The sequence below is a fragment of the Vigna unguiculata genome, chromosome 7, assembly GCF_037176805.1.
Source record: "Vigna unguiculata cultivar grain cowpea cultivar isolate G323 ecotype 2 chromosome 7, ASM3717680v1, whole genome shotgun sequence".
In the NCBI taxonomy this organism is placed as follows: domain Eukaryota; kingdom Viridiplantae; phylum Streptophyta; class Magnoliopsida; order Fabales; family Fabaceae; genus Vigna; species Vigna unguiculata.
In genome coordinates this window covers 7252699-7324787 of record NC_140798.1, presented here as the reverse complement: position 1 = coordinate 7324787, position 72089 = coordinate 7252699, and the positions used below count along the sequence as shown (strand labels likewise).

General features: G+C 31.8%; 5 protein-coding genes, 1 long non-coding RNA gene and 2 pseudogenes across 8 annotated transcripts; 5 read left to right on the top strand and 3 right to left on the bottom strand.

Moving 5' to 3' along the window:
• The first annotated feature begins 2844 nt into the window (after nt 1-2844).
• Nucleotides 2845-8440, top strand: LOC114190911 (beta-fructofuranosidase, insoluble isoenzyme 1-like). The gene is made up of 7 exons (XM_028079989.2): nt 2845-3043; nt 5680-5688; nt 6013-6875; nt 6970-7128; nt 7452-7690; nt 7790-7883; nt 8071-8440. Exons 1-7 carry the CDS (start codon nt 2866-2868, stop codon nt 8248-8250), a joined length of 1722 nt encoding a protein of 573 aa, XP_027935790.1. The 5' UTR covers nt 2845-2865; the 3' UTR covers nt 8251-8440.
• Nucleotides 8441-15869: 7429 nt separating this feature from the next.
• Nucleotides 15870-16823, top strand: LOC114190792 (uncharacterized). The gene is made up of 2 exons (XR_003605850.2): nt 15870-16193; nt 16490-16823. It is a non-coding gene; the product is annotated as an uncharacterized LOC114190792 (long non-coding RNA).
• Nucleotides 16824-19068: 2245 nt separating this feature from the next.
• On the top strand, nt 19069-33506 carry LOC114191970 (GATA transcription factor 1). Of its 2 annotated transcripts, XM_028081451.2 has the most exons (4): nt 19069-19191; nt 19983-20127; nt 20511-20683; nt 32373-33506. In XM_028081451.2, the coding sequence occupies exons 3-4, from the start codon at nt 20513-20515 to the stop codon at nt 32952-32954; spliced, it is 753 nt and encodes a 250-aa protein (XP_027937252.1). In that variant the 5' UTR covers nt 19069-19191; nt 19983-20127; nt 20511-20512; the 3' UTR covers nt 32955-33506. The 2 variants fall into 2 exon arrangements, with proteins under 2 accessions (XP_027937252.1, XP_027937251.1); XM_028081450.1 differs by lacking the exon at nt 19983-20127.
• On the top strand, nt 20706-25642 carry LOC146884583 (uncharacterized; annotated as a pseudogene).
• Nucleotides 28907-30715, bottom strand: LOC114191969 (uncharacterized). Of its 2 annotated transcripts, none has more exons than XM_028081448.2 (2): nt 29420-30715; nt 28907-29090 (listed from the first exon to the last, which is right to left on the bottom strand). In XM_028081448.2, exons 1-2 carry the CDS (start codon nt 30444-30446, stop codon nt 29056-29058), a joined length of 1062 nt encoding a protein of 353 aa, XP_027937249.1. In that variant the 5' UTR covers nt 30447-30715; the 3' UTR covers nt 28907-29055. The 2 variants fall into 2 exon arrangements, with proteins under 2 accessions (XP_027937249.1, XP_027937250.1); XM_028081449.2 differs by having other exon boundaries at nt 29444-30714.
• A 4377-nt stretch (nt 33507-37883) lies between the features above and the next one.
• LOC114191840 (Thioredoxin family protein) lies at nt 37884-46901 on the bottom strand. Its single transcript, XM_028081262.2, has 12 exons — nt 46468-46901; nt 44859-44923; nt 44123-44195; nt 43895-43913; nt 43123-43242; nt 42488-42557; nt 40425-40468; nt 40295-40336; nt 40018-40077; nt 39817-39884; nt 38206-38263; nt 37884-38113 (listed from the first exon to the last, which is right to left on the bottom strand). Exons 1-12 carry the CDS (start codon nt 46737-46739, stop codon nt 38021-38023), a joined length of 984 nt encoding a protein of 327 aa, XP_027937063.1. The 5' UTR covers nt 46740-46901; the 3' UTR covers nt 37884-38020.
• Nucleotides 46902-50529: 3628 nt separating this feature from the next.
• On the top strand, nt 50530-55699 carry LOC146884582 (uncharacterized; annotated as a pseudogene).
• Nucleotides 55700-61395: 5696 nt separating this feature from the next.
• LOC114190835 (protein BIC1-like) lies at nt 61396-62144 on the bottom strand. The gene has a single exon (XM_028079883.2). It carries the CDS (start codon nt 61982-61984, stop codon nt 61565-61567), a length of 420 nt encoding a protein of 139 aa, XP_027935684.1. The 5' UTR covers nt 61985-62144; the 3' UTR covers nt 61396-61564.
• Between the last annotated feature and the right edge of the window lie 9945 nt (nt 62145-72089).

The following is a 72089-nucleotide window of genomic DNA, read 5'->3' as shown; positions in this document are numbered from 1 at the left end:
CACTTTGCATCTCCCATCAACCCACAATAGTTAAAATTTTTATAGGAATAAAAAGGTGGGCCAAAAATTCAAATTTCTTGATCCGATCCAATCCATTTGAGATCTATTTTATTAAAAATCTAATCCATTTAAAATCCATTTTATTGGATCTGAATTTCAATATGATCTACATTTTTCATATTTTATGGATCAGATATCCATTTTCTAAATATAGATTTTCAAATATAGATTTTCAAAAACACATTTAAGGTTAAATATGTTTTTGGTCCCTCAAGTTTCAGTGAAATTTGTAATTAGTCCCTCTTCGAAACTTTATATCAATTTAGTCCTTCATCTTTAAAAATGCGTGAATTTAGTCCTTTTAACCAAAATTTGTTAAGTTTATCTGAAATTTTGTTCACACACCAGATGATGTTCCATCATGTAAGTGACCCGATCTGGTGTTGGGTATTCTTGAACTCTCTGACTGGAGAGGCGTTGGAGTGGTTTTCCGAGCTGCCGCCCAACAGCATAGACTTTTTTGCCATGTTGAAGGCCAGGTTCAACACGCAATTCGCGCCCCTACGATCGGCCATGCTGACGGTGGATAACCTAGTCAACATTCGCAAGGAGCATGGTGAATCCTTAAGAAGTTACCTCAATCGATACAACAGGATGTCGGTCAAGATCAAGGATCTTAGCGACGAGATAACCCGACATCACTTCTTCTATGGCCTGCAACCAGACATCTTTGCGAATAAAACAAACCGCAAAAAACCAAAGACGATGGAGGAAATAAGGGAGTGAGCGACGAAGTTCATACAGATGGAAGATATGCAAGACTTCCATGTAAAGAAGCGAGAGATGGAGGACGCGACGGTGGAGAGGAATACCCCCAACCGATTAAGCCAATCGTCAAACTGGCTGAAAGGAAGGGCCCCAAGTTCACCACCTACACGCCGTTAGCCGTCCCCTGGGTGAAGATTTTGTAGGAGGCTTTCAGCACTGAAACGCTTCCCCCTCCGAGAGAGAAACTGCCTCCCTCCGACGTTGATGGTAGTAAGCATTGTCAGTACCATCGGACGATCGACCACACTGTTGAGGAGTGTCACACCCTCTGGGACAAGATCGAGGAACTTATTCGGTAGGGACAGTTGAAGAAGTACATCAAGCAGGATCGTCCTGCTCGTAGCCCAAAAAGAAGGAGTCCGGCTCGGGCCTGCTCCCAATCCAGGAGAAGCGATCGACCGAGGAGGGCACCAAAGAAGAAAAGAGAAGAATCGCCCAGAAGGCATCACAAAAGTCAGAGCCGAAGTTGGAGTAGGGACAAGCCTTTACGAGGCTACATTAACACTATTTTCAGAGGATTTGTAGGTGGAAGATCGAGCTCCTCCGCCCGAAAAAGGCACATTAGGACGCTCAAGTCAGTCCACCTAGTAGAGAAGAAAGTACGATCCTTGTCTCCTATCACCTTCATCGACGACGACTTCAAAGCGCTTGACCCCGACCATGATGATCCGATGGTAATTTCCATCGAGGTGGCAAAGTACAGGATCGGCAAAGTCTTGATAGACCAGGGAAGCTCCATCAACATCTATACTGGAAGACGTTCCAGAGGATGAATTTGTCTGAAGATCTGATCGAAGCTAACACCTCTTACAATGTTTTGCTAGGGAGGCCCTGCTTAAATGCCTTCGGAGCGATCCTCTTCACCCTCCATCTGGCAATGAAATTTCCCTCTAACAAGGGAACGATCTACACAGTGCATGCTGACCAACAGATTGCCAGACAATGTTATGCGATCGAGCTGAAGATAGTTCTTTATAGTCATTCAAGGAAACAACATTGGTCAGAAGTTGTAATGGCCGACCTCGACCCTAGAACCAATGAGAAGAAGTTATTATTACTTGTAAAAAAAGAAAAATATCGACGCGTCGATAAAAGAAAATGGGTAATATGATACATGAATACTGAATACTGTATTGTTTACGTCTTAAGTCGGACTTAGGTGACATGATATATTTAGCTTGATGGAGGCAGACCTCACCAACTCAGCAAGTTGTACTTTTTCTTATTTAATTTAATTTAAACATTAAATTAATAAAAAATTAATCAGTATTGTTTTTTTACCATCCTAGGTGCAATTTGTTTCGCTCATATTGAAGAAAAGAATAAATGTGACACTTTCCACAATAACTGCGTCCTCAACAAATCAATCACGTGAATATATTCCAAATATAAATATGTATGTATCTATTTGATGTAGACCGAAAAAAAAAAATCTAAAATTTCACTAGAAATTTAGAACACAAGTCAATTTTAATAGTTTAAGAATTTAAAACTATAACTTAAATGTATTTTTATTTTTTAACCAAGTCTATCATACAATAACCAATTTTTTGAACCAATATATATATATATATATATATATATATATATATATATATATATATATATATATATATATATATATATATATCCATACCCGAATTTAAACTCATATTATTTAATAAAATTTAAATTTGAGAATACATTTATAAGAAAAAGATTTTTTAACGTGTGAAACAACTTACTTTTAAGGATAAAATAATTATTTAAAAAATCGAATCTCTGTATTTGAAAAAAAAAAAGGAGATTAAAAGATAATATCAAATGAGTGTAAAAAGATTTTAGGTGTAAAAATATTATTTTTCTAATTTATAATGATTTATTTATTCAAACTAAACAATTTTAATTTTAATGATACCAAATGAAACGTGTTAGTATATGAAAGTGTTTACATGACCTAATCTTATGAAGCTTTACCTTTTTCACCCTATAAATAACAGCAACAGGTACCTCTCTGCCCTTCACAACCTTCCTTGTGCTCTTCACACATTGTTTGTAATGGCTGTCCCTATTTGTGTCACCATTATATTAATTTCCTCTCTTTTTGTGATATCGAACCATGGCGTTGAAGCGTTTCACAACATATACCCCGATCTCCAATCCATTTCAGTGCCTTCTGTTACCAAACTTCACAGAACTGCATACCATTTTCAACCTCGTAGGAACTGGATCAACGGTAAACTTTACACTTTCTTACTCATTACACTTAGACTGCAATCAAAAACAATTTTAAATTAATTTAACTTCACAAATTTACTTCAACCATCTAAACTCTATTTATATCTAACTATATATTTCATTCCAACACAAACTTTCTAATTTGCATTAACAACTTCTGTTTGTAACAGACTTATATATATATATATATATATATATATATATATATATATATATATATATATATATATATACTGCAAACATAATAAGAATCATATATATAAACACCAAATGAAAAAAACAAACGTTTTAGATTTTAAAGAAAGTAAGGTTGGATGACAATTGTTGACTTACCTCAACATATCATTAATTGAATATAACCTATTTTATCATCCATTATTACTAAATCTACATACTATGATATTCTACCTTATGATTAACGTCAACATAATATTCTATTATTGGAATCAGTGTTCAGCTCAATCCTAAACTCATTATTCATGTCCATTGAAGTTCCGACCAATTCTCATGGGAGAACAAAAAAAAAAATTTAACTCAACTTTAGATTTAACTCAATCTTTCGAAATTAATATGTAAAATGAGATTTCGTGTTGAAAATTTGTATTTATATAATATACAAGAACAAATTTGAATAATTAAATTTTGACAATTTTCTCTTACAATTTAAGATAATATCTTATAAGTAATTTTGGAATATAGAAAAATGAGAAAATAAAAAAATAAAAAATCACTTAAAGATGTCATGTTGTAAAATAAAGTTGTCAAAATTTAATATATATATATATAGGTATGTATATAAGTTTTATTAATTTTCTTGTATATGAAAAATTCACAGAGATGTGAGATACATCAGTACTTTATCTATCCTGGGAGAATTATAACTGGGAAGGCCTAAGAGCATGTTTTATGTTTAGAAACTTAGGAACAGAAATTATTGTATTAAAAATATGAAGCTAAGTGTTTTAGTGACTTTTTGCATGCCCTTGTAGTTGATTCTACAGTCATGCAAGAGAAACCCTTTTGCAGAACACAGTCACATGCATGAAGCTAACTGGTAGTGCGGTGTAGTGTAGATTTGAGTATCTGAGAGACTCTGTTATGTATTTTACATGGAATGCTTCTGTAGTGCCTTAGAATGTCAGACTTTGTAGGAAAAACGAAGATAGTAACATTGATATGGTATTAAACTTTTGTGCACCTACTTAGGTGCTTCAATATATTTATGCCAAAACTGAAAATAAAGTTAAGGGTTACTGTGGGGTTTCCTTTTTCATTACAAAGATGCATGCCATTTGTAAGAGGAAGAAAATGGTTATGTATGTTGCATGCATTTAGTGCATATTTCACCTTTTTCTATCTCTTACACTTTTCTGCTATAAATATGAAATCAAACTCCTAACCATCATGAACCCCAATAACAGTAAGATGCGAGAGTGGACTATATTCCAAAATAGTGAAAACTTCTATTCAGAATCAGAAGTTTCACCTTACTTGTTTACACAATAATTTGATACGTATTATTATACAAATTAATGAAATAAAACTCTATTTTAGTTAATTGAAGAACAGTATGAAAAATACTTGAAATAACTGCATATAATAAGTATTGACTTTCTAAAAAAATGCTTAGAAAAAATGGGAGTGGCCTTTCCCATCTTATTCCTGTCAAGTTGCTGGAACCTTCTTCTTGTGATGGACCACTAACACACAGAGATGAAGAACTCGTTTTTCATTAATATGGAAAATAACAGCATGTGTCTCAAAGTTTCATAATTTGCTTCATAAACATGAATTCGTCATTTTTAATCTTACCTCATTCTTAGCATTTAGGATTACAAACTGGTTTGCTGTGTTATCATATTCATGAAAATGGATACAAAAATTACGATGCTCACATGCAGATGCAGTGTCTTATCTTATCTCAGTGGAAAACATATATCATGTTAACAATTTATTCTCCTCTAACATAAATTATTTTCTTATTCATCTACGTTTTTATTTTTCTTTTTGTTTCCTGCTTATTTTATGAATTAAAATGTATTTGACATTATTTTATTCTTTTCAGATATTTTGTGATCTTAAAGAACTTTAATTGGTTTAACAAAATATTCACTATTCTAAAAACAATCGTAAAAGTATCAACTTATTTTTTCTTTAGTTTTTTTCTTTCAATGATTTGTGTTTTTTTTTCTTTTGCATTATTTTGTCTACAATTTTTTAAAAATCAGAAATAAAAAACGATGTTATATCATATATGAAAAGAAAAATAATTAAAAAACGTATCTGAAAAAAAAACCTGAATTTTCTTGATTAGTTTTCATTTTCTTTCGGTTCTGTAATCTAATAGTATTGTAAAATAGTTTTGTAACCTAACACGCATATGCAATTAGACAATGATATGTATATTATTAATTAATAATCAACTAATACTGTTTGTCGGTATATTGGCAACCAAAAATCGGTTCTTTAAATATAGTTAGAAAAGGTTTATTTTTTGAACAGCAAATTTATTTAATAACTAAACCTTGTGACATAAACCCTTGTTTTCTTTATAATGGAGTGCTGATATATTTTTCTTTCTGATTTTTTCATGGTGGTGCACTTCATCTATCTATCAATCTTCGCCACAAACAGATCCAAATGGTGAGTGTGTTCTCCCTTCACTTTGATTAGTTTATTAAAACTGCAATATCTAGAATATTTTATAATCTTTAATAAATTTCATCCAAAAATAAAAAAGATGTTAGATAATATATTACTAGCCAGCATTTCTTTTCATGCATTATACAACTAATTTTCTTTTCACATCAACCATTTTATCTTGTATTTTCTCTCTTATGTTCAACTTTTCATATCTTGTTATCCTTTTTATAACATTTTTTTTCTAATGATCCATTTCGTTAATTATTTTTACCATTATTATACTTCATAAATAATAAATAACATGAACCTCCTTCAACATCACAGGTCCCATGTACTACAATGGAGTCTACCATATATTTTACCAATACAACCCAAAAGGAGCAGTTTGGGGTAACATTATATGGGGCCACGCAGTATCAAAGGATCTCATCAATTGGAAAGAACTTGAACCCGCTTTATACCCGTCCAACCCGTATGACAAATACGGGTGCTGGTCCGGGTCAGCCACCATACTCCCGGGTAAAGGACCGGTGATGCTTTACACCGGAGTCATTGACAAACACAGCAGCGAGGTCCAGTTATACGCCGTACCCGAAAACAAATCAGACCCGTTTTTAAGAAAATGGGTAAAGCCCAAAACTTTTAACCCAATCATCAAAGCAGAAGGCGGCATCAATGCCAGCGTGTTCCGCGACCCCACCACTGCATGGTGGAGTAGGGATGGACACTGGAGGATATTGATCGGCGGCGGTAGGAAAAATAGAGGAATGGCTTATACATACAGGAGCAAGGATTTTCTGAGGTGGGTCAGGGTCAAGCACCCGATCCATTCGGCTGCGTCCACGGGCACGTGGGAGTGCCCGGATTTTTACCCGGTTTCTTTGAAAGGGAAAAACGGGTTAGACTTATCCACGGTTGGGAATAGTGTTAAGCATGTTCTTAAGAATAGTCTTGACAGGACTAGGTATGAGTACTACACAGTGGGAACGTATTTGAGGAAAAGGGATAAGTATATTCCGGATAACACTTCAGAGGATGGTTGGGGTGGTCTCAGATATGATTATGGAAATTTTTATGCTTCCAAATCATTCTTTGACCCAAGCAAGAATAGAAGGGTTGTGTGGGCATGGGCAAATGAATCGGATTCCAAAGAAGATGATGTTAAGAAAGGATGGGCAGGAATTCAAGTAAGCTATCAACTTCCAATTAATTTTAATTATAGGTTTAATAACTTTTTTTTTTTAATTTGATCCTTTATGTTTTTTTTTTTTTTAATTTCAGGCCATTCCAAGAACGATTTGGCTTGATTCTGGTGGGAGACAATTGGTGCAATGGCCTGTTGAGGAATTAAACAGTCTTAGAGGGAAAGAAGTTAAATTAAGCAACCACAAGCTTAAAAAGGGAGAGTATCTTAAAGTCTCAGGGATAACTGCAGCTCAGGTAAAAAATTTTACCATGGAAATACTAGGAGTAATATGGTAGTTTAGTGATAAGATAGAAAGGAAGAAAGGGATAAGTTGATTTGATGGACTTAGAAGCTATGGCGGAAAAAGTTGTGAGTTGTTATAAGTTGGTTTAAAGTCTAACTCAATCCTACAAAATCGACTTTTAAGGTGAGGTTTGCATTTCACTTATATATTATAAAATTGTCTTATCTCTAGTCGATGTAGGATTTGTAAGCGATTCAACTTTTCACGACAATAACTAACGTATGATATTTGTCGATAAAGCTTTTAATATAAGAAATGCTTTTTTTAATGCAGGCTGATGTGGAAATTACGTTCTCATTCTCAAGCTTGAACAAGGCAGAAGCATTTGATTCAAGGTGGGTGAAGCCAGAGAGTGTATGTGAAGAAAAGGGTTCAAGGGATGAAGGAGGGGTTGGGCCATTTGGACTTTTGACATTGGCTTCTGAAAAGTTGGAAGAGTTCACACCTGTGTTCTTCAGAGTTTTCAAAGCTTCAAACAAGCATGTCATTCTCATGTGCTCTGATGCTAGAAGGTTATAGTCAACTATATATATATATATTCCAATTTGGCTTTTCAAAATTGCTTTCTGCATCTTTTCCGATTATAATTTCATTTTTCACTTCTTTCACAGTTCCTCCTTGAAGAGAGAACTGTACAAGCCTTCATTTGCAGGTTTTGTGGATGTGGATTTATCCCACAATAAAAAACTCTCTCTCAGAAGTTTGGTAAGTGTTAATCTCATTGCCCCCATTTGGTGTCATATAATATTAGAAAAATTCTCAAAAGTTTAAGTTTTTTATATTTTTTTATAAACAATGTATAAATATATTATTATTATATATATAATCAAGCTGAAGTTCAATTCAAAATATAGTGTATGCTTAATTGTTTTATATTTACTTTTGATGACAGATTGATCACTCAGTGGTTGAAAGCTTTGGTGTTGGAGGCAAAACAAACATCTTATCTAGGGTTTATCCAACACTAGCCGTAAACAAAAAGGCTCACTTGTTTGTCTTCAACAACGGTACCGAGCATATCACTGTGGAGAACATGAGAGCATGGAGCATGAAATCTGCACGTCGAAATTAATAATCTGCTACAAATTAGTACAAATAAATTAATAAAATCCAAATAATATTGACATTTAGCTTCTTTCGATGGTGGTGTTTACCTGCACATGCAGTTGTAATACATTTACACAAGGTTTAATTCTATGTCAATGGAATTTTAATGTATGAGTTACTAAATTTAATATATTCAATATAAGAATATGATTGCATTTCAATCTGATTAATTCGTTACAAGAAAATACCTCGTTAACAACCAATTAACTAATTTTAGTGATAAAAATTGTTAATAAAATGACTAATTTAGATATCAATCTACAAAATAAAAAATTATTGATTATTAAAATAGTTATTATTATGAATAAAAAATATAATTGGTCTTTGAATTGGTTTCTAAAATTTAGCTACCAAGACTTTAGCAATCAAAAAAAATTGATCACAAAACATTAACTACTAGATTCCTGCTACCAAAGGAATTGATTTCTAAATTAATTTCTCATTAGTGATTAATTTAACGATCAGTTATAACTTTTAATTTATAATAATGACTATTTTAGTAATCTATAATTTTTTATTTGTAGATTGATATCTATACAATCACTCGCTAGAGTAAGTAATAAATGTTGGTATTAAAATTGGTCGTTAATAAAACATTTGTAGTAATTTAGTGATCGAATTTGTAATTGTCAGAAATATAGGTGGAGTTTAGTAGAGAAGATACATAAATTGAATTTTTTAAGGATTTTATTTTTATAAACTTTGGAAAAAAAAATACTTTATTCAAATTAATTTTGAATAATAATAATAATAATTTCTTTAAGAAAAATTATGTTCAAACAAGTTTAAACTCATACATTTTTTAAGTTTTTAAATTGTATCATATAAATTTAGGAAAACATTTATTTGACATTTTTACTATAACAACTTTTATATGGATGAAATTATCTTAATAAAAATTAACTTTTATATTTTTTAAAAATAGAAAAAAAGGGTAGAAAGAGGTAATGTCAAATAAATGTAAAAACAATTATATCAAAGTATCATTTCATGCATTTCATAAAGACGAGAATTATGTGAGATAAGAATTAAAAAAAATTACTTATTTAACTTTATTAAGAATTTATGTTCACATGTTTATTATTTGGATTAAGTTAATATATACTAATTTCAGATTTTATTGAAACTTTAATAGTTTTAAAAGAAAAATTATATAACGCAACATTACTTGTGAAATCCTATCATAACTAAATTCTCTTAAATCCAAGTCAAGATAAATATAACTAAAAAGTGAAAAATGTTTATATTACAAGATCATTTAAACATAGTTTAAACTTAAATAATGAAAAAAATAATGATTTAAGATGTTCAAATTATGATCTATATGATTTAGGTAGAAAAGTTCTAATAAATAGTGTTCTTGTATGGAACCAAGTAATCCTGGAAGATTTTGTTCTCGTTCTTCTATAAGCTTCTTTAATGCTCTTGGAACTCCTCCTCCACTGGAACACATGTGAGGTGGGTACTTGCCAGTACTCCGACGCTTAAGTCAATGATAAAGGAATCAATATGCGATTACAGTAGAATAGTTTTAGGTACCTTCTAATCCCAATTATATACTTGATTTCCTTTATTCCCTTTAGTAACGTCTAAATCCTCTTCATAAATACTCGTAAATACCTTATCGTAACTTTCATAACGCCTTAAACACTAATCATTGCAGGCCTTAATTGTGTGATTCCTATCATAACTTTACATGGTCGAGATGTACTCGGTCCACTGATAACTCACGTGGTATTGACCCCTTTTATGCTTGGATTTCCCTATCCTTCCGGTAATTGGGCTTGGTCGAGATGTGTCAACCTATCCTAGGCCGAGAACATGTTGGTTTCACCTTACCTTGTACAAATAGTTTTCATAGTGCAATCCTTTCTTAAAGAGTTTTGCAATTTTCTAGACTTAACAAACTTAACAATTTCAAGTTTAAACATAAGAAGAAACTTAGTTTTATATTTCGTATTCATTAAGGTGTTGAACTTTTGCTCTAACAGTTGTACAATATGTCATTCTTTCTTCTTTAAAAATAAATTCTTTATATAGAGTCGAGAAGAAAATTTGCAAATATCTTTTGAGTTGTTGTAAGGCTTATGAGTATTTCATCTTTGTTAGCTATCATTTGAATATGTTCAAGTAGTAGATGCTTTAAATGTTCTCATAATATTAAAGATATTTTATTTCTTTATGCAACTTATCTGAATGCACAACATAACTTATTAGACATAGCTCAATAACTTCTTTCCTCTTCAACAAAAATGCACAGGACTTGACACAACTAGCTGACTGCATAACACTTATATTCTACCCTTTCAACAAAAATTTTAGCATGGATCAACTTTAAGAACTCACTTAAAGTGTTTACGAGATTTTCCAATCTTAAAAAAGTCTTAGTAATTTGATATTTAAAATTAGAAAGAAGCTTAGATTTGTAGGTATGATTATTTTTACCAATTAAAATCTTGTGACCTAGATAATCACATACATATTCAGGAGAAATTTTGACCAAAACAAATATTGAATGCTGATGTGTTTTTATATGCTAGTCACAATAATCAAGAGTCAATATTGAATATCTCATTTAAAGGATTCAAAATGAAGAAGAGTAACACACCAATTTCTTATAAGCTTTCAGTATTCATAAGTTCCTTAGTGTTCTTTGTGAGTGAGTCATAACTTTATAATCCTTCACTCTATGATGTTATCCTAGTAAGCTTAATTTGTCCTCTCTTTGACCATTCTATTTTCTTGTTTCGAGGTCTTAATTTCAAGGATAGATTAAGATGAGATAACTAGGATTGACTTATATACCCATTGTAATAAGAGTGATTTATGTACTTATAATCATTGAGTTGATCAATGAAACATCTTAAGAAGTTATATTAAGAAAGAATTGGACGTAACTAATGACTTTGGGTGAAATAGTATAATCTTTTATATTATTCACTCAGTGGGATTCATTCAGTTCAACAATGGATTTGAGTCAATGATTGAAAAATTGTCTTTTCTTTATCTTAATTTGTGTAGAAATTGAGAAATTAAAACACTAGGATCTTGGTTAAATGTTAAATCATGAAGATTTGAATTTACATCAGTATCAAATTTTTTTTTATCTTAGATACAACCATCTATATGATTAGATATCATATGAACAGGCTTGGCAAAATCCTTGTTGGTATTATAGGTAATCTTTGGGCTAACTTTTAATAGGACAAAAGGCACAATATTGTAGAAAAGACTCTATGGAAAACAACTGACAAGCCATCAACTATCCACTCCTATTTAAAGAAAAAGATATGACTACTAAAAGCTAAGAACGATATTATTTTTGGAATACAATCAAATAGATATGTTGGATGTAGTAAAATATGGGATGCCTTTCCCTTATTAAGCCAATGGCAGTCTTATTCTTCACCAACTTTAAAATGAAGATAAAAAATATAAATACCAATTTAACGCTAAAAATAACATATTCTTCTATGTGTCATATATAAGCACTAATACAAAAAAGACCTACAATGTCACCTATTTTACGTCTGCCCACGAGAAGCTCAACGTCAAAAATGACCGGTGACAATTTTGTAAATAAAGGGTCAAATTTGACATCAACTAAATGTATCCCAAACGTTACTTAACGTCATATTTGTAAAAACACCGATGTAATTTAGAAAAGAACATCGGCCCCCAACACCCTAACGTCATTTAACATCGGCGCCCCTCTCCCCTTACGTCACTTAACGTCGGCGCCCCACTTCCCCGGTGTCAAAAAGGTTCTTAAACTGGCGCAAAAACAGAAACCTTACGTTGTTCCTTTGCATAAGTTAATGTTTTCCTCCCTGTTGGCGATGATGACCTCCGCAAGTTAGTTTGGCTTTGTTTTCCTCCCATTCAAAGTTTTCAACTTCGTCCTTGGTCCTTGGTTTTGCTCTTTGTCCCCATATGACTAGCTTTTTTGTATCTACTTTTGCACAGCGTACCCTTGCTATAGACCTTTAGAACCTATTGATGGATCTTCGGTGAAAGCAATCAGCATATTTGAAACATTTACGATGGATCTTTATATTCCAACATTTTGGTTAGTTTAATTTTGTTTGATAACTCATCGTTTTTCTAGACTTATCATTTTTATTTTTTTTCAACTATTGTTAACTCTATCAACATTCAAATGCTTGAACTTATGGCCACACTATCTTGATTCTACTGTGTCTGCATCAATGGGACTGTGGTGTTATTTTGTATTGGTGTTTATGCTGCTTCACTTATATTTGTGTGTAAATCATGCAGGGTTTTGACAGGGTTGACTTAGAGAAGAACTTTAATGGTAGTAAATTTGGAAGGCATGCAAGTATTCATCATTTATGTGCAATTTTTGAACTGTTTTCTTAAGGCCTATTCTACTTTTTACTATAAGTTAGATCTAAAATGTGTTTCTTAATAATGATATTGTTGGGAACTACTGGATTGATTCTTTATTATCTATGCTTCCTATATATCAAAAACTTATTGTTGTTGGTGTCTAAATATGGGTTTATATGTACCTGCATTTTCCGTTTATCTTCTCTTAATTATAGCTTATAGAGAAGAATCTACTTACAAATAGATAGTATAGGTGCATTATTCTAAAAAAATTTGTCATGTGTTCCTTGAATGGCACACCACAAAAATTTGAGAGGAAAATAAAAAGGACTTACCATGTTGCTTTTAACCCATTGAAGAATAGCCAAATCCAAGATGAAAAACTCTCTAATGTTACCTAACATGAGTTTCATGTTTGAAACTAATTTTAGCACTTACAATGAATATATGCATCATACGTGTTAAATAAAAACATTAATACTTCAAAAATTCTTACAAGTATCTCAAAATTCTTTAGACTATATCATTAATATTACTTGTTCATCTTGAAGTGTATACTAGAGATTAATAATACTTTCAAATTTTGAAGGGATGAAAATTGAAAAAAAAAAAAGATGTTTCACAAAATTAAAACTAAAATTGATATATTTTATAAGGAATAAAAACATTTATTTCAGATTTTATAGAGATAAAACATAAAGAACCTAAACCAAAATAAAAAACTCAAACTAAAAACTTTATTTTATTAGATTTTTATTTCCAATACCTATTCATAGGACACATCTTCATTACTTAGTATTTTGTTTAATTATTTTGCAATTGAAGCTTTTTATCTTTGATATTTGGCTGTAGTGGAGACAGTGATGTTGTGGTTCCAATGACAACTACTCGATATTCAATTGATGCCTTGAAGTATTTACCATCATCAATTGGTACACTTGGTATGATAGTGGCAAGGTTGGTGCAACTTCTATCATTAACAAACTATAAGAGGTGTTGGACACGAGGTTCCTCTTCATAGGCCCCAAAATGCTTTTTTTATAATGTTTTCATAATGTAATACTAATGTCGTATCTTATATATGAATTAAAACTATAAATCCAAAACTTTGCTGGAATATTTGTGAACTATTTTGGAATTTTTCTGCTTTTTAGGTGTGGAAAATTGTTAATACAACAAAAATTAAAAAATGCACCTTTTGACTTCTGTCATTGCAACGATTGACATAAAAAAACTATTGTTTTTACCTCCAAATGACGTTAGTTGAACGTCGGGGTTTTTCCATAACTAACGTTAAGAGAAGTCGAACTGACTACAAACAACGTCAAAGGATGTCAGGTTTTGATTCCGACATCAATTTTAACGTCACTCAATACAACGTTGGGGTTTGGACAAACGTCAAAAACAAAAAAAATGACAAATGTTAAAAGTCATTTTTTGTGCTAGTGTAGGAAACATTGTCAAAGGTACACTCTAACATGTGTCTAGGAATACAAGGGCTGCAAATAAAAGGGGACCTACTACGAGTACAAGAAATCAAGTCATTATAAACCAAAATGGGCAAAAAGTAGATAAGCATGGATAAAAACTTAAAAATGTTTTTCAAAAAAAGTTCTATAAAAAACTCTATTCCACTATATTATGAGTGAGATAGATCTTATAATAAGAAAATTAAGGAGACCCTAATGAATCAAGTATAGGATATGAAAGGAAAACAAGTCTCAAAATTAATGCACATGTGCATACTACATCTTCTAATAAAATGGAATATAATGTTTCTACTACTAGAATTTTCCAAATTTCATGGATATTTTTCTTGCGGATTTCTTACAAAAATTTACAAGAAAAATGTTTCCTACTGTTTTTCCTGCGATTTTTTATCAGTAGGTAATACATTCATGGGTAATTTACTATGAAATTTACAAATTCGCGGCAACCCTAGCAAGCAATCACAATTCAACCACAGGAGGCAAACAAATAATCACTAACAAACACTCATGCACATGAAGAGAAGAAATCAATTAGATTAATTAACAAACACTAAATCACTAATTAACATCAAAACCTTGAGATCACGACGATCATCGAATCTGGTAAGTTTGAGAAACATCTAAATTCTGCAACATGGAACACAATAATTAAACAAAACAAAAAACAAAATAAAATATTCAAAACTAATAAATGCAACGAACTCCAATAGTGACTCTGAAACTCAAGATTTTAAAAGAATGCAAAGAGAGGGAATTCGATTGTGGAAAGTAAATTACCTCAATGTCTTGACGATCCTTGACAAGAAGGTTGCATTAGTATTCCTCGGGGAGAGCTCATACTAGAGGGCAAAAGCGTCTTCCTGGTCGAAAAGTTCAAGTCTCTCGAGTAGAGCTTGCAATGGTTTAGAAATGACGTTATTGCCTTCGAATTCCATCGACGATGGTTTCTCACTTCTCAATCATTCTCACATGATATCTCTCTATTGGATTTCGATTCCGATACGAGTTATGGAAAGAACGAAAGAGCGAGGTTGAATGTTGTTCTTTATTACTTACATAACGAGAAATAATCTATATTTTATTTTATTTTTCTAGGAAAAAATATTCATCAGAAAATGAAAAAATCCCTGTAATTTTAAAATATTAGACATGAAAATTTTTAAAATATTTGTCCCTTTTATTGCTTATTTTAATAAGCAAAATAAAATAAATAAAATTACAGTAAATTTCTCAAGAATTTTGTGTAAAATATTTTTTTTTAAAAAACTTTGGTAATATTTTTTTTCAGATTAATATCCATAACAAAATTTCTAAATGTTTCATGAGTAAAAACTTTCTAAAAAAAATGACAAGTAAGATGATTTTTTTAGTAGTTTTCATTTAATGGAAATCCTATAGAAAAGAGCTCGAAATATGTTTTAACAATGATCTAACTTGATACTCAATGCTCATGTCATACATAGTATAAAAAAAGATTTAATTAGTGTTTTAATACTCTAATTTGTTAATTTGGTTCATTTTAGTTAGGGATGTCAAAATGGGTCGGGCCTAACGGGCCAGCCCGCCAGTTCAACAAAAAAAACATAAGCTAGGACAAAAAATTCAGCCCACCAACCTGAGATAACCCGGCCCATCAAGCCCAATGACCTGTCGGGCCATCCCGCGGGCCAAAACGAGCCAGCTTGTGGGCCGTATGAGTTAATGATTCATAAAAGCACGTGTAGTGCAGCAGATGGGTGGTGTGTTTAATTTTTTTGAACTCTCTTCTCTACTCTGCTAGACATTCATTCCTCACATCACACTCTCTTCTCTTCTCCTCCACCCACGTTTTGGGAAACCAGAAGAGACCACCCGTGTTTCTCCTCCACCCACGTCGCTGGCCAAGAAACACGAAGGCAGAGTGCAGGCCATTCATGACGTCTCCTTTCTCCACCACCGTGACATCCACCACGTCGCTGGCAGGGCAGCAGCGAGAGAATGCAGCGCCGTGCACGGAGAACGTAGAGCCACCACCAGACTGCGATTCATAGACGATTCCGACCACCACGACCACTACGAAGACAAGTTTGTTCGTAATTTGCGTTTTGGTTCCTTTTTTTCCGATTTGTGATCTAAATTTATGATTCTCATAACCCTAAAATTCGTTTTCATAATTGGAGGTTATAGTGTATGTGTGGTTGTTGTTGTTGCGATTTGCCCTTGTTTGGATTGGACCCATTCTATGAATCGTAATTGTTGTGCTGTTGTTGCTTGAATTTTCCCCCAATTTCAATTTCAATTTCGTAGACAGCGAGACAACGTCTTTCATTAGTTTATATAAAAATATATAATGTGTTGTTTTCTGAATTGGTGCAATTATGCTAGGTTTAAGGATGGCGAGGTGTGAAGGGGTTTTGGAGTGGAAGAAGAAGTAGTGATGGTGAATTCACAACGTATAGTCACTAGTGGTACAACTAGTCGTCGGTGCCTTTGCAAATTGCAAACATTAAACAACTGAAATAATCTCTTCTATGAATATGAGTTTTGCTTGTCTCCTTTTTGAAACGAGAATTTCACCATGACTTGTAATTTTAAGTTGTTTTTGATAGACTATTCTATTAATGCAGTATAGTCACTAGTGGTACATTTATATATTGTAGGGTTATTTGTTTTGTGATCAGTTATATTATATATTGCAAGGTTGTTTTTGTTGTGATAATTTTCTTGAAATCTGATTTTGGACTAAACATTTAACATATGGGAAAAAAATGACAGGCCAGCCCGCGGGCCGAGCTCAAAAGTTCAACCCGTTTCACCATTCCGGGCCAGCCTGGTTCGGCTCGTATAAAGCGGGCCAAAATCGGGTCAGGTTGGCCTGTTTTGACATCTCTAATTTTGGTCCTCTCATTATTTTTTGGTTCAATTTAGTCATCTAATTTTCTTAAAAGGTTCAACTTAGTCCTCTTATTATTTTTTATTCAATTTAGTCTTCCTATTTTTTGAAACAATCCAATTTTGTTTTTTCCGTTTTGAAACCAAATTAGTAATTAAACTTAATTACAATTTATATATACATGTTAAAATATTTTTTTTATAATTTATACATCAAATCACTCTCCTAAATACTCAAATTATTTTATTTTTTACACTGCACCTAAATACTCAATTTTTACACTTAGGTGGAGTGATTTGATGTATAAATTCTAAAAAATTATATATAAGTTGTAATTAAGTTTAATTACTAATTTGGTCTTAAATTGAAATGAACAAAATTGGATCGTTTAAAAAGAGAGAACTAAATTAAATAAAAAATAATAAGAATACCAAATTGATCTTTGTAAAAGATTAGAAGACTAAATTGAATGCAAAAATTATAAAGAACCAAAATAAACAAAGTGACAGATTAGAAGACTAAATCAATAATTAAGCTTATAAAAGATGTTTAAATGCTATAATAATGAAGGAGAAAATAAGAAGAAAATGTTGTATTAGGAAAAAACTAATACAATAATATAAATTTTAATGTTTGTCATTTTTTTATTCAATTTTGTACGTACTTGGCCCAACAATGAATGCTATCCAATAAGACCTAATCCCTCTATTTAGTTACTGGACCAAGTCTTCGCTCCTCTTTTAGTCTCGGGACCACGATCACAATATCTAGCAAATATATTATGCCTAATATTAAGGTAAGAGAGTTAGACACAATCATTAAGACTATATACCTTTTTTCTCTACGTAACTCAGATATGTAATTTATCTTTTTCACTTTTAAACACTTCCAAATAAAAATTATCTTACTTACTTAAAGATCAGAGAGTCTTTTATAGATAAAGCTTTACTCACACCGACATTTTGACCATAGTTCGAATCTTCCTGCACACTTTCAATAAGAACAAATTTCATTATATTTAATTATATTATATTATATTATTATTATAAATTTAAAGATTTAATAGAGAAAACATACATATATTTAAAGAAGTTAACCATAATTGAACATAATAATATAATAATATAGAATCTATCGGTAATGCATACCTAAAGTCAAAATTAATATTTAATTACAAAATATATAATAAATAACATATTGAATGCAATTTAATTCATTATAAACTATAGTTAAACTTATTATACTTTGATTAATCTATTAAAAGTTATAAAAGTATTGAATAAGTAATAATGTCATATTTAGATATGGGTAATATTTGTATGAGATAAAGTTTAAACCTATGAATATTATATATTTTTTTGTAAGTTTTACTTACAAGTTCATTAACATACGCAACCATTCTTTACATACAAAATTAAATTTATGTGTTGGAGAAAATAGATTAATGACATAATAATTACATAATAATTACCAGTAGAAACAAATACTCCTGTCTACTTTTATCTTATAATTATAGAGAAAAAATTAATACTCTTATTATCTAATAATTATAAAATAATTATTAAATTCATACAAAATATTCTTAAAGTAGTGAAGGATAATATAATTAATAAAATAATTTATAGTAAGAGTAAAATGTGTACATTGTAATCACCAAAAGCAATCCTCCTTGTATAGAAGTATTTGATTGTGAAGATTATATACATTTTAAGAAGATTTCTAAAAGGTAAAATCATTTATCAAAATTCAAAATATTCTATATCCTTCCATTTAAACTTTAAACTGAAAATACTATTTTGTTTAATTTACCCTTGAAGTAATTATTTTTAATAAAAATACTTCTGGAAAATAATATTGTTTACAAAATTAAGCATATTCTAACTTTCATAATTATTTCTTAATTAAGGAGAGGGAGTGTAATAAAATAGAATTAAGAAAGATTTTTTTTCTTATAAAATATTTGTCTGAATTTATTTATCATTGAAAATAAAATAAAATATAGATATTATCTCCAAAAAAAAAAAAAGACAAAATACAAATATGCAATAATAAAAATCTCCATATGAGTCTTCCCTAATCCCTACACGTGCCTCACCATCTTTTGTTCTCTCGCTCCCAACTCAACTCCTCCTGGGGTTTCTTCTCTCACATTTTGTTACTGCAACAACTCAAGTACACTCAACTTGAAAAGCTCGTAAGTCTTAGTCTTTTGCTGTTTTGGTTCATACTCATGGTTTTGTTTCTCATAATAGTTTCTCCCAACCCTTATTCTCCCCTGTTGTTTTTTCATTTTTTTATTTTTCCTTCATGTTTAATTTGTGGCTTCCCTCTGCATGAAATAATTGTGGGTTTCCCTGAAAGGTTGCAGTATGTGTGACTTGATATCATTGGGTTGATGTATATAAATATATATATATATATATATATATATATATATATATATATATAATTTGTCATAACTCTGTTTATGCTGGAACAAAGAAATGTCAAAAATTTGCACAATCCCCAGAACAATGACATAAACATGCACAATGCTTTACGCCTAATTGAAGCCCATAGTTCATTCTTAATTCAGAACCAATTGCAGAGGTTAGTGAAATTTTCCTTCAAAATACAGGTGTTTCACTCCACCAATGCAGCAAATGGTAGCAGAGCTTGCAGACTGTCATAAAAGTTTAGCCTCATTACTTGTACTAAAATCATTGACAAGCTAGTTATCAAAAATTAGTACTGGGTCCAGGTGCGACCTTAACCAGATAATGTCCATACTTCATAAGAAGAAAACCAAGTAAAAACTTGCAAGAAAATGTGTGAAAATGATCTAGAACCAGACTAACACATGTTACATAAAAGAGCCTCATGAGGCTGTGGTTCTGCACCGGATGGTGTGCAATGCAAACTTCTGCGAAATATAGTCGCCTTATTTTTGTGGAGGTTTTAAATTGCAATTGCAATTGCAGTTCTTGATATTTTTTGATATTGCAGGAAATTGTGGAAAAATGTGACTGATACGACCACAATCGTGGTTGCACAAACCAACTAAAATCCTTGACGTTGTGGCCAAAATGGTGGTCGCAGACTTTTTTAAAACCTTTAACCTTTTCAACAAGCCAGCAAAAGTTTTTCCAAGGTAGGGCAGCAGTCTCAATGCTCACCAAAATTCCTAGAAAGGGAGCTCCATGATGAAAAGTTTACTTTGCAGTCATATCTTTCGAGGTCTCTAAATTTAAATTAACTAAAGGACAGATATCATCAAATTTGAAGAGCGTTTATGATAAAATGTGTAAACATGACATTTTAAGATTGTATAGTCTGACTTGATTTATTTTGTGGCTTTAATGCTGTCATTTAAACATTTAGAAATTATTTGAACTTTCTTATACTGCATACTTGTATTGTACGGAATGCTCTTCTCTTCACTATTTTATATATTTTTTTTACATATTTTACTTATTCCTTTATTTCATAACTCTATAAATGCACTCTTAGGTTTAAATATGTTGTTCTTTCCAGGGATGGAGACCATTGGTTCTGTGGATGACCTCTTGGATTTTTCGTTGGACATAGGTGAGGAAGATGATGACGAAGACAAACACAGGAAATCCTGTCCTTCACTTAACTCAAAATGTGGCAATCCATCATTGTTTAACTCATTGGTACCAGAGGATCCGAACCATTCATATTCTGTAAGTTTGATATTCCTATTTTGATCTCTTTAGGAATGTTTATGGCCCATGAAAAAATAGATTATATTGGTTTTTGAGTTTTGACTTTTTACTTGTCAGTGCTTCAATGATGCAAAAAGAGAAACAATTTATGAATATATGGTTTGATTGGAATCAGTTGAAATTGGAATTTGAATTGGTGGCTTGGGTGAGTGAATTGCAGAAGATACATGGGATATCTTTTAGTGAGTATAAAAGGTTTCTAATTGGCTGTCAACTTGTTTTATTAGGATGCAGCTTTTGTTGCCGGTTAGAATGTTCCGGTGGGCACTTATAGTTGTGATTAGTAGTGCTATTTATCTGATTTGGGGTTTCTGAAATTTCAAATCAGCTAGTGAAACTTATGTTTTCCTCCATGCATCTTCAATAAAGATAGGTGTTCTGTACTTTAATATTAAATGGTGCTGAGAGATTTTTACTTATTTCTATTGCATAATTGTATCGGAAATCCTAGATTGGTAAATCAACAGTTTATTCTGTCTCTTCACATACGTGTAATGATTACTGTGGTTCCAAGGTTTTCATATTGTGGAGCCATATTGATGGTGGCCGAAAGAGTAAATGGGACCAATGAGCCTCTAGCCCATGAAGTGAAGCACAATTCAAGATGGGAAGGGGTATATGTGAGAAAGAAGAGTCGTGGTAATGGTGTGGTCTGATTAAAAGAGTGGTTAGTTAGAGGAGAGAGAGGAGGAATATTTTTCTCTTATTAGTATCAGGTGTGGAAAAAAGGGGAAGGGGGGTTGCTTTGCTATTTGTTGAATAGAGAACCTTGTTGGTTACTCTAGAGGAGCCTAGCTCTGGGCAGTAGGATTGATTATCTTGCTGTATTTTCTTCTTTTGCAAATAAATATTAGAGCAGTCTTACATTTCATTCACCTATTCTCTTCTGTTGTTTGTTTTTTGGGGTGTGGTTATGTATCAATTAGTTCGACCTGCCGGATAACCTTCATTGATTAGTGAATGTCACCAAGGAAGAAAGGGAACCAGGAGAAACAACATATATAGTTGCAATGGAATCACAGGTTGATCTCGTCAAGGAAGAACTGATGAAGATGAAAGCAGTAATGGAGGAGATTCATATTCGAATGACTCAGAATCAAAATGTGATGGAATTAATGAGGAACAAAGCTATGGATAATCAATCAAAATTGATGGAGCTTATGACTTGCATCTTTAGTAAAAGGATAAACGAGTTCCGAGAGGGCTCTGTTGGCTTGAAAGGTGCAAAAAACATTAAAAACTCTGGGAGGAACTCGTCTTGGTTGAAATCCTTAAAAGGTGATGAACTCAGCGAGTTTCGTCAATTAGTGAAAAGAATAGAACTTCCAATGTTTAGTGGGGAAAACCTTGCAAGTTGGATATCAAGAGCTGAGATCTATTTCAAGGTATGAGAAACAAGTGAAGTCGTTAAAGTGAACCTTGCTCAACTGTGCATGGAAGGAGGAACTATACACTTCAACTCTCTATTGAACTACTACACTGTCTGACATGGGATGGGATGAACTGAAGGAAGAGTTGCTAGTATGGTGGAATGGGAGAAGGGAGTTTCTTTGATCAACTGATAACCCTTTGTTAGACAAAACCATGGGGGAGTACATAAGTCGATTTGAGTGCTTAATTGCACAAGTACCCAAGCTTCATGAAGAACAATATTTCTCGTATTTCACTCATGGACTCTGTGATGAAATCAAAGCACGAATTTGTAGTTTACAGTTGCAAATCCTATGGCAAAGGTTAGATTGGTGATTGTTGCCAGGGCTATTGACGTAGAGTTGTCGAGACCTCACAAAGGGGGGGCAAGGAAAAGGAGTCACACATAGAAAAGGAGGAAGCCATTCAGGCTATAGATTCGGGTCCAACATCTCGGGTGCTACAAGGCAATTTGGGGCAAGTGAGGGTATGAATTGGCCTGGCCTAAGTACGAAGGGAGACTATAATGATAAAAATAGTAATGGACCTAAAGATAAAGGGGTGTGACACCTGGCCTACCAAGATCACTTGGACAGGTGTTAGACGAAATTATGCTTTAAGTGTGGTTGGCCTTATGGTCCAATGCACCAATGTCCAATCAAGCAATTGAGAATCATCCTTTTAGATGAGGAAATCATAATGATATGTGATGAATTAATAGATGGGGTTTGCAACGCCATTAGTTTGAAGGTCTTGGGAGTGGAAAGTAAGGAAGTACCCAAAACCCTTAAAATCAAGGGGAGGGTAGATGAGTTTCCACTTTTTATCTTGTTTGACAATGGGGCTTCGCACAATTTTGCCTCTAGAAAGCTCGTTGAAGCTATAGGTTGGAAGTGGAAAAATACCAAAGACATGAAGATTCTATTAGGGAACAAACATCTTTTGAAGAGTTGTGGTGTTTGTAATGGACTCATAATTGAAGTAGAAGCAGTGGTGTTCATCCTTGATGCTTATTTGTTTGATTTGTAAAACATTGATATGGTGCTTGGAATGTCCTAGCTAATCACGTTGGGTGAGATGATTGTGGATTGGAAGAAACAAATAATGAAGATAAAGATGCCTCAAGGGGTCAAGGTGTTTAAAGGGGTATCCCGAGAAGAAACACTGTGTTGCTATTTGTGGAATAGTAGGTGAAGAACCGAGTCCAAGGAAGAAGATTTTGAGTTTAGGGTAACAAACCTCTTTAGAAGGGATTTTACAGAATTTAACATATGTTTTCAAGGAACTTGTGGAGTTACCTCCTATCCAAGCAAGGGAACATAGAATCATTCTCAAACATGGCCAAGAATCGTTTAATATCAGGCCATATTGTTATATGTATCATAGAAAAATGAGATTGAAAGACAGGTTCATGAGTTGTTAGTGGTAGGGCATATACGTCACAACCAAAGTGCTTTCTCCAGCCTGATGATATTGGTGAAGAAAAAGAATAACTAGTGGAGAATGTGTGAGCCCTCAACAAAGCCATTGTTCCTAGCAAATTTTCCATATTGGTTATTGAGGAACTCTTACATGAATTACGTGGTGCAAGGTATTTTTCAAAATTGGACTTAAAATCGGGATACCACCAAGTTAGAATGAGGGAGGAAGATATACACAAGACAGGGTCTCGGACTCACGAAGGCCATTACAAATATCTTGTCATGCCTTTTGAGCTCATGAACGCACCATCACCATTTCAATCTCTCATGAATGAGATTTAGAGACTTGTTGAGAAAAGAAGTCCTGGTTTTTTTTTATGACATTCTTGTCTATAGCAAGGGATGGGAAGAACACTTGCAACAATTAATTAAGGTGCTTGAAATTTTGGGAGACAACATCAGTTATATGCCAATTGTGATAAGTGTAGTTTTGACATGGAGAAGATGGAGTATTTGGGTCACATAATCTCTATTCATGGAGTTACTTTGATCTAGCAAAAGTTAGTAGTGTAGTGGATTAGCCCATACAAAAAAACGTGAAGGGAGTTTGTTGATTCCTTGGCCTTTCTAGGTATTACCGAAAATTCATTAGCAATTATGGTAAAATTGCAAGACCACTTACCAATTTGACAAAAAAAGGATGATTTTGGGTGGAGAGATGAAGTGTAGGAGGCATTTGAAGAGCTAAAAAGAAAAATCACTACAACACTAGTAGTATGCCTTCCCTAGATTTTGAATAAGGATTTGAGTTAGAGTGTGGCGCATGCCTTCCCTAGATTTTGAATAAGAATTTGAGTTAGAGTGTGGCGCATCAGGAGCTGGAATTTGGGCAATATTAATGGAAGATAGAAGACTTGTGACGTATTTCAGCAAAGCCTTGAGCCCCAAAAACATATCTAAGTCAGCATATGAGAGGGAGTTAATGGCTATTACTCTAGCCATTCAACATTGGAGACACTATTTAATAGGGAGGAAATTCAAGGTTTACTCAGACCAGAAGAGTCTTAATTGCTGCAACAGAGAATTACAAACGAAACTCAACAAAGCTGGGTGACAACTTTTCGGTTTTAATTTTGAGATAGTGTACAAACTTGGAAATAAGAATAAAGGTGCGAATGCTTTGTCGAGAAAAGTTGAGGAACCAAATTGAAGAGTATGATATATACCCTTGTTTGGCTAGATTGCAAAGAGCTGGTGACGGAAGTGCTTGAAGATGATAAAAAGAGGAAAGTGATAGAGGAGCTGCAACAAGGAAACAATGATAAGGCCTCCACTGGGTTCACGTATAAGTGTAGAGTTTTTCTATACAAGGGAAGATTAGTGGTTGGCGAGAGTTCTCATTGGATCCCAAGACTGTTAGAAGAGTGTCTTGCGTCTCCATAAGCAAGGCACTTTTTATCTCACATACAGGCAAGTTGTAACTAATCTGTATTGAAGGGGATGAAAAATGGTGTCCTCAAATTTGTCCAAGCCTGTGATATTTGTCAAAGGCAGAAATACATCTTTGTATCCCCAGGAGGACTACTGCAGCCACACCCAATTCCAGAGAGAGTTTGGGAGGACTTGACCATGGACTTTTTTATAGGATTACTGAGATCTAAGGGATTCAAAGCTATATTGGTGGTTGTGGACAGTTTAACTAAATACAACCATTTTGTGCCACTAATGTACACTGCTAGGATGATTGTAAAAGAAATAGTGAGGCTCCATGACATTCCTAATTTAGTGGTGAGTGATAGGTATCCACTGTTCATGAAATCATGTTGAAGGAGTTTTTCAAAAATGCAAGGGACTACGTTGAAGATGAGTACAACATATCATCCTCCATTGGATGGATAGACAGAAGGGACTAATAGATGTCTTGAAACTTATTTGCGGTGTTTTATTACATACCAACACAAGGAGTGGGTTACATGGATCCTATTAGAAGTGAGCTTTAAGCCTAACTCAACTCCACAAAACTGGCTTGTAAGGTGAGGTTTGCATATATATTATGAAATTGTTTTATTTCTAGTCGATGTGAGGCTTCCAACACACTCCCTCACTCCGAGGTATATACATCTCGTGCATGGGACTAGAAATGGGTGGTCCGTTAGTCTTGTAAACAGAAGGGAATAATTGTTTTTTCCTTATTGATGATTATTAGGTCAATTGACCTATTTAAACATATACATATGTAACAGACCATATACTTAGAAAGAATAAATCCCTATAACTACGGGATTTTATTCTTATTACAATCTTCCTAATATTAAAACAAAATCTCAACTAATTAAAATGCAATAAATAAAAAATTTACAATTAATGTAGGCTATCGTAACAGCTTGCTCTTGACACTCCCCCTCAAGCTGGTGAATAAATATTTTCCATTCCCAACTTGGATACAATATCTTCAAACGTAATATTGTGTAGACCTTTAGTAAGGATATCTGCAAGTTGATCTTGTGTAGATACAAAAGGAGTACAAATCAACCCACTTTCCAATTTTTCCTTAATAAAGTGCCTATCCACTTCAACATGTTTAGTCCTATCATGTTGTACTGGATTATGAGCTATACTAATCGCAGATTTATTGTCACAGTATAATTTCATAGGTTTCTCCCATCTTATCTTCAGATCATCTAGGATGATCTTTAGCCATAGAAGTTCACATATTCCTTGAGCCATGGCTCTAAATTCTGCTTCGGCACTTGATCTTGCCACGACATTCTGCTTCTTACTTCTCCAAGTCACCAAATTTCCACCAAGAAATGTGCAATATCCAGTGGTTGATCTCCGGTCCACAATTGACCCAGCATAGTCTGCATCAGTGTATGATTCAATACTTAGGCTTTGGTTTTTTCTGAACAAAATCCCTCTGCCTGGAGTGCCTTTTAGATACTGAATAATTCTGAATACAGCATGCAAATGTGCCTCTTTTGGTTGGTGCATAAATTGACTTACTAGGCTGACAGCAAAAGCAATGTCTGGCCTGGTATGGGATAAGTAGATGAGCCTGCCTACAAGTCTTTGATACATTCCTTTATCCACAGCCACATCCTCTTCCATACTTCCTAATTTCATATTCGGATCGATCGGAGTGTTTGCTGGTTTACACGCCGTTCTGCCGGTTTCCTTAAGCAAATCCGTAACATATTTTTGTTGAGAAATGAAGATTCCTTTCTTAGAGTAGGCTACTTCAATTCCCAAAAAATACTTGAGTTTTCCTAGTATCTTTATTTCAAATTCTGCTGCAAGACATTCACTCAACTTCTGCTGCTCTCTCTTGTCATCTCCGGTTACAATAATATCATCTACATAAACCAGCAAGATAGTTACTTCCCCTGAAACTGAGTGTTTGAAAAAAAGAGTATGGTCTCCCTGACTCTGTTTATAACCCAAACTTGTCATCACATTAGAAAATCTACCGAACCATGCTCTAGGAGATTGCTTTAATCCATATAAGGCCTTTTCTAGCTTGCATACAGTTCCTGAGACTGCCATTTCATCATAACCTGGGGGTAACTCCATATAAATTTCCTCTTCAAGATCTCCGTGTAGGAATGCATTCTTTACATCAAATTGTTGTAAGTCCCAACCATTATTCACTGCTAATGATAATATGACTCTGACCGTATTCATTTTTGCAACCGGAGCAAAAGTTTCCAAGTAATCCACTCCATACGTCTGTGTGAATCCTTTAGCCACTAACCTCGCCTTGTATCGTTCAACTGTTCCATCTGCTTTATACTTCACAGTAAATACCCATTTGCACCCTATTGCCTTTTTCCCTCTAGGTAAGATAACAAGCTTCCAGGTCTTATTTTTGTTCAGCGCTTCCATTTCAACATCCATGGCTTGTTTCCATTTTCTATTAGATAATGCTTCAGATACAGAAGATGGTGTGGATATGTTATTCAGATTTGTAAGGAAAGTTTTATGGGTAGGAGAGAACTGTGTGAAGGATAGAAAATTTGATAAAGGATAAACAGGTTTTTTAGTGCATGTTCTGGTTTCCTTTCTAAGAGCAATAGGTAGGTCAAGCTCATTGGGTAGGCTAAGGTTTTCTTGCTGTACTTTTGAGGTTTCCAAAATTCCAGCATCACATTCATTAAACAAATTTACAGGACTAGTAGATGTTACCTCATATAGTGGTACCGGATTAGATTCTTGAACATGACTAGAAGCTGGAATGGACCTCGTTTTTCTCCTTGAATACACCAAATTTTTCCCAATTTTTCTACCATTAGTAATCTCAGTTTCAGATTGGCTTTCAATTTGTTGAGGCTCAATCTCAGGTTGAGTTTTGGTGATAGTAGTTTCGGTCTCTGGTTGTATTTCAATTTCAGGTTGAGTTGGACTATTTTCAGGTCTGTCCATGTTCACCACACCAGGATTAATTTCAGGTCTTGAGAATATTAGAAGCTCATCTTCCCTTAATGGTTCATCTTCCTTTGTTATACTCTCCCCCTGAAGATGAGATTCCTTAAAATAACTTTTATGTTCATGAAAGGTAACATCTCTAGACACATAAAATTTTCTAGATATAGGGTGGTAACATCTATAACCCTTTTGTGTGTTTGAGTAACCTACAAAAACACACTTGACAGCTCTAGGATCAAGTTTTCCCCTTTCATTATTGTGAACATGGACAAAAGCTATACACCCAAATATTCTAGGTTGAAGTTTGTTTGAGGACTCTATGTGGGGATAGAATGAGGACAGGACCTGCATAGGACTTTGTAAATTTAGAAGTTTTGAGGGTAAACGATTGATTAGGTATGTGGCAGTGAGAATAGCTTCCCCCCAAAAATTTTTGGGGACATGATTTTGAAAAAGAAGGGCTCTGGTATGATTTAGAAGATGCCCATTTTTCCTCTCAGCCACCCCATTTTGTTGAGGTGTGTGAATGCACGAAGACTCATGAATAATACCTTCTTTTTGACAAAAAGAATTTAAAGTTATGTTAAAATAGTCCTTGGCGTTATCAGATCTGATTTTCTTAATGGTGACACCAAATTGAGTTTTGATCATTGAGACAAAATTTATACACATGGAACTGACTTCAGATTTGTGTTTTAATAAAAAAATCCAAGTAACTCTAGTACAATCATCAATAAAAGTTAAAAACCATTTAGCACCTGAAAAAGTTGGAATATTCGCAGGACCCCAGACATCAGTATGAACAAGAGAAAAAGGTTGATCACTCAATTTATTATTAATAGGAAAAGGGAGACGTCTATGTTTGGCTAACTCGCAAACTTCACAACACATACTCCCTATATCTATGTTTTAAATAAAGAGGGAAAGATAGTTTTTACAATTTGAAATGAAGGATGCCCCATCCGACAATGGTGAAGATGAATTTTTTCTTTATCGGTCATGGCAGATTCTGTAACAAGAGAGTGACTTTTGGTAGACAAATTGGGATTTTCTATGTAATAGAGACCATTCCATTCTTTAGCACGTCCAATCGTCCTCCCCGAGTTCCTGTCCTGTAAAATACACATATTGCTGTCAAATATAGCAGTACAACAGAGATCCTTTGTAAGTTTTTGAATAGAAATGAGGTTAGTGGATAATTTAGGAACATGAAGGACATTTTTTAACGTGAGGGATGGGTTTATGTGGATCTCTCCCTGTCCAGCTGCAGTTATAAGCGTTCCATCAGCTGTAGAAATTTTTTTATTGCTAGGACAGGGTGAGTAGGTGGAAAAATATATAGGTAGAGGTGTCATATGGTCTGTGGCTCCTGAATCTAATATCCACGAGTGTGAAAAGTTTGTATCTGAAACATTAAAGCCAAGAGAATATGGAATCTTACCAGAATGTATCAAGGTACACATACCTGTAGACTTGTCCATCTTACTTAGAAAGGATCTTACTCTTTCTATTTCTTCGTGATTCAGTTGCCCCATCTCTTCATTCTGTCCGATTACAGAATTTACTTGTCCTTGGCCTCCCCTCTTTTGGGTATGAAATCTTTGGCTGCCCCATTCTCGGTTTGGTGGTTTCCCATGTAGTTTCCAACACTTCTCCTTTGTGTGACGTGGTTTCTTGCAATAAGAACACCACACTTCTTCTTGTTTCTTTTCCCCTGCTGGAAAAATATTCTTCTTTTGGTTAACCACCATTGCCGCTCCATCTTCTACCTTCATTGCGGTACTCTCAGCAGTAGGAATTTCCAACATCAGATTTCTTCTACTTTCCTCACTTCGGATAATGGCTATGACTTCATTCAGACTTGGAACTCTTTCTTTGCCTAGAATTTGAATCCGAACCTGATCATATTCAGGATTTAGGCCCACCAGGAAATCATATACACGGTCTTGCTCAATATACTCATTGAGTAGAACTGAATCCTCTGAACACTTTGCTTTTATCACACGATAATGATCCAATTCCATCCACAAGGACTTGAGCTGATTAGCATATTCTGTGACAGATTTATTGCCTTGTTTAGCTCCCACAGTTTTTACCTTCACTTCATATATTTGGGCAGCATCCTTAGCCTTTGAGTAGGTTTGTTCGACTGCCTCCCAAATCTCTTTGGCTGAGTTTAGAAACATACACGTGTCACTAATCTCAGGTATCATAGAATTCCAAAGCCACGCCATAATCATTGAATCTTCTTCTTCCCATGATCTGAATCTGGTTTCTGTTTCACTAGGAGGATTTTCTGTAAGATGACTGCCCTTGCCTTTGCCTTTTAATATGGTTCGTGTAAGTTGGGACCACTTAAGATAGTTCTTTCCGTTGAATCTGTATGCAGAGTGAATATTCTGCAATTCTCCATTATTAGGGACGAATTTGTCACCTGAATCAGGGATAGAATTCACTGCCTCAGCCATAGCAGCAAGAATAAAGGAATGGGAAAAATAAAGTGCAGCAATGAAGGCTGCAGGAAGACAATCGCAGAGTGATGAAGACTGCTTGAAGATGCAGCAATGGGCTGCAGTAATAAATAAAAACAGCGTTGAAGGCTGCAGTGGGAAAAAAAAAAAAGAAAAAACAGAGGCAGCGGTGAAACAGAATGGGTAAAGACTGCACAGCAGTGACAACTGCGATTCACTGTTTTGGGATATGGTCAGAGACTCCTAGGATCAGGAGCTCTGATACCATCTTGTAAACAGAAGGGAATAATTGTTTTTTCCTTATTGATGATTATTAGGTCAATTGACCTATTTAAACATATACATATGTAACAGACCATATACTTAGAAAGAATAAATCCCTATAACTACGGGATTTTATTCTTATTACAATCTTCCTAATATTAAAACAAAATCTCAACTAATTAAAACGCAATAAATAAAAAATTTACAATTAATGTAGGCTATCGTAACAGCTTGCTCTTGACAGTTAGCAACCCAATAGCGGGTGGAACAGAATGTTCAAGAAATCTCACTAAGCTAGACATTTTTATTTTAACTATGACTCTGATACCATGTTAGAAGTGAACTTTAAACCTAACTCAACCCCACAAAACTAGCTTGTAAGGTGAAGTTTGCACCCTATTTATATACTATGAAATTGTTTTATCTTTAGTCGATGGTGGGACTTCCAACAGATCCCATGGGTAGAATTTTGGTTCAACAACACATTTCATGACTCGATAGGTACCACACCATTTGGAGCTGTCTATGGGTGTGAACCCCCTAAAATAGTACTATATGTACAAGGGGAAGTAGGAGCCAAAGTTGTTAAAAGAGAGCTCATGGATAGATATGAAGCTTTGAGACAATTAAAAAAGCATCTATCGGGGGCACAGGACAGAATGAGGCTGCAGACCAATAAACACCGTACACAAAGGAGTTTTGAGGTTGGTGATATGGTTTTCCTTAAGCTCAAATAACATCCTCAACACTATGATGAGTAAAATCAGCCCCAAGCTAAGTGCAAGGTACTAAGGTCCTTTTGAGATCCTAGAGAAGATTGGAGTAGCTGCCTATCGTTTGAAATTACCACCCTCTTCGGGAATACACCCGATGTTCCATGTGTCCTTGCTTAAGAAGGCAGTGTGTGATTATAAAACTGTAGACGAACTACCATCAGGTATAGAAGATGAAAATGTTGAACTCAAGGAGCCGGAATTTATATTAGCTTCAAGAAGTATTATAAAGAGGGGGAACGAGTTAACAAGTGGTTGGTTCCTTGGAAAGGAAAAACAGCAGAGGAGGCAACTTGGGAGCATGAGATTTCTCTTAGAAGTCAATTTCCCGGCTTGAGTCTTGAGGACAAGACAGTTCTACAAGAGGAGGATATTGATGGTGCCCAAAGAGTAAATGGGGCCAATGAGGCTCTATCCCAAGAAGTGAAGCACAATTCAAGATGGGGAAGGGTATATGTGAGAAAGAAGAGTGGTGATAATAACGTGGTCTGATTAGAAGAGTGTTTAGTTAGAGGAGAGATACTTTTCTGTTATTAGTATCAGATGTGGAGAGAAGGGGAAGTGGGGTTGCTTTGCTGTTTGTTGAATAGAGAACCTTGTTGGTTACTCTAAAGGAGCCTAGCTCTGGGCAGTAGGATTGATTATCTTGCTGTATTTTTTCTTTTGCAGATAAATGTCAGAGCTATCTTTTATTTCTTTCACCTATTCTCTTCTGTTGTTTGTTTTTTTGGTGTGGTTCTGTATCACATATGTTCCTCTGTTTATAAGAAAATAAAACTGTGTGGACATTATTTTCTTGATCCATAGGTTACTACTCATCTATGATTAATTGCATTGATCTGATGCCTGTGTTGACGTGAAACATGCCCCCATTTTCATGTTCCAGGAGTTTGTGGAGGAGGAGCTTGAATGGCTATCCAACAAAGATGCATTTCCTTCTGTTGAAACATTTGTTGACTTATCATCTATTCAACCTGATACAGCCAAGATAAAAAAATCAACCCCAGTAACAACCCCAGTACTTGAGGACAGCACAGGCAGTAACAACAGTAATAACAGCAGTAACAGTATTTCCCTCTTAAACAGCTGTGATCACCTTAAGGTTCCAGTCCGTGCTCGTAGCAAGAGGCGCAGTCGGTGTCGCCCTGGCATTGCTGACGAAAACTCTGGTCAGCAAGTTTGGTGGAGACAACCAAGTAATGAAATTTCCAAGGCAGAAGAAGGGATGAAAATCTCACCAATTGGGAGGAAATGTCAGCACTGTGGAGCTGAAAAAACTCCACAGTGGAGGGCAGGTCCCCTTGGGCCAAAAACACTTTGTAATGCATGTGGGGTTAGGTTTAAGTCTGGTCGGCTTGTGCCTGAATACCGTCCTGCTAGTAGCCCAACTTTTCGTAGTGATTTGCATTCTAATTCCCACAGGAAGATAGTAGAGATGAGGAGGCAGAAGCAAATGGGAATGGGATAAATGCGAAGTGGTAGTGAGCAGTGCTATTGGCATTCAGCCAGCTAGGACTTAGAGATTTGATTTTCTTTTCGATTTTGATTTATTCTAATTAATTTTTTGTTCATTTCTGCTATGGGTTGGTTTTAGACAGGGAAGTCAAAATTCTTGATTGAAAATGAAGTTAGGAAGGTTTAGATTGCTTGTGTATTTGTTATGCAGAAAACAAGGAAGCCAAATTGGGATCATTTGATTTGGCTATTTCTTAAGGCTGTAACATGTAGAGGTAAGTTGCTGGAATGATGATTGTGGTCCCTTTTCCGATGGGAGGCTATTATTCTTATCTGAACTAATTCTAAATTGTTAAGACAGTAGGGGTGCAGTTGATTGTTGAGGAAATATGTCACCATTCAAGGAGTGATGACATTATTCATGTATTTGAAGAAAGAAAAGATAAATGCTGTCTTATCTTAGATGTAAAGACAGGTATTTCTTTATTATTTGATTCTCCTTCTAAGGGATCCAAATGTATGCAACAAAATTTGAATCAATCCAGCCTTGACTAATTGGTTTCTACATGTGTAATCTTTGTGTTTCATTGTCTTCCTTGGTTACAATTCGCATACATGGATATAACTTGCAAGGGCACTATATGATTGATCCTTAATATTTGTGTTCAGAAATGGTTATTGCAATGCACTCCGTACATTGTCCTTGAGCTAGTGATTATCAGTGATGCAAGAATAAATATGTTTGTTTTTTATCATGCAAGGCAATTTGTAAAATTTTATGGTATCTTCTTGAGGGCTTGAATAGCCAATCTTTAGTGCTACTAAGCCAGGCTTGAATTGCAATTGTTTCCAATATTTCCAATCGTGCCTTGTTCTGTATACTTCTTCCTCTTTGCCAGATAGAAGTTCTTGGTCTTGGTAATTGCCTCTGCACCTTTTCTTTTTGTGAGAGAAGGATAGTGTTTACTAATTACTGACTCTGGTGCTGGTGGAGGTATGTAATTTGCCTTTCTTTCCAGCTAAATAAGGAAAAAAAAGGAAGATTTTTTTTTCTCAGTGCTTATTTGTCAATTTTTTTATTGAGTAGGACATCAAATTTGATTTCTTTTTATTTTTGAAAAGAAATTTTATTTCCTTTTTACAGTTTTTATCATGAAAGAAACAATTCACTGCAACTCTATTTTTTAGGCGACTTTAAGGTTTAGCTTGGCGAATAAGTTCTCAAATAAAAAAATAATAATTGAAGAAGTTCGGGAAGAAATTAGTTGATAGTTTTTATAGTTTGAAGAGTAGTAAGAAAGATAAAATAGTCTAACTAAAGCTCATGTCTTTATCATTAGCAGTTTTTTTTTACCTATGTAATTAGTACCAAGTATTTAGAGGTTTTGTTAATGATTAATTTTGGTGAGAGAATTTAGTTGATATCTTTAGGGCTTTATATTCAAAAGATTGAACTTGAAACCTTGATTACGAGGATCGAATTTGGTATTATTCAAACCAAAGCTTGTTCCTCAGATAGGCACATTTTATTTTCTGAACAGCAGAGGCTCAGAATAGCTAACACCTAAAGAATGTAGCAGAAGGGCTACAAACATGTCTGCAAGCCATATTGTGAATAGCTACAGCTAAAGCATAACTAACAAGAATGACCATGAACACATCCTATAGAAAGGAAGTCTATAGTAGTCATAGAATCAAGTAAATTTTGATTCTCCTATAGGAGAGTATTTGTTTCTTTTTGTATAGATTTTAAATTTCAAATCGATTGATAATTGTAGTTTATTTCTCTTACCACTGGTTACCCAAGTTGGCTGGTTCTATTTTTCCAAAGTATAAAAGTTCCAGAGTATTTTATTATGGATTTATGAAAATGATAAAATGTTTTGGAATTTACCCAAGTTCAGTTTTAATGTTGTGAAGATACAAGTTAATTGGTTGGATCTCGGACATTCATTAAAACAATTCGAGTATTATTTGGACTTTTAATTATTCTTGGTTAAAATCCTGAGTATTTTTTCGAATGTATCTAGGCTAAAATCCTTAGTATTTTTTGGAAACAGCTATTCTTAGTTAAAACCTTGAGTATTACTTAGAATTATGTAACTTTTGACTAACTCATTGAGTATTGTTTCAAAAGCAACCACTATTAGATTAATTTGAAAAGATTATGAAAAAAGTGATTCAAAAGATCACTTGATTACTTCCTGAAAAGGAGGTTACATCTTACAATAAATATAATATTGGTTCATTCTTTTAGGTTGTTCTTGAACACAAACAATGTTCTTCCTCACAATTACAAAAGCTAAGGATAGCTTAAGATCTTGTGCACATTGTTGCAAGACTTTTGTCTATCTTTCTTCTTTAAAAATATCTTTATGTAAAGTTTGATAAGAAAAAAGTTGTTTCAAATTTATTGTAGTTGTTGTGAGCATGCTTCTTCTACTTCTTCTTGTACCTCAGCATGCTTGAAGTTGCGAGATGTATTAAGTGCTCTTGATTTAGCATTGAATACATGTGACTTCTTTGGAAACACTTCTACAACATGGCAATTCTTTTTAGATAGGTAGTTTCTCTCCACCTTTTGAGCAAAGCACATGCTTGACATAGTTGATTGGTTCTACAACATTGACATCTTGCGTTTCATATAAAAGTTATTTGTATAAAGTTGCTTTCAACACGTTTTTTAAGAGATTTTGATATTGACAAGATGTTGCAAGATCTTTTTGAAAGAATGAAGATGTGTAAATTCCTACAAGCATAAAATAAACATTTATTAGAGTTTGACATGTGCTATAAAATGCTTGAGGCCCGTGTCTATCAAAGGAATTATATTTATTACCTATTCAAGCAAAAACTTATTTGATTAAGTATACTCAATATGTTTATGCAGAACACTTGTGTTTGTTAGAAGAAGCACATTTTAAATAATGTTTGCATTTGTCCAACTAGATAGGATACTTTATGTTTGATATGATTTGATGCACAAAGACTTATATTTTACACGTAGTTATTTAAGCACACAATCAAAATCAAATGAAGGATTTGTTGAACTTGGATCTAACACCTCCACTTCTCCTCTTCATCTACTAGCAACTTCATCCTTCAGTTCAATTTAAGCCAACTCAAGTAAGTTTTCATAAGGAATCCTTTGAAAAAAAATTTAAAAGAGGATTTAACATAATCCAATTGTGGATGAATCAATATAAACCGTTATATTATTGTTGTTTGTTAGATGGTCCATATGTTTGTTAAAAAGAATCTCATTTGCTGTGTATCATCATTTGATATAAGATGCATAGATAGGATATAATAAAGGATCACAAAGGAACCTTGAGGACAAAATATATGTTTTTTTTTTTTTTTTAAACTTGTGTGACTTATAATGTGTTTGCACTCTTTTATGTTTTCTCTTGTCTCTTCATTTCACTGAAGGGGCTGTTCCACCTATGCTTTCACAACACCTAAGATGCCACCTTAGAAAAAGGTGAGTTCTTAAAAACATAGCTAACCAAATTACTTCCAATCAAGAATATAAAAAAAATAAATTTAAGAAAAACTTAATTAGAAACAAATAGCTTCATAAAGAAGAAAAATGATGACAATACTTCAAGGAATTCTATAGAAAGGACATGATAGAATTAAAAAGCAAATTTTAGAAATAAGTACCCAACATGAAATCCAGAAGAATGGTTCTAGATTTCATTTCCAAAAAAAAAAAAATGCAAGTTGAATAAAGGCCGAAATACAACACAAATGGAAAATTTAATTTAGAACTAAACAAATTTTTAAATTCTAAGTGTGAAGGTTTACATTAAATAACGTTGTTTTGTTTTTGTCGGTTGTTTGTTATCATATATATCACATATATGTCTCAGTTTTTTTCACTTAAATTCTTTCTTTGATTTGTTTTTATTTTGTTTGAGAATGTCTTGTTTTTCTTAAATGTAATTCAAAAGCAACTCAAATTGTTTTACTAATTCAATTCCTTATCAACAACACATATAGCTTTTAGTCTTCATGGATTTATACGGGCAAATAGAATTGAGTTGGAGGGGATGTGAAAAACGCGAGAGAAAAAAAAAATAGAACATATTTATTAAATGATAAATGCAAATGCTATATTTTAAATAAAAAATGTGAAAGTTACAAAATTATATTATAAAGAAAATTATGAAAGTTTGGTAGAACCACCATTCTTGACAGACTTTTTTTTTCTTTATAAAGAAAAAGATTTGTGATAAACATAGTTGATTATACTATGAAATGGTCATATTCATAAAGCCTATATATTGGCCAAAGATTTAAAGACCTTATGACAGAAAACCTATCGAAACTTAACTGTGAATTGTTCTATATAGAAAGTGTGGAACCGTTAAATTTTTAATTCTGTAAAGTTATCCACCTTATGAGAATTTTTATTATATTCTTTTTTGAAAGTTATCTTTATTAAACTTGATTATTGTGATTGAATCAAGAACATTAGCCGAAAAAAATACTAAAGATTAAGGGATAAGTACGAGAGTGAACTATTATAAAATAACATTATACTTTTTTACAACTCAACTTAAATAACATTATACTTTTTTAAATCTTCAGAGTATTTTTTCTTTTTCAAAATTAAATCAAAACTCCAATTTTGTTAAATTTTTTGCAGTTTTTCTTTGAAAACATTACTTTATTAACATTTTTACATCACATGTGCATCTTAAAGTTTTAAAACATTACGTTTATACCCCTAAGGAAGGTCACCATAATGGTAAACAAATAAATATAATTTGAAATGTCTCAAGAAGTCATTGTAATTTAAGTTTGCAGATCAACAATGATGAATGAAAAGAGTTCCAAATAATAATAAAAAAAAATGAAACAGACACGAACTTTGCAACCAGATTTTTAATCACCTTAAATCATTGCTGAGTATTAATTAAAGGACAAATTCATCTGTCTGAAATTTCTATATAGAGAAAATTTGATTTTACAGTGTTTGAACCAATAGCAATTACATTTACAAAAGGAAATGAAGGCACATATCATGAGTGTGAATTAACACCCTGATTCTCCCTCTAACATCACCTACACCTACTGAAGAGCATAGGTTGCTCTTAGATATTCGATGATTTCTGCACTTTCAAACATTTCTATCCCAGTGTTTGGATCTTCCAAAAAGGGTACCTGTATATCATCATTCACAAACCAAATAACATGTCATGAAGCAACTGTGATTTTGCATAAAGGTGACAAACTCAACCTCAAAATTCAAGTACCTGGAAATGTCCAGTTTTCTGATATAGTATATGTCTCTTTGGGCTACCCCTAGCACAACTGAAATGAAACATTAAAGTAACATCAAATACAAAAACATGAATATACACATACATATACGGACTATATATGCATAATATATGTGTGTGGGTACATAGTGTAAATGAAAATAGCATGTAAGCAACTATGCGTTATAAATCACCAAACCAAGGAGGTCTTATCAACAGTGGAGTGAATACATAGAAGAAGAAAACATTGAAGAAAAAATGTCTTCAAATGTGTATTGCATCACTCTTCATTTTGTATGATACTTCTGTATTAGTTAGAATGACAGAGTTAGGAAAACACTATTTTGAGAGAAGAACAAAGAAAAGTAAATGAATTGTCATTCGAGTCTCGGATCTATGCAAAGACTTCAGTTGTCTCAAAGCCTCATCTCTTTCCATTAGGTCCTGCACCACAACTTCCACTAGTGTTTCTCTGAGTATCAACATAGCTATTGAAGGAGGATGAAGACCATAAACCACCTCAAAAGCTGCCCAAACTTTTGGTTGCTCAACAAAAAAGACAGGATAGATAAGTTTCTAAGGTCCTATTAAGGAATTTGCTTTGTCCATTTGATTGTGGGTGATAGGCTATACTCATCCTTAACTTTGTGTTTTGTAACCTGAATAAATAAACTCATGAAGGTTGGGTTGTGATCAGTCATAATAAAACTAGGTATATTTCAACAATAGCCCAAGATAAGTGTGGGTGTTTTAGAAGGATGCAAACCTACCAACCACCACCAAGATATTATCAGAACCCTTAGATTTAGGTGGGCCCAAAAAGAAATCCATACACTTGAAACGATTATTATGAAAGAAAGAAAATTTTTATTCAATTAATTCATTTAAAAAAAAGTACATCAGACTATATCAAAAGAACTCTAACCATGTAGTAACAATTATAGAGAGATCTCTAGAATCTTCTAATAGCTTCTAGTAGTACACTATGTTTCCAACTAAAAACACTCACCCTCAAGCTAGTAAATGGATATCTATCATTCCTATCGAGCATATAGTTCCACCCGCTATCGGACTACTCATTAATGTCAAGTCCCACACACGTGATGTATATACCTCGGCGTGAGAGGGTGTGTTGGAAGTCTCAAATCAATTAGAGATAAGGCAGTTTCATAGTATATTAAAGGGTGCAAACCTAACCTTACAAGCCGATTTTGTGAGGTTAAATCAAGCTTAAAGTCCACACTTCTTAACACAAACTAAGCAACACAATCATAACTTGAGTTAGTCTACCAAACTAGGCACGGGGTGACTGCTTGAATGTAGTTGGTCATTTACTTAGCTCACACCAATCCTATGGCGAGTGTAGTTAGTTAATTCATGCATGATCCAAGGGAGAGATATTTATAAGCTATGATAAAAATTCTTCAATATTTCAAGAAGTGGGAAGACCTACGATCCAAGAATGATCCATAAGAAGATAAATGTAGCCGCATAACTGTAAAGGTCATGAAACTAAGTTCTCTATAATACAACCACCCCACAAAAAAATTAATTCTTATTGGCAATCATCTTGAACAGTTAGTTGCTCAGAAACATAACTTTTACCTGACAAGCAAGTGTGGCAGCTCCAATTCCACAAGTACTTCACGTACAATCTTGCAGAAAGGAGACACCTGAAAGAAACAAGTATTTCAAATTTAATACTTGGTAAATGGCTACATACATTATCACACATACTGATCTTTAATTTAGGGACAGAATTCCTAGAATTATTAATATTCATGGTTTGTATAATTGTAGACCAACCTCATATCCCCATAATTTAAGTGGCTTTGGAGGGGACTTTGCTGGAGTATAAGTTGTCCCCTGAACAAAATGGAAGAGTTGTAAATTATAATATGCTTTGCACAAATAAAAGTGAAATCGCAATGACAATTAACAAGATTCAGCCATATACACACCAACCAAGCATATGCTGAAAATTCCTTCCATTAACTTTGAAGAAAGGAATAATTTTCAATAAACTTTAGTTAAATATTAAATACCCTTGGTTAAGAAAAGGGGAGAAAATGTTAGACGATACCTTTCCAATACGACTAAGCATACCAAGACCAGCCGTTAGTGTCTGCAGAAAAAAAGATAGCCCTAGATATTAACATCAATAACGCTATTTAACTGCTGGTGAAGAACCATTGATGGTGTCAAGTTCTCACCGTTAAAAATCCAAGTGATAAAGATAAAGGAACGTTTCCATCACCTACATCACAGACAATAAAAGCAAAAATAGGATATTTATTAGTTGATTAAGTCACCAAAACTAAGTATTAACTAAACCATATATGAAAAATTAAGTCTAAAAGTGAAATGGAAGTACTTGCAAAATGTTGTAGTGCTTAAGTATATATATGCAATATGCGAAGATGGTTTTTGAGGCAGGTAATGCAACAAAACAATTTAATTTCTTTTACACCGACAATCAATCAGAAATCACATCGATATGATATGACTGTTAAAGTATTATTGTCTCTATGTGGCTTATCATTCCCCTTCTATATGTGGCCAAGGATTAGAGGTTTGTATGATGTATTGGAGAATAACTTTTGGACGCAGGGTAGGGAAGATAGTATTAACTTATGGAACGATCTTGGGTGTTCCTCTAGAAACATTTCTAATTTGGTCAAAATGCCACTTCAAGACAGAATTAAGCTAATCTCTCTGGTCAAAGGATGCTTGGAAAGGTTCTGAATGGAAGGATATTCCTTCTTTTTTTGGTTTATGCGATTTCTCTTCCCTGAAGATCAATGAGGAGAGGGATATACGGAACTGGAAACTGGAAAAATCAGGTGTTTTGGATCAAAAACTGCTAGGAAGTTTTTTTGGGTGCCTGCGGCAGGATCTGATTGAGGGGTCTGATTTGTCTGGTGTTATTCCTCCATCCAAATCCCTTGTGTTATGGAAACTTTTGCATTGTAGATTGCCAACAAATGATGCTGTCCAAAGAAGGGGGTCTCTCGTTGTTCCTTATGCGGGAAGAAAGAGGAGTCTCTTTTCAACTCCTATTTTATTGTGCTATGGCCACGAAGTTCTGGTTGTGGGTGAAACATAATGTTTAAGACTTTATGATTTCTTCTACTGATTTAATTATTGTTTTTCTCAAAAAACAATGCAGTCCTCTAATTAGGTTGATTCGTCAGGATGTGGTTATTGGGATTGTCAGGATGATCTGGCATATGAGAAACCATGCTATATTTTAGAATAGCATTGGTTTTCTGGGGGCTGTTCAAACCATTATTGATGTTGTGAGAAGATCTGCTCAAAACTCAAAGCTTTCTATGCACAACACGATCATTGATTTGCAAGTTTTGAAAGTTTTCGACACTACAACTAGGTTGGGCAAACCTACTGAGTACAAACAGGAGATATGGAAGTTGCCTCAGTTTTCCTAGATCATAAGTTAACACTGATGGAGCTGCTAGGGGAAGTCCAGGTTTATCTACTTGTGGAGGTATCTTTAGGGGAATTAGGGGGTAATACGTTAGGAGTTTCTTTGCATTTCTTGGAGTTCAGAATGCTCTTTTTACTGAGTTCATAGGAGCCTTCCATGCTGTCGAGTATGCTAGAAGAGCCAAATTTAGAAGACTCTGGTTGGAATGTGATTCAACTTTGGTTTGTAAAGCTTTCTCTCATCAAGAGGTTGTACCATGGTCTATTAGAGATCGATAGAGGAAATGCATTAAGTTTTGTAAAGATATTGATTTTAAGGTATCACATATTTTTTGAGAAGGAAATCATTGTGCCTGTAAGCTGGCAATTTTAGGCCTGTCTTCTAGAGAAGTGTTTAAATGGTATACAGTTATGCCAGTTTCTATAAGTTTGGACTTTTATCATAATAGGTTTCTTTTTCTTATGTATAGGGCTTCTTAGATAGTAAATAGCTTTATAGCTGGCCTGTTTTTTGTTCATGGGTTTTGGTTGGGTCCCCGCATGAGTTCTTTGTATCTTTCTTTTTGTTTTTAATGATATTTTCATGTGATGGCAAATGATAAATGTCTTTGGGGTGTCAGCTCAACTAAGATGTCATAGATCATAGTGATACCTAACATGAGTTTTATTAAAAGAAAAAAACCTTGCCTTCTTTTATGCTTGTAAATGATAAAATACACACTTTCAAATGGTAATTTTTCTCTCAGATATATGTAACTATATTTAATAGATTGAAAAGTATCAGGAAAAGAGACTCCACAGCATAAGCACATTACAGAATATTGAGACAAACCATATTTGTCAACCAAATACCGAATTATTGCATCTGATTCATACATTGAAACACCTGTGTTTGGGTCAACCTGAAACCAACAAAGATGATAAAGAAAAACATTATTTCTTAGTTCTCACTGAAAGAAACCATATAATCATCTTGAGGCAGGACAAGGTAAGTGATGTGAGATACAGACATAACTAGAAACAAAAGGATACAGTAATTCTAAGGATAAAATATGCTGCAGTTTAAATCATTGTTTAGATCGATACACATCACTGAATATGAACCGAATATAAAATGAAGTTTATCATAAGAAAATGAACTGAATAGTGTAGATACTCTGAACTCTATCAGATGTAACCGTTTGACTTTTCCGCCTTCTTCCTTTCAAGGAGTAACTGATACCGAAACCCCATTCTAGGTTATATTTTCTTTTAAAACTTAAATCTTCTGAGCCAATTTTCAAGAGGGTTGATGATGTAAAATGCCACAAGAACTTGTGAACATTTCTACAGGATATATTTTCCATTATTTCATCAAAGCAGTTCAGGTTAGTGCACTTCAATTTCCTCCTTTTTAGTATAGCCAGAAATCAACAAAAAATACTAATTTTTTGTTGTTTGATTCAAATTCAAAGGAATCAATCTCACCATGTAGGGGAACTGCTGTTTACCACCCATCTGAAGAACCTTTGGACGGAAATTTGGACCATTTCTTGGACAAGGATAGAAAACAACATCAAGGTCCAAAATACCAACAATTTCTCTAACCTGCATGCAGTCATATATTAGCCCACAACAACAAAGAAGTCTTGCTAATATAACTGTTGAACCACAGGAAAAAGATATTGAATTGAAACCATGTGAATTTAAGATAGCATCGATTCTTTATTTATATTTGTGAAAATGCAATCAATACAGTAGATAGAGGAGATTTGATATCCTCTTATAACAAAGATATGATACGAAAATAAATAAAAGCATTCCAAATAATAACAAATACATAATCTAGACATTCCAAATTATAAAAGATTTTCTTCTTATTTCTATAATTATAAGAGCAATACCAAAAGAAAACTACACTAACAATTAGTAAGATTTTGAAGTTTCAACTCTGTTATTATGCCTAATTTTCTTCCCAATAGATAAAAGGATAGAAATAAATTCTGATAGAGAAGAGCAGGATTAGAGTTTATCCTAAGAGATCACTAAACTCAGTGCTAATCTCCATACTCAAATTCAAGAATCAAACGATATGCACAATGATCATTCAAGACTTCAATGATAGTATGAGGTGATGACCAAATCATGGTAACTAACACTTCACACAATAACTGAAAAACAAAATTATTTAAAGAGAAAAAATATTCTCATGAAAAAAACTCAAAAAAGAAGTTTATTTGAATCCTAGAAGTACTCATACCTTTCGGCAAAAGGGACAGCTGCGCATGACCCAAGATGGCACATAATCAAAGAACAAAACAGCACTTGGAATTAGTGAATTCTGTAGTGCAGCAAGTAAAAAGCCAAAAGACTAATGTAAAGGTACAAAGGCAAAACAAAAAAAAAAAACAGTTATCTAAATTTACTTCGGGAAAAGATAAAGATAAGGAAGTATTTAATCCATGCATGACTGCAAAGAGTAAAGTACCTCTCAAATTCATATATCTCAATATACTTCTCTGGGCGGGGACCTAATTTTGATGTTTCTTTAATCGTAATTCCTGAAATCATACTACTCATGTTAACATGAAAAATAAGGAATAAGACTGGGGAAGAACGGGTTAAAATTCTGGAATTGTCGAGCATAAAGATGCTGCTATGAGATATGAATCCGACACAATAAAAGTGTAAAGATACTACCAATAATAATAACCTTATCCCATCAAGTGAGATCAAAGACATGGATCATTGAAGCACATTGAAATGGTAAACATAGAATTTCAGGCATATCATTTACCTTTAATAATTTTTTCCTGTGCCCTAAGTCTCATTTTACCCCTTTTCATAGGTCTAAAAGCCATGTGACATACTCTCCTCACCAGGTTAAAATGCCCTCTACTCATTTTAAAAGTGCAAAGATACTATCAGATAATATTTTAAGAGGTATGTAATATTTTAGCTATCAGATAATATTTCTTTACCAGTAAGATGGTTACAGAGATCTTTCTTAGATTTTTTCACACACAAACAAGTATTCATAGCAAAGTTTTGAGGGAAAACTAGCCAAATTTTTGTATTCTATAGATCTTTTCACATATAGACATGCATAGGTAACCCTTGTTTTGTTTTGTTTTCTTAATATGTCTCAGTTGCAAGTCAGCCACATAATTATTAACTCTGGTATGCAAAATAATGAGCAGTAAACATAGAGAATGAGATGTTACCATTGAGATCCAAAGCATATTGGTCTGGAGGAATTTCATCCTTAGAAACAACTGAAAAAGAATACCTGTCAAACAAAAGCATAAAGTTAAAATTTCAGCCAGTATCTTTACAATCCTTCTAGAACATCCAAAATGACCTCCACAAAATCTGCAGTCTGCCTGTAAATATGTTGGATATGTTTTCAGATAGTGCTTCCCCTTACATATACAACTATACACTGAATCTAATATATAAATCATCCATGCATTCAGTAGGATCATTTTACAATCAAAAGGAAGGAAAACTCCACAATGGAAACAAGACATCTTAATTATGGCTTTCTACTTATTTGAACAAAAATAATCTTTACTCCATGGCCCCACACATACACAATAGATTACAAAAAATATTTAATTATTCGCTCGGTCCCTATACTATACCTATACAAATTTTAATCTTAAGTGCCTACCCTTGAAACTATTAGTTTTACACCATGCGTATTAAAAACAAAAATGTCTGCCCTTTTTAATCTGTTTCAGTCTTTGCTGTCAAAAGTTATTTAGACTAAACCAAATTATAAAGTTTAAGTCCAAGGACTAAAACAAGTTAAAAGTGCATGGGTAGTTTTAGTCCCTATAACTACCCATACACATATTAAGTTTATGTCTAAGGACTACAACAGGTTAAAAGTGTATGGGTAGGGTAGGGACTAAAACTTAGATACTATACGGGTATAACAACCAATTGAATAAAAACCTTAAAAAAAATCGTGCCTTTGTAATACAATACTTTGAAATGACTGATCTAGCTTAAGGTTCAGCTCCTAATTAAGTTCCATACTTTAACTATAGATGACTTTATGCACCAATATCATGACAGGTTTCTAGACATAAAATCTTTCAAGGGAAGTCAATTCCCGGAAGTCTTTCACGGTATCACGATTCTTCTTTCACCATATAAATATAACGATCCTTCTATCAGAAGAGCCATAACACAACACCATCCAGGTCAGATCCTTCTAACAGTTCTCAAATCTTTCTTACTGAAACAGCAGCTATTGTCTATGCAGTCATTTAGCCGACTTTTTCTCTATATTGAACAATGTTAAAAACATCACACAAGCACACAACTAACTCAAGCCATTGATTTTATTTTACAACCACTCTTCCTATGTAGTTATTTTACTTCAACGCTATATATCAAAATCTCTGACCATAAACCAGATACGGACTAGGAAGTGAAACCCGTAAGCATGAATTAGAAAAATATTTTTTGAAAAAGAAAATCAACTTTGAATTTCCAGCGTCACAACCCAAAAGACTAAGGACTTGTTTGAATCACTTCTTAAGTTTTTGTTTTAAAACATGTTTCCCAAAACAAGTGTTTTAAAAACCAAAACACAGAATCAGTTGGGGATGTGTTTTCATTCCCTTCTTGAAGTTGAAAAAAGAAAACGGCTCATGGGGGCAAACACTTTCAAATGTTCCGAGGCAGTAAGCAAACAGACTTTAGATAACAGAAAACCCGCAATCAAACATGGCCTTAGAATCAAGGTGAGTGCAAAAGAGAAAACAGAAAAGTGAGTGCAAAAGAGAGACAAACATGAAGAAAAGGCGTACTATGGTTTACCCAGAAACGAAAATTCCAGTGGCAAAGCGAAAGAGCAAAGGAAGCGCCGCTCCAAGCACTTCACCGATCTTGTCAGGTCTGATGGCAAAGCGTTTAGGCTCTGGGGGCTTGAAGTTGGGGGGAGGAGCAATAGTCACCGACGAGGAAGTGGAAGAAGAGGTTTCAGACATGACACGTATGCAAAAGCTTCTACTTGGTGCTCTCCTTTTGGGGAAGCAAATATACCCAGAAACTGGGAATTGGGAGAGACTCAAAGCTGAAGCCATAGCCATGAGTTTGGAAAAGGTACACTTCACACAAGTTCCTCCAAAAAAAAAAAAAACAACCTTGTTATGGTTTTTTTTGTGAGTTTGTGTGTGTGTTGGGTAAATATGGTGGTATTTGATTGGCCAATGATACTTCACAATTGATACTGAAGCAGAGTTGGCAGATTCAGAAGCACCAGAGGCAAAATATCTATAGTGGATTGTCCATACAAGTACATACTAGGATTTTATTTTATTTTTTCTATTTTTTGGTCCACTGTGGTAGCATCGTGTGGCCAACGTGTTCGACGATATTTCACTCTCACTTTTTTCTCTATGGTAAATGGATTTTTCAGTAATAATAAAATTAAGCTGAAGATTTATGTCACTTATGCCAAAAAAAAAAATTGTCATAGTAAAGTGGTGATTGATTTTCGCATGATTCACAAGAAATTAAATTATTAATTTTGGATTCGATATGGTTTTGGGCAGGTTTATAACCGGGCAAAAATTATATAGTAGGCCGGTGGGTTCTCAACGGTTGGATCAAAATATGTCACTGTTTCTTTCTTTTTATTTGGCTTTATTTAAATTTAGGACGGCAATTTCCCTTTTGCATATGAAAATATTTTTCAATTTACCTTATTTTAGCATTTGTGATTCCTATGTGTAAGAACTTTATGCTTTTCTTATTTTCTCACAAGTGGTTTTACTGCAACTTACTAGTTTTGTAAGGAATTAGTTAAAAGATTAAGGTTTTGTAAAGTTTAAAGGCGTGGGTTTACTAAATGAAAGTTTTGTTTTTTTTAATATTTAATGCTAGTTCTACTTTTATATTTCCTTTCCCATTATATAATTCAGATTTTTTTTAGGTTAAGTAATCCAAAAAGTATTAAAAAAACAGTATTAAAAAGCTCTTAAATAAAAGTCAATTCCAATGACTAAAATATCTTTAGAGACAAATTTAAAGATAAAATTTCTAATTAAAAACCATTTAGAAATTAATATCCTGATAGTATTAATGATCAATTTAGAAACTAATTTATAAATAAAACTATTTTAGTTAAAAATTTAGAAATCAATTATAATTTTTAAAATTATTTTAATTATCAATAACTTTTAGTTTATAAATTGATATGTAAATTGGTTACAATAATGACTAATTATCTTTTATCATTATAATTTATCATTATTTAATAATTTTCTTGTAATAAAAACGTGAAAAATAGTGTTATGAATTACATTATCTGAAATATAATTGTAAATCTATTTTTGTAAATAACGTATTATATTAGCTACTTCTAACTTGTTTGAAAGATGAGTTTGCATTAAGTATATGTAAAGTTTTTTTTTTCTTTAACATTATTTTTCTAAGTTATCTAGATTGTTGAGAAATTATGGTTAATACCTTAGTTTTTGCAAAAGTCTTGAAAGCTTTCAAGATCTCTTTGAAGATTCACCATATGGACTATTGCCTTTAAGGGAGATAGAACGTTAACCAAAATTGATTATAGGCTACACAAAATAGGTCAACCTATAAGACCAACCTAGAAGAGTCCATGGAGATTTAAGCTCAAGTGGAGGCACACGCAGAAAAAGGATGAGATAAATGCTTGTGATACTTGTCTCTAAAGAAGATGGCAAATGATAAATGTGTATAGATTGTGGAGTAATACACAATAGAACCATCACTTATAGGCAACATTTCCTATATTATATTACATGATAAATAAATTCCATCGATCTAATCTTTTTTTTCAAAAATTTATTTAAACAACGGTTAAAACTATATAAGAATCAAGAAAGGTGACGAATGGAAAATAACATTAAAAACAAAACAATGCTTATATGAATGGATGTTTATGTCTTTTGGTCTCACAAATAAGCCTAGTACATTTATAAGATTAATGAATCATGTGCTAAGGTTTGTTGTAGTCGGTGGCGGATCTTGACCATAAATTTTGGAGGGACCAATATACTCAAAATTTCTATATGTTCCAAAGAGTTAATATGAACTCCTCACTTCTACCTATAATTCTTTGAATCTTGAAAAGGTCTCTCTAATTCAATAATTGGATCATTCGTATCATGTTTCAAAATATGTGAAGAAATATAATCTATCTTCTTTTCATCTTCACATGCTCCTTTTATCATTTTTAATAAATGAATCTATTCTTTATCTATATATCTATTTAAAAACAATTTAAGAATAAAAAATAATTTATCAAAATCTAATAAAAAAATTGAGAGACATAATTATTCAAAAACAAAATCTATGATAATCAAGTTACAATTAAAGAACAATTATGAAAAAACATATAGTACATAATTTTTCCTGCTATATTCATAAAATAATAACACTCATAAGATGAAAAATATTATTTATTAAACTAATATTTCACTAATTAGTGAGACAAAGGAAAGTTACACCTATCTTCAATAATGAAATATAATATATGAGAAATAAGAATAAAAAAAATAAATTTGTGTCTAACATATTATTTTTTTTTCAAAAACAACAGAAAACACGTGAGAGTGAGAATATGTAAAAAACTCAAAAGATAATGAAAAAGAACATAAAAATATCTCAACAAATTTGTTTATTATACTTTATAAAGAAAATAAAAAAACTACCTAATTTAATTTTCACTAATATAATATATTACATACAATTTTAAAATTTTAAAAAAAATTATTGGCACATTAAGTGTATTAGTGTATTATATATATATATATATATATATATATATATATATATATATATATATATATATATATATATATATATATATATATATATATATATATATATATATATACTACAAGAAATGTAATTTTTTTGACAAACAAATAATGTTGAGGATAAATTTTATCATTATTAATATTGTGATAGTATTATTTATAACAGTTACAAGATGAAAAAACTGTCACATTAAGTTTATTACAAAAATAAATATATCTTACTAATTTGTAAATTAATAATAATTATTTATTAAAATGTTAAAATCGTTGTTTGAATAATTTATATAATAAATTTATTTTATATTTAATAAAAAATTATATATATGTATAAGAAATTAGATGTGAAAGTTTTTTTAGTTATTATTTTATTTAATGAAAATGCAACTAATAACGATAAATAAAATATTCTCACCGTTTACTTATTAATTGTGACTAATTTTATATTTATCACAAATACTTTTCACAATAGTGATAAAATAAAAAAAAATTCACAATAATTATATTTCAAAAAAAATAAAAAATACATATGTTAAAAAAATATTACATTATAAAATTAGTTTTCTTGTAATAAGAATACAATTAATATAAAAATTATTAAATATGTATAAATTGATAATTATTTATTATTATTGACAAATTAATAATACTTTACAATTTTGATATTAGTGGAAAAAAGTATTAAATTTATGTTATTTTAGTCCATATTATTTTTATTTTTTAATAATATAGTTAATAATAGTGATAAATTTTACATTTGTCACGAATTTTATTAAAATTGATCAAATATACATATCACAAATTTATTACTACAATGTTATATAATAAAAATTTTTTATTTGATAAAAATATAATTAATAAAAACTTTATTAAAAATAATCATTTAATGGCAATTATTATTATTAATTGATAAAAACCTTTTATTTAAGATTTGAAATCATGAGCTTATAGTGATTAACCAAGTTACACCACTATACCACTTCACAATTACTATATATATTTTTTCTTATTTAAATATAGTCTTGTACTTTTTATTAATATTAGTAAATAATATATTCACTACAAATTTAGATTTGGTATGCAAAATATAAAGTGGTGCCTATATTATTTTCTCTCTCCCCCTATCTCTTATGTCTCATATATAAAGTAAATAATATTTTCATAGACAAAAATAAATAGATAAATAGAATAAACAATAATCAATTATCATCACTATCATCTTTAGCAATAATATCATTTTCTTCCTCCTCTGTTAAATTAATATTTTCATCATTGCTTTCTTCATCGGTATTGTCAATAACTTCCATAGGCATCATTGGATTTTCATTCGTTGTGAATTGGGTTAGGTCTTTCTATCTAAAGAAAACTTGTGTTCTTTATCAAAGACATTGGATATAAATGAGATTGAGTCAATCTCTTCATTTTCTTGGCATGCTTCATTGGTTGTGTTCATCTTCATCACATTTCTTTGCTACTTCTCCATGAAGATCCCATATAACATAATCTCTTCTTATCCCAATTGTGATCAAGTGCTCATATATGATTCTTTTAGACCGAAAGAGATTATTGTTACACTTTTTGCATGGACAACGTATTAACTCTCCTTCCCCAGGATCGGTAAATGCAAATTCAATAAAGTCGAGAACTCCTTTCTCGTATAAAGGTTTTGTTCGATCAGTAATTTGCATCCAACTTTTATTCAATTCCATACCTATCAAATGCAAAAAAAAATATTATCAAGTTAAAAAAATTTCTTATTAAACATGGTAAAGAACAAATAAAATCTTATAATCAAAATCCACGAAATCATAAAATAAATAATTAAAAATACATATTTCATAACTCACCAAAATTTTTTGATCTTTTCTCTTCAATTTAACACTCTCCGATTTGATCATGTCATTCTTTTCTCTTTGCTGCGTACTCCAAAATTTATATAGAATTCTATTATTTATTAAATTTTATCTTTTTCTAAACAAAAAATCACTATCTTTAATATATTTTATATTGTTAGTTTGTTGAGAAAAATACGTTAAAAAGTTTGTTAATATGTTTAGAAAATAACAAAATTTTGTTAACTTGAATACTTATATAACACAGACTAATTAATCAGTAAATATAACTCAATTAAAATCAGTAAATAAAACATTTGTATTTAAGAATTGATCTTAAGAAAAATTTCTTTTTAAGAAAAAAATGTTAATGAAAATTTATCAATGCGGTTATCTATAACAATACATAAAGAAGATTTCCTCTTTTGTGTGTCTACATTTCAAAATACCAATTTTACCCTTTAAAATATAATTATTTATTAAATTTTTGAAAATTAACCGTTACTTTTACAAGCTTTTTTATAAAATCATCTATTTCTGCTTCTTATTTTTTTCTCTATTTATCAATAGTTATTCTCTCATATCTTCTTATATATTCTCTCATATTTTCTGATATATTTCACTTTATTTTTTAATAAATATAATTTTATTTTATATATTAACTTAATAACAATACATTATCATCACCTATTAACATAATATCACGCATATTTAAAAAAATGCGTATACACAGGTGCAACGGAAGCGCAACAGCGCCTATGTGTACCCTAGTATAGTAAAAAGAAAATCAATGATGATTTCTTTTCCAAAAATAATATAATAAAGTTTGTTATTAATATCATAACTTATAATTTATAATTATTATGCTGTTACTAGTAAAATAATATTTTAAAATAAATAAATAAATAAATAAAAAATAACAAGCGTGAATTCTTAGAAAGTTTCATCATAAAAATATTCAATTTTTAATTTATTAAATTAAATTAATAAATATAATTATAAATTACATGTTAATTGATTTTTATTAAATTTTTAAGGTGTGTTCATCTAGGCCTATGACAGTTACCCAAAAAATTCCCCAAATTCCCTGCTTTCCAATTTTTCACATTCACGTCATTCACGTCTACCTCTCACTCTCACATAAATATTTACTTCTTCAGTTTAGAAACAAAATTATGGTTCAACCATTATTTCAAAAAAATTTGGTGCAATTGCAGTTGGGGTTGTAAAATTTTGGTGCAATCATAGTTCGGGTCTCTATTAAATTTAGCAAGTTATAGTTTCAAATTCCTCCTTTTAAGGTATGAGTTTCATTTTTCAAGTTTTAATTTCTACCCCTTCAAGATATTAATTTCCCAAGGTATTAATTCACGTTGCAATGAGTGTCCTCTGGTATATGAGTCTCTTTTTCTTCCTCCGTGAACAATCACTGCACAATTCTGGCTCATTCTTTGCCTTTTTGTCAAATTTTTATTTTGTTTTTTTCCCAATTTTAATTCCTTTAGGTACTGCATGGAGAAGAATGTTTGAATTTTAAGTGGAGTAATATTAAAACTGATAACGTTGCATTTGAATCTTCTCTCCAAGTGTACGAAAGCATAACAATGATTGTGCTTATGATGTTCCTGATAATAGGGGCAAAAAGCATGATGTCATTCTTTAGAAGTTCTCTTGCTATCTCTGTATGTTAGGTAAATAATTATCATTGCTTTAGTATTGACACTCAACTATTGGTTAAGTAGATATTTTTCTATTCTTATTTTTAACTTATCTGAGTTATATATACCATCTCTTAGTTACATATCTTTCCATTAAATTTTATTTTACATTACTTTGTTATTTATTAGTTTTAATTCTTTTTTTTTGGAATTATAGTGGTAAGTTGAGATTCCAAATTTATGGTTTCATCTCTGTGATATAAATTTATATCTTTTATTTCTTTCTAATTTATTGTCTTTATGGTGCAATCACAGTTGGGTTTTACAAATTTTAGCAAGTTATAGTATCAAGGTTCCTCCTCTAAGGTATGAGTTTCATCATGTTTTAATTTACCTCCAAGGTATTAATTTCTATTTTTCATTACTTTGTAATTTATTACTTTAAATTATAATTATTTGGAGTTGTAACTGTCTAAACGTTGTCTTTTAGTAATGTAAATATGTCATTTTTTTAGATGCAAAACATGTCTAACTATGAAGAAGAGAGACTACAAAGAATTGCAAAAAATGAAACAAAATTTGAGGCTTTAGTAATATCACGCAAAGCTTCTTCTTTGAGAGTGTTAACTCAAAATACCAAGAATAAGAAGGGAAGAAGAAGAGATGAAAAGAATGATGAAGAGTATAAGCCCAAAGAATTAGAAGAGTTACAATCTTCAAGTGAAGAAGATGAAAAGTACAATAAGAAAAAGGTAAGTAATGAGAGTCTTAAAATATATAAATGCTTTTGTTAGTTTCATGACATTTCTTTATGATTATTTTTATTTTGTAGATAACTAAATCATTAAAGTTAAATTCTAAAAGGGTCAATGCTTCTGAGTTGGAGAAGGTTGAGTTGGATAAGGTTCAGGAGTTTGAAAACATGTCTAGGTATTCGTATAACATATTTTTTCTAAAACTAAATAAACCATTACTAATATTGGTATTGATTTCTTTTTCCGAATTTAATTTAGATCAACGTGTAGTTAAAAAGATATGTGGACATACCATTAATGCAAAACTCACAAGTAAAAGAGAATAATTAATGGTATTGGGCAAAACATTTGATATCCAATTTCCTTCCCCCTACTTCAAGCTTTGTGGAAAACATGCAAAATATTTCAAGGCTGAAGCAACTATATGTATAAGTCACAAAGCTCCTTTACAAGTTAAAACATGGAAAGAGATATTGACGATGATTTAACTATAATGTGGAAACATATGGAGGTTCGTATAACTTTATTAATGTGAATGTATTTAATTAATTTTTATTTATGTATTTGATGTATTTTGGCAATGATATATTTGAAACTTTTAATTATTTTGTCACATTCAGGATGCATTATGTTTGAAGGAAGAGGATAAAGAACGTGCAATGAAACAATTGCAAAAGCAATATAGGAATAGACATCACCACTTGTATCAAACATACATTCAAAATAAAGGTAGACCAAATGACGTACATCCTCAAGATTGGAATTGGTTAATAAATAACAAGTGGAATGATTCAAAGTTTAAGGTAAAGTTATTCTCTTTTTATATGTTAAAGTTGAATTTTAATTTTTTTGTACTTTTATATTATAATACTAAATTATTTCTGCATTTATAGGAAAGGAGCTTGAAAAATAAAGTTAGTCGAAGTAAACAAGAGATGAAATCAGTTATTGGCACAAAATCAATTGTCCAAAAGACATTTGGGATGGTAAAGCTACTATTATGTTTTATATATACTAATTTGTCAAATTTTAACAGGGTTTTATATATGATTTGTTTTATATGTTTCACATATACAAGTTTGTTTTTTTTTTCTTTTATTTAACCTAAAATCACATTATCTTCTTTTTTATTTTTTCAAAAGAAAGAAGAATCAAAAAGTGAGGAATGGCCAAGTGCATTGGAAGTATGGAAGGCTACACGTATGAAATCTAATGGAAATTGGTGTATTCCCAATGGAGAAGAAATTATGGTAAGTAAAGAAAATACTCTAACTTCTATTTTAATATATACAAGTTATATTTTACTATTACTAATTTGTGCAAATATGTTTCTTTATTTGATCTAAAATCAAATTCAAAACGCTTTTATTTTACTATTACTAAATATTTTAAATGTTAATTATTTTGTCTTAATATTGTACAGGATAATTTGAAAATTGTGGGTGAGGTCTACGAGGAAGAAATCTCGAAAGCACCAGTACCATTGGTTAAGCATTTTTCATTTGTACTAGGAACAACACCAAATCATTCACAAGGTATGGGAACTATATCAATCACAAAGAAAAATATAGAGAGACAAATTATACAAAATGAATTAGAGAATGCACAAAAAATAGCAAGTGATCTAGAGTTAGAAGTTCAAAAGTTGAATAGCATCATTCAAAATCAAGAGGAAACCAACGCTCAACTTCATAATGAATTGCAATCTCAACGACAATTAATTGAAGATCAAGAACTTGTTTTGAGAACTCAACGTGATCAAATGAAGAAGATACTGAAATAGAGATGAAATGTCAAATGACTAATTTATTAGGAAACCTATCATTTAGTGGATCAAATCAAATGTTTCCTCAAAATGAAGTAAGTTGTATTATTAATATTTAAATTTTTTAATTAATGTGTCTATAATTTCATCTTTATATATTTCTAAAGTATTATTAATTAATTCTTTTATTGATATTTACTATTTACTTTGTTTTATTTTGCAGGATCAAAATTCTTGAAGACACTATATTTATTGTTATTTTTAAGTAACTATTTAATTTAATCGTTCTAAGAGAGCCCCTTAAATAGGTGAGCATTATGGGTCTCTTTGCAAGCGAAAAAGTTACAAAGGGTGTCTCTACAAATACTAAACCCTAGCTTCTAGAAACTAGGTCAAGAAATTAGGTTAAAATGAGACACATTTGGTGTGGAAATGGTGGCTCTCTATATTGATTCCACCTACCACATGCTTGGACAACCAAAGGTACATGTACCATGGTGGTACAAGTTGTTTTATGCTTTATGCTTATGTTTTCCTCTCTCCTCCATATCTTATGCGGCCCACCTTTGATTTGCCATGTAGACATGCTCTAATCCACTCCAATTAGTGTTCACCATCACTTAATTAAGATCAACCTACAAAAAAAAAAAAAAACAAAGAAAATAATTCAACCTATCAACTTAGGTCAAGTCAACCCTAGTCAAAGGTTAAAAAGTCAACTAAGGTCAAGTCAACCAAGCAAGCTTAGAGAAACTCAACATAAGAAAAGGGTAAACAAAGAAATAGTAGAGGGATAAAAGTCTCTCCTCTTGTCATGCTTCTTGTTACTCTTCTAGGGAGGGCCTTTATGGCATCATGTGTGGTCATGGATCCCTCATCGAGTTATATTGTTGAACCCATTAGCTTGTAGTTGTTCGGCCTGCTAAGTCCACCAACTTGTCGAGCCACAGGCAGGACGAGACAAGCCAACCCGCTGGCCTATGTTATTAACTTTAATGCATCGCTCCACTAGAAACCCTTGGATTTCATCCACCGCTTGAATGTCGTCAAAAGATTGTGTAAACCGATAGAAAAATAATGAGTTGTTCATAAATAGAAACACTTCTAGGTTTAATGGCAAATGGATAAATATTGCTAAACAAAAATGACAGAAATATTATGACTACTGTGTGAGTGTGTCAAACATGTTCATTGGGGGAAGACACGACAAAGGTTTTTGAGTTACATGTTGTCACCAAGGTTTTGAGAAAAAGCGAATCATAAAGAGAATGAACGAAACAAAATGATTTGATTTCATTTATCTAGGAAGTTTGGGAATTATGACAGAATTTTGAACTATCTCATTTGATTTCAATAAGCCTGGATTGAGTTGCAACTTAGGCCAAATTATGGTTTTTGCATTTCTAATTTCGTTTCAATTTGAATGAGATGCAATTTGTTTGTTTCTTTTATGACAGGGGTTTGGAGATGAAGCTTTGTCATATGAAAAAAAGTGTCAAAAAAATATAAAATTGGCAGGCTAGCTTGCCAACCTACCCAATAACAAGGTGGGTTCAACCTTTCAACCCATTTTTTTTTGTTTTAGGCTAGCTCGACTCGATCCAAATTTTGCGAGTAGTAGTAGGATAGGTCAAAACGGGTTAGGCTGCCCATTTTGATACCTTTAATCTTAGCCAAATAAGTGTTGCAATGATTATCTAGCAAAAATTATATAAAGGATTCAAGATAAAGAAAAAAACACACAACTACAACATACAATTCTTTCTATATTCTAGTGATCATATAATGGTAGGTGTTCTTTATAGGTGAGCGCAAGCATTGTAATTTTTCACGTAGTGAAGTAATCTCTGTGAGATTTATTCATTCTCTCTTTGCGAGTTTTCTTAATAATGGAAGAGACTCTCTTAAAAGGATTTCTATAAACATGACTAGAAGGGATATCTCTTTCTCACTTTCTCTTATGCATTAAATTAATAGCAATATGTTTGTTTGTCTTATTTTTAGGATGCTCACAGACACCTCCTTTTTCATGACAAAACCCCTTTTTAGAGGAGAGGAGTTTTGAAGCCTAGGCACAACACACATGATGAATCAAACCACTCAAGAAAGGTCACCATTAATCTTTTAGGAGGAGATGAGGGTGCTCCTTCCTCTCCAAATTTAGGGGGCCACCTCCTAGGTTGCCCTAACTTCTAGAAATTGTGTTTTGCAGTTCTCTTTGGGTCCCCCAACCATGCTTGTATAATAAAATTCTCCACCACTTGTAAAGGGTTGAATATTGTTTAGAAAAGTAGAAAGTTTTAGTCGTGAGCCTTTGCTTGTTCTAGGAGTGTTCTTCTCCTTTGGTGTATTATCGTGAAACTTGTTTCAAGTGGTATCAATCTTCACTCATCTTGGGTTGGTCCATTCCCCAAGTAGCATGTTGCACTATTCCCTTCCATTCCTCATCTTCTCATTTTTTTCATTATTTACTTTCTTATTCGTGTTTATTGATTGATGTTCACACATATTCCTTGCTTTTTCCATTAAGTCAATTACTTAATTGAATCCTCTATTCCTCTTAAATCCATAAGAATTGAACCTTCACACTTAGATAACATTTGAGATTATTTTTGTGTCTAGTGAGAATATTTCTTGAGTTTTCTTAGTCACAATCCATCAAACACTTTATATGCTAATTCTAAAATGAACCTACAATAGTTTTTGTTTCTGTATGTGACGTCTTAATCTTTGGGAGAGGTTAAGACAATATAACTAGGAATGGTTTGTGTATAACCATGAGTGGTTTATGTACTTGTTGTAACAAGTGGTTTATGTACTTGTGTAATTATTAATTTGATTAGTGAAAATTGTTGATCAATTTGCTTAAAGGAAAACTAGACATAACCTATGAGTTTAGGTGAACCAATATAAAATCTACTTTTTTTGTGTTGCTTGTGTACTAAATGGTCTTGTCTAGTTTTCCAGGAAAATGGTTCAAATTTTATTTAATTCCTTCTTTCTAGAGTTAGTTATACAAACAAGAATTCTAAAATCGAGTAATAGTAAGTAGCTAAAAATTTAGTAGCTAATGTTCGAGATCAATTTAGGCTCTAATTTACAAACTAATTATAACTTTTTTTATTAATAATAGAGACTATTTTAGAATCAATAATTTTTAGTTTATAAAATGTTTTCTAAGTCAATATAATGACAATTATTTTCTGTCTCTAAATTAGTTGTTATTTAATTATTAGTGTTAATAACATATAATAAGTGGTTAAAAGTTGCTAAAAACATTCATTGCTTTAATCTTTATATTCCTTAAGCTTAATAGGAACATTGTTCATGTTCATTTAGCACATTAATATAGTTTTCAAACCTTTTATGTCAACCCTTTCTTGTAAACCTTTATTCAAAAGTGATGCATTCCAAATAATACTCAAGTTTTAGCTAGGAGTGATTATGTTCCGAACAATACTAAAGGTTTAGCCAAAAGTGGTCGTGTCCCAAAAATACTCAAGTTTTAACTAGGAGTGAATGTGTTCCAGATAATAGTTTAAGTTGTTGGCTAGAAGTGGTTGTTATTCCAAAAAATGCTTCGGTTTTAGTCAATAATAGTTGTATTCCAAATAATATTTGGATTTTTAGCCAAGTGTAGTTGAATGTTTAAATAATACTCAAATTTTTTTAGCCAAAATTGATTAAGATCCAAAAAATTACTCACTTGTAAATTCATAATGTAAATCTTCCTTTCCTTGAGCTTATTTATTTCATGTTATAAAATTTGCTCTAACAAAAGAAGGAGAGTTTTTAAAGCGCTAAGTTTCTATAAACATCTTTTATAGATGTTTGCCACATTAAAACATGTATATGTCCTCCTTATTGGACTCGACTTTGCAAAAATATGAAAGTTTTGACACAATTCAACTCTTCGTTCTTGTGTATCTGACTTTTTTTCCACAAAATGGGACACATTAGGAACGTCATAAGATATATGATCGTCTATTTGTCTTTAGTATTATAAAGAGTTACACAATATGGGAAAGACACTAAGAAATTTTAGACATATCAATTGTGCTGCAAATAAAAATGGTTAACAGACATGGGCCATCATTCCTAGATAATGATAAAAGATGTTGGAGAAGAATAATTTATAAGATCTTGTGTTTATGATTCTTTGAAGTTTGATTTGAAGCAACCACTATATTCTAAATGCACTACTTTTACGACATTGTGAGCGATTTAAAGATTATTCAATTTAAAATAAAGAAATATATGGAAGTTAATAATTTTTTAAAATTATTAGAGTTGTTGAAGGAGATTATTCTAAAAGGAAAAAAATGTTATCTAGTCATAATTATGAAGTTAAGAAAATATTATGTCCAATGGGTTTGGACTATAGAAAGATACATGTATGTTCTAATGATCGTAAATTATAAAAAAGAGTTTACATCACTAAAGGGGTGCAAATATGTTATGCTACTAGTTATTAATAGCTTTGGAAGATGTTTCCATAAGAAAGATGCACAAACTTGACATTTCATGCAAATGGTAGGAAATGTGATGGACTAAGATCCATTTAATTCTCTATGATAGAAGATGATCTGTGAATGTTTTCCAAATTTTGAGTAAAGTCAAGAAACGTGAGAAAAGGACTAGGTACAAATGAGATGAATTATTATGGAAACTTTAGACGTGAACTCAACTCATAATCATTTTTGTTGGTCATTTTATTTGTCTCAGTGGTTGTGTATGAGGAGAAAATATGTTATGTATGACGATTTCAAGCATGTGACAATAAAGAAATGACAAATTTATATTTGAGTCCCTTGATCGATATTTGAAAATGTTCTATTGTGAAGATAACTTTTTTGGTTGCATGCAATGTTGTTTTGTACTATAAACAATATGGTAGACCAAAAAAAAAAATATTTGAGAAAATCATCTATATTTCTTTTATCTTTCATATTAGTCTAAATGTGATGCATATATAAGAAAAGTGAGAATGATGAAGTGAAAGCACATGAGATGGGTATATGCTTAAAGTCATCACTCCATGTTATTGGAAAGCATATTGTTGCCCCCAACTTGTCATACACTGTCCAAAGAGAAGGAAAATTTTGTGAGTGTTTATGTGATATGAAAGTGTCATCAAAGTACTCACTAAATATTTAGAGATACACGAAGATTTTGAAAGCATATGCAAATAATTAAGACCATCCAAAAGCTTCTAATAAGGAGAGGTACATTGTGGAAGAAGTCACTGAGTTTTAAGGAAGCCATTGAATAAATCATAAGTAAAATATTTTAGTTCTTTTAGGATCGAAACCTTATTGTCTTAATATTACAAATAAGACAACAGTAGAATTGTTTCCCAACATAAATAATAGTTAAGGTTAATCATTGTTTCCATATTAGTTTATTTGGATTAAATTAGATAATTTCATTCAAACTTATATTTTATTTTATATCGTATGTCTGAACTAGAGTAAACGACTATGTATTGAATTGTGGGGATTTTTGTTTTACAAGTTTTCCTTTGATTTCAAAACAAACAATTTTCGGGAAACAACAACAAATATTTATACCGATTATGACTATATACTTGACATAAATCATCGTTATTTACCTTGGCTGCTGTCATTAATTACATCTAGAAGAAAAAAAAAAATGCTCTTTTTGATATGTAATTTGACGCATTAGTGATTGTAAAGATTTTTTAATTACAAGTTTAAACAGAATGATTTCAAGTTGAATAGATGATTTGCTTATTATTCTTAGATCGCCCTGTATGGCTTGAATCCATCAATTACCTAAATCAAAACGATACGAAAATAAAACCGAAACATCGTTTTGATTCAGAGAAGGTAAAGCTCGTGGTTTAACAAATTTGTAGAAGCTAAAGATAATATAAAAAAAGATACAACAATTGAACAAAACAGAAGTAATAGGTGAATAAAGAGAAAAAATCAACTTTTATAATGTTTACGTATCCAACGGATAATACAAACATCATGAGGGATGAAGGATTAACAAAACATTCATGGCATAACCAATAGCAATAGATGGTTTGTTCTGAGTGAATGAACTGAATAATCCAATTTATATAAACCACAAGAGTTCAACACCTGTTCTCGATTCTTATCCCACCCGATGTGGCCCTTCGACCTTCTTCCACCAAAGCGGTTCGTGCCATCACTATTCTGCTGGGAACCAAAGGAGCATCGAATGCTGTGCAGTCAATCCAATCCTTCAAGAGATCCTCTTGACCCCATATCTCAGGAATCCAAACCCTCCCAGAAACTTCAACTCTATGCCTCTTCAACCTCTCACGACCACTAGCTTCACCTTCAACGCTTTTTCCTTCAGAAACACTGTCCAATGCAGTTTCCACCTTGTTCTTCTGGGGTTTACAAGATTTCTCACTCTTCTCTTGGTGTTCTTGGCCCATCTTTCTGTCGGGTTTCTTCAGTTCTTGGTTGTGATCAGATTCAGTTGAGGAAGAGGGTTGGTGAGACATTAGAAGGGTTTTCTCTTTCATGCAGAGAAGGGTTTTGGTGATTCTGTGTGCTGTGGGTGTGGTAATGGTGGTGATCTAAGTTTGTGTACTGCAATGTTGTGTTGTGGAAAGAAGATTTTGGAGAGTGGTGGGTGAAGAAAAGCAATGTAATGGGTGGGAAATCAGTTCACACGTCACCCACTTGGAGACTCTTCATTTGTATGGTAAGTGACAAAGGTACGTGTCTTTTTTATGGTGGGATTCGAATAATGTGTGGCTTGGTGTAGCTAGTTATTGCTTGAAAATTACAGAAAATGACTAATAGAGGAAAAAGAAAAAAAAAAGAAAAAAGAAGAAGAAATAGAGTGGAAGGGGGTGAGCGATTCCTTGGATGGATTTTTTTGAAGGATTGTGAGGTTGATGTTGATCTGTGAAACAGTCTTCAATACTGTTCGTGCCTTTCATTTCAATCAATGAGGATGCAGGATTTGATTTTGGTAGGGCAGTGTGCTTATTGCATATTCAACTCAAAATTGAAACACATATATCACATACGATTATTGCATAACATATTCAACTAAATGCTTCGTTAATCAAGTACTTAATGATTTTTTTTATGACACAAATTTTATAAGAGACTAATTAAAAAAACCAATTACTTTGATGGTCAAAACTTTGATAGTTACTTTGATGGTCAGTGATAAATTTAGAAATCAATTTATAATAAAAACTAGAGCTGTCAAAACGGGTAATCCGGCCGACCCGAACTCGACCCACCATGGATTGATGATTTAGTGAACCAATCCAATCCAGCTCATTTTTGAGCGAACCAAAAAAATTTGAACCCGGCCCGACCCATCACGGGTTGGCAGGCTAAACGAGTTGGCTCAGAGTTCACTTAATTAAAAAAAAATATTTTTTATTTTTTTTTCAGTCAAAACTAAATTGTAATTTTAATTAAAATCTAAATAAACTTTAATACAATCCAAATACAAACCAAAATAAAAAAATACAAATTATTTATGTGTTGGATAAAAAAATAACTTAACATGACCCAAATGTAAAACCCAACTTAATAAAATAAAATAAAAACACTTATGTGACCTTTTTATCTGCGGGTTGGCTCACCAACCCGGTTCACCACGGGTTCAACCCGAATGAGCCGGGTTCTAAATGAGTCGGGTCAAAAATCAACCCGTATTGAAATTTGTAAAAAAATTTCAACCCGACCCGAATCCGTGATGAGCAGGGTTGGCTCGCGGGTTCCAACCCATTTTGACCGCTCTAATAAAAACTATTATAGTTATCAATTTAGAGACCAATTATAATTTTTTGAAACTATTTCAATTACTAATTATTTTTAATTATAAATTAGTATCTAAATTAGTCACTATAATAACTAATTATTTTTGTCACTAAAATTAGCCATTATTCAACTTTTTTTAGTGACCGTAACCATTAAAGTTGAATATAACTCTACATATTTTGTTACAAATTTGAATTATATTTACCATTTTGATATAATTTCATTATGAAATTATTAAATGAGATAATTTAAAAAAATGAATTTAAGCAAGTCGTGCTAAGTTGACATGAATTAAAAAAAAAGTTATGTTATGCTAAGACAATTTTACTTTAACTAAAATGAAGTCATGTCAAATTAAAACAATTTTCATGAAAAAGTTAAAGTCATCACAATTTGAGATGATTTAACTACATTTCACAAAGAACCTAACTTGGTATGACATTTATCATGAAAGTCATTTTAATTTGACACGACTTCATTTTAGTTAAAAGGCTTAAATATACATTTGGTTCTTATTTTTGTTATTTTTATTCAATTTGATTCTCATTTTCGTTTTGTGTCAATTAGGTCCTTATTTTCGTCAAATTTTGGTCAATTTGGTCCTTTTGACTAACGATGTTTAAATAATTAACGTTTTTTAACAGTACATGTCACGTGTTAGCTCCTGGTTTTTTTTGTTTTTTTTTATTTTCTTAATTTTTTTTAAAATTTTAATTTTTTTTAATTTTAAAAAAATGTCTATGTGTCAAGTCACAATTGTGTCACGTGTCAGTTTTTTGTTGTGTTATTTTTTTTTTGTTTAATTTAGTCCCTATATTCGTTATTTTTATTCAATTTAGTTCCAATTTTTCTTAAAATAAATCAATTTTGTTCCTTTCAAATTGACACCAAATTTAATATCTTTTATACAAACTATATTAATATTTTTTCTAAAATTGATGTTTTATTAATTATTTTTTAAATTAAATTCTAAATTATTATTTAATTATAAATTGAATAAAATTCTTATATTTAATAGCTAAATAGAATATATTTATTAAAAATATTATAAGAATATAATTATTAAATATTTTTTCTAACAATTATATTCTAAAATACTTTTAAAATTGATATTTAAAAATATTTAAAATATTTAAAATATTTTAGAAAAGTAAATTAATATTTGTAAAATTAACATTTAAATAGAAAATATTTTAGATTTTAATATCCAAAATGCAAGAAAAATATTAAATATTTTAGATTTAAATATCAATTTTACAAATGTTAATATATATTTTTAAAATTTTAATGATTATATTTTAATAATATTTAAATAATTAGATTCTGTTTAACAATTGAATCTAAGAATTATATTCGATTTATAATTGAATTTCAAAAATGAATAATAATAATATCAATTTTAAAAATTAAATTGTTCTATTTTAACAAAAACTAAGACTAAATTAAATAAAAATAACGAATATAGGGATTGAATTGAACAAAAATAACAAATATCATGATTAAATTGAACAAAAAGAAATAATATAACCACAAAGTGACATGTGGCACTAACATTGACACGTGACGCAATTGTGACTTGATATGTGGACAATTTTTTTAAAATTAAAAATAATTTTTAAAATTTAAAAAAATTTAAAAAATAAAGAAAACCAGGAGCTGACACGTGGCATGTACCGTTTAAAAACGTTAACTAGTCAAAATGACCAAATTAACCAAAATTTGACGAAAATGAGAACCTATTTGAACACATAACGAAAATGAGGACTAAATTGAATAAAAACAATAAAAATAGGACCAAATATATATATATATATATATATATATATATATATATATATATATATATAAGCCTAGTTAAAATTAAATCACCTCAACATAGAGACATTTTTTTTCCTGAAATCGATCCAAAATGACTTACCAAATTTAAAATCTTATTAAGAGTTACCTCATTTTTATAACTTTAGATGAAAATTAGTAAAGAACCCTACAAATTTGCTTCTATTTAATTAACTTATAACAGTCAACTGACAGCTTGAATAATATGTGAGATACAGTTAATTGATCAATCCATGGATAAAAAGTATTTAAATATTATTTTTAAATAATTAATATAAAAATGAATATTTTTAAACATAAAATAATTCAGTAGCAATACTGAAGATCTATAAAACATTAATTATGTATCCAGTTATTCTTCTGATTAATAATTTGACCTTACTCTAAAAATCAGTCCTGGCATACATTAAAAACAATAAAACTACTCTTTTACTTAGAATACAAAAAAAGTTAAGAAAATAACATAAAAATATACTTTCCAAATTTATATTTGATAAATAAACCGAGCCTAGGTTTGATTGAATTCTTCTATCAATATACTTATTTATTCTAGAATAAGTTATATTATAATTCAATATTAATGTAATAGGATTTAGTTTCCCTTTTCCATTTCTAAAAAGGTACTCAAAATCATGTCCATGACAACCTTCTAAATTAGTAATTTAACAACCTTTTTAGAAAAAAAAAATGTTGGGGAAAACTTAGTATTTTTAAGTTTACTACAATAAATGTAGATTTTACTGTAGAAACTGGCATTAACGATAATATATGTAAAAAAGTTTTGTACCGATCAAGGACGAATAGTACTCGGTTTTGATAGAATCTTTAGATCGTATACTATTTAGCCTTATTCAAACCATACTCACATAATTATTTCTTACCTAGGTAGAATCTCAGAATCGGATACTTAATCCAATTTATAATTAGTTTTCAGAATTTAGCAAGTAATTTCACTTGGCTAGATACTTGTCGGATTATTGGGCCGATAAGTATTTCACCCTCAAGACATATAAACAAAAGACAACACCAATTCAAAAATAGTTGTTAACCATACACAAGTAATTGGGTCTCTTGGCCCAAGCCCACCTAGATTAGTGGACCTCGTAGCTCAAGCCTATCCAGGTAAGATTTTGTAAATATTATTATAAATAACACATGACTCGAGGTAAATTAGTTACATTTTCATTAATTACCATATTGATTACTTGTTGAGGTGGTTACTTGACTTGAGCATTGAAGTGTCTTCTGTAGACACATTCATCATTTGGTTGGGAGACAAGTACTTGAAGAAGAAGAAGAGTACCAATAAAGTAAAGGATTGGAAGTGCTTAAAAGCCTTTGTAGGATTCTGTAAGAACAATTGGCACCCACCGTGGGACCGACTTGTATTTTGAAAAGGAAGATTGATGAATGGTGTCTACAAGGAGCAAAATGGCCAGAGCCCGAGAAACAAGACTGTCCTTGGCGAATATAGCCGCCATCCCGAAAAATCTGCGTAAAATGCAACAAAAGTTTAATGAGTTTAAAGAGAGAAGTGTCGAGGAGATGAATGTACTAAGGTAGGAGAACTCAAGACTTGGGCGAAAGCTGGAGGCTGAAGGAGTCGCTGATAAAGGCAAATAGAAGGAAATCCTTTATGATCCATACACGACACAAAAAACCTCGCCATGTGTTGTTACCCTCCTTGACACTGAGGAGGTTAACAAGTACAATCCAACCCGCTAGGATAATGGGGATGACAAACTCTTGCGTACCACCCAAAGTAAAATGCCGACACCCTTTCATTGATGGCATCATTGAAACTTCACTCCCAAAGTAGTGGGAAGCCTTCACCTAGAACGTTATGACGACATCATAGATCTTGAGTAACATATCTCTATGTACATCACTCAAGTAAGCTTGTACTCGACTGAAGATGTCGTTATGTGTAAGGCCTTTCCAACAACGCTAAAAGGACCGACTTTCGAATGGTTCACCATCCTTCCAACATACTCTATAGACTGCTTCAACAATTCTTCATTGAAATTTCACATGTTATGAAATTCCACAAGAGTCAGCCCTAGTCGGTTTGAATCGAAGGTTGACTTGGGTTCGTCAAGGCTGAAGGACGAGCCAAGTCAATTATGGTCGAGCCGAGTTGGTGCGGGCTAATGGACTGACCAAGTCGACCTAGGCCTAAGGTTAAGTCGAATCGTGTAAAGATGAAGTTGAGCCGATTTGCCTAAGGACCAAGGTCGAGCCGAGTTATTCCAGACCGAAGGTTAAGCCAAGTCAACACGGGCCACTGGTCGAGCTAAGTCGGCCTGGGTAGTATCTCAAGTCGAGTCAGCTCGACCGAAGGTCAAAATATAACGGTCGAGTGAAGGTCGAACCGAGTTAGCCTAAGATAAAGGTCAAGCCGAATTGGCCTGACACGAAGGTCGAGTTGACTCAGCCCAGGCTAAAGGTCGAGCCGAATCGATCCAAGCTTAAGGTCGACCTTAGTTGACTTGCGCCGAAGGTTGAACTTAGTCAGCCTAGGCCATTGGTCGAGCTGAGTTATCCTAGGCCGAAGATCAAGCCAAGCCGACATGGTTCAAAGGTAGATCCGAGTTGGTTCAGTCGAAGGTTAAGTCGTGTCGGCCCAGGCTGGAGGTCGAGTAGAGTGGCCAAAAGTCGAGCCAAGTGGCTTGTGTTGAAGTTTGACCGAGTTGGCTCGTGCTAAAAGTCGAGGCGAGTTGGATAGGACTGAAGGTTAAAATCAATCAATTCTGGTTGAAGGTTGAGACAAGTTAACCCATGCCTATCACCGAAGTTGAATCTTCTAGAGTTGACTCAGACTATAGGTTAAGACTAGTTCTCCCGAATCGAAGGTCAACTAACTCAACTTGAGCTTAAGGATGCAATTGAGTTTGTCTTAAAATAGAAATTAAATTGCTTTATCCAAACAAGAAAATTGAAATATAAGATATTTCAAATACTCCATTCAAACAAACTATTTAAGAAATGAAGAAAATTCAATTGCAAATAATTTAAATACTATATATTTCAATTCCTTGAAATTGTTAAAATAAACTTACAAGAAGAGTAAATTAGCAATACAAGCCAAACATAAACGTTTAAGTAAACGTCAATTATCATAATATTTTATATTTTAATAATAATTATATAACATTTTCCATCAATCATAAATTATATTAGGTATAATTACTGATTTGGTACCCCAATTTTTTGGTTAATTTCAATTTGGTAACCATATTTTTGGTTTGTTTAATTTAGTATCCCAATTATCTAAAGAGATTCAATTTGGTCCTCTCTGTTAAGTTGGAGTTAACACCGTGTCCGTACAAGACACGTGTCAAGCCAAGAAATTTTTATTTTTTTTATTTTTTTTTTCAAAAAATTTAAAAACTGTCATGTGTCAATTTATCATCGTGCCACGTGGCAACTTGCAATCATGACACGTGGCAGAGGTAATAGTTGTTTTCAGTTTAGTACCCCAATTTAAATTTTTTTGTTCAATTTAGTACCCCAATTTTTTAAAATGATCCAATTTCGTCCTTTCCAATTTGAGACCAAATTAGTAATTACAACTTATATATACATGTTACAATAACTTATTTTTAATATATACATCAAATAATTTCACCGAAATACTTAAATTATTTTATTTTTTACATTTTAACCTTTTGTAATTTTTTACACATGAAATTTTTTACACTTGTAAAAAATAAAATAATTTGAATATTTAGGTGTAGTGATTTGATGTATAAATTCAAAACAATTATTTTAACATGTATATATAAATTATAATTAAACTTAGTTACTAATTTGGTCTCAAATTGGAAAAGACGAAATTGGATCATTTTAAAAAATTGGGTACTAAATTGAACCAAAAATTTAAATTGGGGTACTAAATTGAAAACAACTACTACCACTGCTATGTGTTATGATTGTAAGCTGTCACGTGGTACAATGATAAATTAACACGTGACAGTTTTTAAACTTTTTGAAAAAAAAAATAATTTTTTTTGAAAAAAAAATTAAAAATTTCATGGCTTGACACGTGTCCTATACAGACACAGTGTTAAGTCCAACTTAACAGAGAAGACCAAATTTAATATCTTTAGATAATTTGGGTACTAAATTGAACAAACCAAAAGTATGAGTACCAAATTGAACTTAACCAAAAAGTTGGGGTACCAAATCAGTAATTATACCATTATATTACTAGTGTGCACCACTTATGCCAAGAATTAGCCTAAACTTGACCATTTCAAAAAGGTTTAATTAGTTATTTAGCCCTCTAATTTATTGGTCTGGTTTATTTTGGTCCTCTTATTATTTTTTTTGGTTTAATATAGTCTTCTAATTTTTTTAAAAAGATTCAATTTGATTTTTTCCGTTAAGTTGATGATAACGTCGTGTTCGTATATGTCACGTGTCATTTTGTGAAATTTTTAATATTTTTTAAACTTTTAATTTTTTATTATTATTTTTTTATTTTTGTATAAAAACATAAATTGCCACATATCACACATGTCAATTCATGAATTTTTAATGTTTTTTAAATTGTCACGTGTTAGGCCTTGAAAATAAAATAAAAAAATAAAAAAGTTGAGAATTTCACAAAATAACATGTGACATATATGGTCAGAGTGTTAACGGTCAAAATGATCTAATAGAACATTTTTAAAAAATTGAAGAATCAAATTGAATCAAACAATAAGAGAAACAAAATGAATCAAATCAATAAATTAGAAAACTAAATAATTAATCAAGCCTTTTAAAAATTTTGTTAAGAATAATGAGTTTATTTACTATCTAGAATCCACTACTAATATTAAATGGTACACCATTAATCAGTAAAAAAAATATTATTATTTTATTTTAAAATAAGCTTAATTATGTTTCAAGTTTTTCATGATCTTTTGTATTTTTAATTAAGTTTTTATTAAATTTTTATTATTTATTAAATATTTATAATTGTTATAATTTTCAATTGAATTCATATTATTTAATTTTTTTCTTAATGGAGTGAATGTTATACTGTTTCCTCATCTTCCTTGATTATCTTCACCATAATATTATTTTACCAATCACAAGATTTTACGTTTTTTTAAATAGATAAAGGAAAGTAAGATTACAAACTAAAATAACACTTGTATCACCTGATTAACGAAAAAATTAAATTGTAATTATTCAATTAAAAGTATAAAAATTTTGAGTATTTAATAAATAAAATATTTAATTAAAATATCTAAGTATATGAAGAGCTTAAAATTTAACTAAATATTTAAAATATTATTGTAAAACTCTAGAAAGGTGTTTTTGAATTGATTACCTTCTATAATATTTTTAACAAGATTGATTAAGGTCCAAAAATGGGAACAAATATTATATTTCATTCTATGGAAAATTGGGAATAACAAACAATTACAACATCAATTCTGACGCATAAAATATACAATATCCAAGCAAATTATAAAGGCATGTGCAAAAAGTAAAGATCATGTATTGTTGAAAAACAATTTGATACACACCGTAGCTCTGAACTTGGTCGGGCGGAGGAACAAGTTTGCCGAAAAAAAAAAGATTATTAGTTTTCCCAACAATTTCAAAGTTCTCTATTTCACGTTAAAAAGAAAAAAAAGGCTTTTCCAACAAAAAATGTAAAGTTAGAAAATTTTATATTTTTTGAAAAATATTTAAATTTGTAAACCTTAAAATGTTTAAAGAATTTTCATTAACTCATGAATGAAGATTGATTAATTACGAAAGTATGAAAGTACGAAGTACATATGAATGTTACCAAAAAAATCCAATTTAGTAATCAATATTAGCAATAAAAAAAATTGGTAGCAAATTATGTCTCAAATGGTCACCGTAGTAGTAGTTACAAATTAGTGATCAAAATAATGATTGAATTAGTGTATAGTAACATTTATGTGTAATATGATTAATATGACTGAATTAGCCATCGAAAATGTTTGATGAATAAATGTAATGTTATATTCACCGAATTAGTTAACAAAATAATATTGTATAGTCACTTAAAATTTGTTGGTGGCTAAAATATGTTCAATAGGATTATTAACAACCTAAAATTTTTGGTCACTAAATGTAATGTAGCGAAAAAAAGTTCGATGACTAAATTGGTCTCCAGTACTTGAAGGTGACCAAATAATTAACGATTGATCACCGAGCAAAATGTCGGTAGCTAATTAATTTGTGACTAGGATTTTCGCTACCATATATTTGTGGTCATTAATTTGGTCGTTAACGATGTTTGTAACTGATTTCAGCATTTTAACACCAATTTTGTTGGTCGCTTAAACTCATTCTTTTTGAAGTGATGGTTTTACCTTTCAAGAATAAAAACCAATATAAGAATATAAACCTTTATGACTCTGAAACTTGGACTTGCAAAGGATAAATCGATACAATATTCGAAAGTGGATTTTACTATAAGGATCATCTTTATATAAAACATGCTTTGGTCATAAAGGAGTCGAACATACCTTAAAGATTCAAAGTGAACTCATTAGATTACTTAAGCTAATTACACTAAACTAATCCTATGATTACACTCTAGTTAATTACTAGTCCTAACTACTTTACATGGGTGGTACTACAATTTTGTTGGTCGCTAAAACTCATTCTTTCTATAGTGGTGGTTTTACCATTCAAGAATAATAACCAATATAGGAATAGAAACCTTTATGACTCTCAAACTTGAACGCGCAAAGGATAATTCTATTCAATATTTGAAAGTGGAATTTACTATAAGAAAGGATCATCTTTAATAAAACATGCTTTGGTCTTAAGGTAGTCGAATAGACCTTACAAATTCATAATGAACTCACTAGATTACTTAAGCTAATTACACTAAACTAATCCCATGATTACACTCTAGTTAATTCCTAATCCTAACTAATTACATGGGTGGCTACTTACATTTCAAGAAAATTGCACATTAGCAAAAATTCATTAGTAATTTGAGTTTATCAATGGATTTTCAACGGT

Bases quoted from the DNA above. Each gene is read 5' to 3' on its own strand.
- LOC114191970 (XM_028081450.1), top strand. From the start codon at position 20,513: ATGGAGACCATTGGTTCTGTGGATGACCTCTTGGATTTTTCGTTGGAC. The intron at 20,684-32,372 runs GTAAGTTTGATA...TTCATGTTCCAG, and splicing joins ATCCGAACCATTCATATTCT to GAGTTTGTGGAGGAGGAGCT.
- LOC114191969 (XM_028081448.2), bottom strand. From the start codon at position 30,446: ATGGCTGAGGCAGTGAATTCTATCCCTGATTCAGGTGACAAATTCGTC. The intron at 29,091-29,419 runs GTAAGATTCCAT...TGTATTTTACAG, and splicing joins GTGTACCTTGATACATTCTG to GACAGGAACTCGGGGAGGAC.
- LOC114190911 (XM_028079989.2), top strand. From the start codon at position 2,866: ATGGCTGTCCCTATTTGTGTCACCATTATATTAATTTCCTCTCTTTTT. The intron at 7,691-7,789 runs GTTATAGTCAAC...CTTCTTTCACAG, and splicing joins ATGTGCTCTGATGCTAGAAG to TTCCTCCTTGAAGAGAGAAC. The intron at 7,884-8,070 runs GTAAGTGTTAAT...TTTTGATGACAG, and splicing joins AACTCTCTCTCAGAAGTTTG to ATTGATCACTCAGTGGTTGA.
- LOC114191840 (XM_028081262.2), bottom strand. From the start codon at position 46,739: ATGGCTATGGCTTCAGCTTTGAGTCTCTCCCAATTCCCAGTTTCTGGG. The intron at 42,558-43,122 runs GTGAGATTGATT...TGTTGGTTTCAG, and splicing joins AACAGCAGTTCCCCTACATG to GTTGACCCAAACACAGGTGT. The intron at 38,114-38,205 runs GTACTTGAATTT...GATGATATACAG, and splicing joins AGAAAACTGGACATTTCCAG to GTACCCTTTTTGGAAGATCC.
- LOC114190835 (XM_028079883.2), bottom strand. From the start codon at position 61,984: ATGAAAGAGAAAACCCTTCTAATGTCTCACCAACCCTCTTCCTCAACT.